General features: G+C 33.7%; 7 protein-coding genes across 7 annotated transcripts; 2 read left to right on the top strand and 5 right to left on the bottom strand.

The window, feature by feature from the left end:
• Positions 1-12107: 12107 nt before the first annotated feature.
• On the bottom strand, positions 12108-15786 carry LOC111990258 (uncharacterized). Its single transcript, XM_024022053.2, has 9 exons — positions 15392-15786; positions 15177-15290; positions 14122-14190; positions 13997-14016; positions 13874-13926; positions 13736-13766; positions 13504-13582; positions 12622-12761; positions 12108-12415 (listed from the first exon to the last, which is right to left on the bottom strand). Exons 1-9 carry the CDS (start codon positions 15570-15572, stop codon positions 12368-12370), a joined length of 735 nt encoding a protein of 244 aa, XP_023877821.1. The 5' UTR covers positions 15573-15786; the 3' UTR covers positions 12108-12367.
• Positions 15787-16784: 998 nt separating this feature from the next.
• On the bottom strand, positions 16785-21502 carry LOC111990261 (signal recognition particle 19 kDa protein). The gene is made up of 4 exons (XM_024022056.2): positions 21324-21502; positions 19110-19302; positions 18913-19012; positions 16785-17110 (listed from the first exon to the last, which is right to left on the bottom strand). Exons 2-4 carry the CDS (start codon positions 19284-19286, stop codon positions 16980-16982), a joined length of 408 nt encoding a protein of 135 aa, XP_023877824.1. The 5' UTR covers positions 19287-19302; positions 21324-21502; the 3' UTR covers positions 16785-16979.
• Positions 21503-22360: 858 nt separating this feature from the next.
• Positions 22361-31646, bottom strand: LOC111990260 (protein GFS12). Its single transcript, XM_024022055.2, has 16 exons — positions 31294-31646; positions 31124-31212; positions 28517-30649; positions 27945-28272; positions 27644-27859; positions 27337-27409; positions 27040-27245; positions 26888-26950; positions 25817-26022; positions 25603-25714; positions 24965-25474; positions 24477-24787; positions 24139-24382; positions 23993-24066; positions 23740-23875; positions 22361-22939 (listed from the first exon to the last, which is right to left on the bottom strand). Exons 1-16 carry the CDS (start codon positions 31420-31422, stop codon positions 22790-22792), a joined length of 4980 nt encoding a protein of 1659 aa, XP_023877823.1. The 5' UTR covers positions 31423-31646; the 3' UTR covers positions 22361-22789.
• Positions 31647-34252: 2606 nt separating this feature from the next.
• On the bottom strand, positions 34253-35400 carry LOC136063039 (autophagy-related protein 8i-like; the record flags this gene model as incomplete). The annotated part of the gene is made up of 3 exons (XM_065762909.1): positions 34253-34516; positions 34617-34735; positions 35300-35400. Coding segments are annotated over 3 exons (309 nt in total), but the record flags the coding sequence as incomplete, so codon positions are not given.
• An 826-nt stretch (positions 35401-36226) lies between these two features.
• LOC111990262 (autophagy-related protein 8i) lies at positions 36227-39456 on the bottom strand. The gene is made up of 5 exons (XM_024022057.2): positions 39199-39456; positions 39039-39094; positions 37609-37661; positions 36538-36656; positions 36227-36437 (listed from the first exon to the last, which is right to left on the bottom strand). Exons 1-5 carry the CDS (start codon positions 39236-39238, stop codon positions 36349-36351), a joined length of 357 nt encoding a protein of 118 aa, XP_023877825.1. The 5' UTR covers positions 39239-39456; the 3' UTR covers positions 36227-36348.
• A 13820-nt stretch (positions 39457-53276) lies between these two features.
• Positions 53277-55640, top strand: LOC111997747 (S-adenosylmethionine synthase 2). The gene is made up of 2 exons (XM_024029881.2): positions 53277-53518; positions 54190-55640. The coding sequence occupies exon 2, from the start codon at positions 54200-54202 to the stop codon at positions 55379-55381; it is 1182 nt and encodes a 393-aa protein (XP_023885649.1). The 5' UTR covers positions 53277-53518; positions 54190-54199; the 3' UTR covers positions 55382-55640.
• Positions 55641-68593: 12953 nt separating this feature from the next.
• LOC111997760 (pentatricopeptide repeat-containing protein At5g66520-like) lies at positions 68594-70752 on the top strand. The gene has a single exon (XM_024029905.2). It carries the CDS (start codon positions 68730-68732, stop codon positions 70608-70610), a length of 1881 nt encoding a protein of 626 aa, XP_023885673.2. The 5' UTR covers positions 68594-68729; the 3' UTR covers positions 70611-70752.
• Positions 70753-71724: the final 972 nt, after the last annotated feature.

The following is a 71724-nucleotide window of genomic DNA, read 5'->3' as shown; positions in this document are numbered from 1 at the left end:
GTTCTTTTGTGTAATGTGTAATTTTTTTTTCCTTGTAGATGTCCTGTACTAGTGCTGCATCAAGTTAAAAAGGTTTATTTGCAAGTGTTACAAGCTCCAGCCACAAAAATTGATGATGCAAGACATCCCTTAACTCAAGGAAGTGTTGCAAGTGGAGATAAAAAGTTGTTCATAGTTTTGAACAATTTTTTTCTAGTTTAGGATTGTGTTTTGTAATCTTTGGGATTTGTTGTGACTAAGTGCTCTAATGGTTGTATATACTTTATATGCCAATTGGTTTGTGACTTGTACTAGTGTTTCCTAAGTGATGTTATCATGAGCAATTTTGTTTTTAATAAAATTTTCTGTAGCTTGTGTAATTTATGCAGATTATGATCCTCAAGTTGTCATTAATCCAAATTTATGCAAATTATGATCCACTGAAAATAAGCTTCAAATTTATGGATCATCGTAGCTTCAATCTTAAAAGTAAGAAAATAACAAAACTAGAACGCTTAATCATAACTTGTACCCCTATTTTGGCTAGATATAAACAAAGATGTGCTCTTTTGTAATAAACTAGAAAAATTCAGTCATATTCTAAAAAAATTACAAAACAAAAGCACTTAATCTCAACATGTGTCAAATTATAAAACATAATCCTAAACTAGAAAAATGGCTCAACTTTATGAACCATCTCATTTGATCCACTTGCAACACTTCCTTAAGTCAAAGGACCTCCACTTGCAACACTTCCTTGAGTTAAGAGACCTCTTGCACCATCAATTTTGTCATTGGAGCCTACAACACTTGATATACTCTCTAGGTGTGATGCAAAAGCAACACTTGCTAATGAGCCTCCTTGATGTGATGCAAAACTTGTAGAAGCCGACTACAAATAAAAATAAGGCGTAAATGCATTTTTAGTCCCTATATTTTGACTTTTTTTCATTTTGGTCTCTACATTTTAATTTTACCATTTTTAGTCCCTAAACCAATTAACGCGTGTTATTTTTGTTCTTTCTGTTAGTCAATCGGCGGAATAGTTGAGGTGGCAGTTGGAGGAATTAAAATATTATAAAAAATGTCACATCACACATGACACATCAGCATATAAATTTAAAAAATTAATTTATTAATTTTAACTAAATAAAAAATTAAAAACATAATTAAAAACCAAAATTCAAATGAATTAAGATCTAAAAGTGCATTTAACAAGAACACCAACCCAAAAATTTAAAAACCCAAAAAATTAATATAAGATCCAAACTTGAACACTATTCTTAAACCGGCCACACACTTTCATCTCAAACTCAAACTCTATTCTCACATCTCAAACTCAAACTACATGGCCACACACTATTCTTTCATTTCAAACTCTCTCTTCCATCTCAAACTCTCTCTTCTCTCATGGCTCATACCTGAGTTGTCTCTCCTCTCATGGCCGATCCATCTCATAGCTAAAGACCCATGGCTGAAGACCCACTGAGAAAAGCTTTAACACAGATCTAATTCTAGTAAAGAAATGTAAAGTAGAATCAAATCGAAGAAAAAGAAGCTGAAAATGAAAGAGAGTGAGGGATCTAGAAGAATCAGAAATGCATATTCCACTTGATGAGATCGAGAGGAGTGACGGCCATGTGAGTGAGACCACAGCTGAGAATACCGCCAGTGGTACAGGCGGCGTAGAAGGCCGGCGAGTACATCTCAATCTTGCCGAGCTCGCCCGGCCCCGGAACCAACAGTGAGCAGATCTGCTTACCGAAAAAATCAAACCCAGAACAATTACCCAAACCCAGAAAATCAAACCTGAAAATCAAACCCAGTACATCAAACCTGAAAATAAAACCCAGAACGGCTATTGTTATGAGCCGAATTGGCTGGGTTTTTCTGGGTTTGTGTGTTTGTTTGATTCAATGAGTCGAGTTGGCCAGGTTGGTTGATTTTGTTGTTGATTGTTTGAAATAAACTGGGTTTTGTTTGAGTTTTTAGGTTTCTAGGTTTTTGAGTGTTTGAGATTTTTGAAGTTTCTTCGATTTTATGATTTTGGCTACGAATCTTTGGGGAAGAATGGGAAAAACTAATCGGTTTTCAACATGGTTCTTTCAACATTGTTCTTTGTTCTCTTCTCAAATTTTATTGCATTATTGATTTGATTTTAAGTGGGAAAGGAAGTTGATTCAATGGGTTTAATTTTGAATTCGTGTTCTTGGGTTTGATTTTATGGGTTTGTGTTCTTGTGTTCATAGGCATTTGATTTTATTGTTTTTAATTCTGTTTTTAATTTAGTTAAAATTGACAAATTATTATTATTTTTTTAAATTTTAATGCTGATCTGGCATTTTTTTTATAATATTTTAATTCTTCTAGCTGCCACCTCAGCTATTTCCGTTGGTTGACTAACGAAAAAGATGAAAATAACACACGTTAATTGGTTGAAGGACTAAAAGTGGTAGAATTAAAATGTAGGGACCAAAATGAAAAAAAAAAAAAATCAAAATATAGGGACTAAAAGTGCATTTACACCTAAAAAATAAATAAATAAATAAATAAAAAAACCAATTACACATTACACATATCATAAGCTTAGCATTAAAATTATCAAATCATGCATGTAAATTATTATTAATATCAAGGTAAAATATATAATTTTAAATATCTTTACCATTAAAGGTTATGTAAAACTAGTAATATTTCCAGAAGTGATATCCTTAGTTTTCTTTTATGTCATTTTATGCCATGACGTCATGTGCATATATTTCTTGTAAAAATTGTACTTGTTTATCAACAATAATAGTATATTACATTAATGTGTAAAAATAAAATAGAATGATGAAAATAAGGATAATTTAGAAGATTACCTCTTGCATTTTTCTTTTCTTTATTTGCTTCTTTGATGTGTCTTGCTTTGGTTTCAACATCTTTTTTGTCCCTGATTTTGTCCTACGCTTTTTATTAATATAAATCTCCATTTTCTTTATCCCTTTTGGTACAATTGTAATCGAAGCATATAATTGATCTTCTTTGTCTACAAAATCGGTGGAAGGCCTAATGATGTCTTCTCTTACATTAGCTTTGCAATTCTTAAGGTCACAAAGTTTTTTTTTTTCAAATCTACAATTGCTAAGCTTAGAATATTATGGCCTTCTTTGGTTTCACATGCCTCATTCACTAATTGAATATATTTTGGACATAAATCTTGATACTAATCTACATATTCAAGTCGAGTATCTGGCTAACTGTTATGCCTTGTGCAATCTTTTCCACTTCCATCTTTTGCATTGCTTCTCCACCTCTTCATGATATATTTATTAGGAATCAACTTGATATCCAATACATCAAGAACTTTCAAACCATGCCTACATAAAATACCAAATGTCTCAAACTTTTTGCAACTACAAGATAGAGTCTCATCTAATGGATTCCACATGACTTCATATTTTCCATATCGATTAAAAACTCCAACCACATAACTATATGTTTGACTCACATTGCGTTCTAGGATGGAAAGTGTCATTACCTCTTCAACTTCTGTCTGAAATAAATCAAATAACATAGGCATGTACACTATTGCTACTTAGTTAAGCATAGGAGAGTTTTTGAACTTCAATCTTGAAAATTTATGTCTAGTGTTGTATTTTGCATCTAATTCCTTATATCATTTTTGATTGACAACTCTTTCAAAATGAGTGAAAAACTTTACTATATTGAGATCAGTACACAAGCAATTCTTCAAGTCTGCATTGAAACTCTCACTAAGTTGGGTTGTCTTCATTCTTGTAGTGAAAGTTCTCTTAACATATGCTTGACCCCATTTTTCCTTCAATTTAAATATATCAACTAGCCATTTATTTTCATGAACATCGTACTTATCCAACATTTCATTCCAAGCTATAAGAAACTCATCTTCACCATCATACTTATAGATACATGCTAAAAAATCATTATTAAATTGAGATTCATTTTTAAGTAAATGACCCACATGTCTCTTAGCATTTTGCCACATATGCTAACTACACAATGCATGATATGTCTTAGGCATGACTACTTTTATTGCAACTGACATTACTGCATCTTAATCTGTGAAAATAGTAATTGGCTTCTTTTTAGACATTGCTTCTAAGAATGTCTCAAATAACCACACAAAAAATTCAATTGTTTCATCATATACAAGTGTACCTCCAAATACTACAGTTTTTCTATGGTGATTGAGTCCCAAAAATACTCCAAGTGGTCTTGCATCTCTATTTCTACTATATGTTGTATCAAACGTTATTACATCACCAAAGTGATTATAGTCAATGATCATTCTTGCATTGGCCCAAAAAATATTAGTAATCAACTCTTCACAGTCCAATTGAGTAGCGAAATAATATGAAGGATTTTCCTTATGTTGTTAACTAAAATATCTTCCCAAGCTAGCAACTTCCTCATGCTCCGGGTCTCTCTGTCACCTAGTGCATAAATGGTTTTTACAATTTTGCTTGGTAAAACCAAGATTATCATATCCACCAACTTGCTTACTAAGAAGCTCATAACATTACTTTAATCTTAATCCCCATTCATATGCCAAATCAATTTTAATAGCATGAGTTACAGCTATTTTCCGTTGTGATGGCATCATGTGTATAGTTGATGGGAGGTTGAGATAGTGGTTATGCCCAGTAATAAATTTATTCACATATTTTTTACTATCTCAATTAAGTACAATAACCAAACATGCTTCACAATCGCATCTTGTTTTTGCTCGTGGCTTCTTTATATTATGATCTCGCTTGTCTTTGCCTTGAACTCCCTCCTTCGCGTACACAAATCTCCTTGAAGTAACCACTCCAGTCTTTTTACATTTATTTAAATACTCTTTTCTAATACTAAAACCAGCCTTTTCTGTCATATTCATTATAAAAATCATATGCAATCTCATCTACTTCAAACTCCATCCCTTTAAATGGGTTAAATTCCATGGGCACATTAGAAGGAACATGTACTCCCATTAAAACATCCATCATTATCCCTAGAAAAAAAGTAACCATAAATTTATTATAAATTTCATCTATCATTTTAGTTTTCAAAACATAGATGATGTTAAAAAAATCCAATTGAATAAACATGATATTGTATTTGTTTTTTTTTTTTTTTTTTAAACAAAATATGGGTTTCACTAAAATTTTAAAAACTGAAAATAAAGCTACATTGCATCATTTTGAACAATATGTGAGCAATAAACGTGTCCTCTAATATGCCATATGTCATATATTAATAATGACTAATAAACACAAGCATCACTCACCAACCACCAACCCACATTTGCATTTAATAAAGATTCAATCTTTATCTCAAAAAAATATATAGATAGACTCCAAGAATCATCCAGCCATTATAAAGATTCAATCTTTATCTCAAAAAATTAAAAATAAAAGTTCAAATAGACTCCAACTGGCATACAGCCACCAAGACAACAATATAAATGCAAAAAAAAATGATCATATATCAAATAAGATAACCATAAACAACTTTTGCTGTTATACCTTTGTTTTGGCAAGATAGAAACAGAGATGTGCTTTGTTGTACAAAAGGAAAACAACCTTTGAAATGTGTTCTCTCCAAAATAATAAAAAAAATCTAAACCTTTGAATGCGTTCTCTTCAAATAATCAAACATTGACTCTTTGGTTTTCACTTTTCCTTCCCAAAACAGCTATGACACTCTCTCTTCTTTCTTTTTGTGTTTTATTTTTTTTTCTAGTAGGTTTTGTCCAGTTGAGTTAAAGAGTGCTCTAGTTTAAGTGTTTAACTACAATTAAGATTGATATTGGGTTAAGTTATGAGTTATCATGCTTTTTACCATAGATTTATTTTAAAAAGATCTTGTCCCTTCATAGGACACTCTTCATTTCAAATAGAAATGAAGAGGATCCGGATCTGTAGAGGTACCACATCACTTTGCTCCAAGGGCATTGTGGGTGCAACGTGTGGTTGGCCTTGGGAAGTACGCCTTGGCCGAGTGGACCAAGGTAGATAAAAAGAGTCGCCACCTAGTTTTATAATCTAGAAACCATGTATATAATGCCCTTACATGGTAGGACTGATCTTACTGCCAGCGTATAGGTTTGGAGTTCAGATATAATTTTGGGAAGGTGTTAGGCACTAAAAACTGCTCGACTCGTGGGTCGGCTTCCACTCATTGTGTCTTACGTCTTAATCTCATTAAATGCATATTCAACATTGCATTCTATACTCACACACACACACACACTAACATACATCTAGTAATCAACACGACAACTATCCTACACTCATTTAGAAATATATATCCAAAGGCAACAAGCACATCACAAGGCAGTAGCATCAACAATCAACAAATCATTTAATCAAACATATTCAATCATTCAAACATAGCATCATGGTATTCATCAATCAAGGAGACCAATCATCATATTCAAAGATGCACATTCATATTCATATGCATGACTTACCTTCACTTACTTCGCTGCACCATAACACCTCAGCACATATGCATCAATGCATGTTCATGTGGTTCATCAAAGTTATAAACCCTAATCATCAATTAAATAATCAAAGCATGTGAAACATGTTTTTCTACTAACCCTAATGCTGAATATGTGAAAACTAGATTCAACAAGGCCTAAACATATGATTAAAACAAAATAAAACAAAACAAATAAAAAAAATTAAGAACCCTAAATCTGCATTTTTGGGCACGAGAATGCGTACACATACCGCCTAAAAACACAATTTTAAAGCAGGCAACAAATAACAATCAAACAAAACCTAGCATGGTTCTAATTTATAACCAAACAACCTAAACTAACAACAAAGATAAAAAAAATAAAAAAAAATAAAAAAAATAAAGATAAACAAAAGAAAATTTATTTCTAAACATGCATTGGATCTAACAACAAATAAGAGCAACGTTTAACACATTAAAACATGTTCATCAATATATCCAATCATTCAATACATTAATCAAAACATAATGAGACACAACAAATCGAACCCAAACAAATCAAATCATATTTCTAAGAATATATAACACATAAATAAAATTAAGAACAACAAGAACACTAAAATAATCCAAATCAAGGAAAAGCCATGAAGAGAGACTCGTCTTACTTATGGAACACAACTTAATTGATATTTAACTGGCCCCTCAGTGCCTACACAACAAGATTCAATGAGATAATCAAGAGATTCAAAGTATTCAATGGTCCATTAGTAATCATAACTCAAAAATAAAAAAAATGTTCTTGAAAATGCTTTAGAAAAAATGTTTGAAAAACGTTTCTTGGAATGAGATCAATAGTTTCTGCCTTAATGAATAATAGAGAGAGGTTTTGAAGAACCAAAAAAGGTGCTTGGTGGCTGTGTGTCCAGAAAATCAAAGTTAGAAAAGAGTTTTGGAAGATTTTAGGTGAAAAATCAACTCTTTCTTGCTAGGATCTGAGTTTGAAGGCATAAAATTGTATTTATATGTTTAAACTAGGATTTTCAGACTCATTTAGAGGGTTTTGGACGTTCCAAAGAGCCTACAAGCCCGGTCCCATCAAAGACGGAGGCTTTGGGCCCTAATAACTAAAGTTCTGAGATTCTAGAAACCCTAATTCTAACAGCTCTGATGGTCTGACTTTAAACGCTCATAACTCACTCAATTTAAGTCCAAATTAAGTAAAATTTGTGTTCAAATTGAATCTCAGGATGTATACTTTTCAATAAAATAAATCTCACTGAAAAAATTTTTGTGGATCAAAAGTTATGGTCAAAATAATGAGCAAAAATCATTTTTCAGCATCGTTTTCAAAGCGATTTGAACATTTTTGAGTTGTGATTACTTCCAAACTATCAAAATAACTTCAATTACCTTTTGTAGACATATTAAGCTCACAATTGGGACCGGAGACTAAAATTTATTAACTTGATACAAAATGAGTTATTTACAGGCACCCAATAATTTTTCCTAAATTTTGGTTGTATTTAATTTTTTGTATTTAGCTTTTGTTTTGAAAACTCCATAGATTTTTAGGTTCTTAAACCTAAACTCTATACACAAAAAACCCCAAATTGTCCCAAACCCTCTACCCCAATGGTCACCCTCTTCACCTTCTTTACCACCAAAACCATGCATCACCAACAAAGCCACAAGTTCTTGGCCCAACGCCTACATAGCTAGTGGCACTTTGAGAATCTCTTCTGCAATGTCGTTAGTTCCCAACCCTATACACGCCTTGCTAGATCTCAAATCTCAAATGTCCACTTTCCCAAGGTCATTGTCGTACGCCACGAAACTTTTTCCTGTTGGCGGGAGAAGTATTAAGTGGATGAAACTTTTTATTAGGACTGCCGAAGGACTTCGTGGTAGGTCATTTTATGGGGTTCGAAATGATGTTTGCAACTAGTTTCCATGTTGATCTCATTCACGTGCTTCACGCGGTAAAGGTGAAAGAAGTACAGTTTTCTACTTACTCTTCGTTGTTGGATAAGTCTATGGCGTCCGGATTGGTCACGAATCAGTAACATTTTAGCTCTATTTGCTCTTGGGAGTCGGAGATTACTTTATGTGGCTTTGTGAGATTTGAGTTTTTTGGTCATATTACGGTGTTTAATGTATTTGATTGGGTATAGGATACTTTAGTACATTTCTTTTCTTTTTTTTCTTTTTTTTTTCTTTTTTGAGAAACTAGTACATTTCTTTGTTTTTAAGGATTTTTGTATGGGAATCTCTCTCTTATCAGATTCGGTCTATTTGCCTCGAAAGGAAAAGGAAATGAAAGAATAAAGAGGCGTGAAAAAGTTTCAAGCAAATGGAGGAAGATGGATTTGTAGTTTTCTTTTCCAAATCCCTTTGCCTCTCTCAAAAATGGTTTTCATAGCCTCCTCTTCCATCTGCATCAACCTTTCTTGGACCTTTCTATTCTTTCATTTCTTTTTTCTTTCGATGCAAACTAAATCTAATAAGAGCAAGAGATTACCACCAAAAAATCCAAAAAAAAAAGACATGGACCAAAGTATCCATGCCCAATCAAGTATACAGAACACTGGAACGTGACCAAAAAACTCACAAAGCCACATATAACAATCTCTGATGCATGGAAACAAATAGAGCCTAGTCTATTCATGATAGATCTGGATGTCATGGATTGATCCAGCAACAAGGAGCAAGAAGAAAACTACTTCTTGTTCCACCGTCAGTGTGTCAAGCGCTACATGAACGAGATTAACATTAAAACTAGTTGCAAAAATGTCTTTGTTTTACCCGTCTTAACAAAAACCTCCGTCCATTTAATTAAGCTTCTACTTCTCCCACTAATGGTAGAAAGTTTTGTGGCGTATGACAATGACCCTAGGGAAAATGAGCGGCTAATTTTTGAGATCCAACGAGACATGTACAACTGTGATTAGTGACTTACGGCATTATTTGCATAAGTGGCCCTTGGAGTGCCAACAACTACTGATGAAGGCCCTAGGCCCAGGAACTTATGGCTTTGTTGTTGATGTGTGGCCTTGTTGGTGCTGGTTGTAGAGAAGGTGTGGTGGGTTGCAGATAATTGGGTGGTGGTGTTACAGTTCAAGGTGTAAGAGGTGGCCATAGGTAGATAGTTTAGGACAATTCAGTGTTTTATGTATAGAGTTTTGGTTTGAAACCCCAAAATTTTATGGAGTTTTGAAACCAAAAGGTAAATTAAAAAAAGAGATTAAATTCTATAAGGACGCGGTGTAAAACCCATGTTTTACCCCTCCAATTCTAACATGCCACATCATCTTATCACATATTTAAGAATAAATACAATTACACTTAATCAATTCTAATACCCATATATAAATCCAACCAAATTGAGAATCTATCAAGATGTTATTAGATGTGGTAGGATGTATTAAATTTTAATAAATTTTAAGTAAAATGCTAACGTGGCAATCACTTATTGGATGGTGTAAAACATAGGTTTTACACCCCATCCTTATAGAATTTAATCTCAATAATTAAAAAATCAAATAAAAATGCAACCAAATGAATGAATTGATATAATCTCAAGAAAAACTCGATGGAAAAGATCTTTGAGAATTTACTTTTTTTTTTCTTTCCTTTTCTACACTTTTTTTTTTTTTTGAAAAAAAAATCAGAAAAAGTATTTTGAATTTTAAATATTCAAAAATACCAAAACGGTTTCAGGACACTTAATGGCAACATCTCTGACGAAAGTGGATGAAGTGACTAAATTGAATAAAATTAAAAGTTAAAGAACTGAATTAAATGAAATTGAAGATACATGATTGAATTGAATTTTAGTCAAAATTAGAGAGTACAACTTATAATTTAGCCTTTAAAGTGTAGTGGTAAATAACAAATAGACTCCAAAGGGAACTAGCAAATGAAGGAAAACATGTATAAATTTCCAATGACTCCTTATTCCAAATCAGCCAAAACTTTATTGTCACCATTCTAAAATCCACTTGCAAAGATTCATAGATCCAACATTGGAAAGAGTAAGAAGAGCAAAGAGAGAAAGCAAGTTCAACCAAAGTGAAGGAAGAGATAGAAGGGAAAAGTGAGAGAAAGAGGCTTGATAAAACAATAAGTCACAACTTTTTTCTTAATTTTGTCACAACAACTAAATGATAAGTTGTTACTAGTAGAAAATAAAGTTGTCATTGATGGACCCATACAAGAAGAATAATACGTACCAACTCAACAGTTACAAATTGTTAAACATATAATAAAGTAGTGTCAATAATATACCCATATTTTTTTAGAATCCGATAATATACTCTAATGAAAATTATTAATAACACCAACTCAACGTGACAAAATATGGGCCCAAATATTTCCAAAACCCAAATAAAAGCACACATAATAATCATAATTAAATCTACATGGGCACATTTTCATTGCTTTTTTTCCTCTTAACAATGAAATTAATAATAATAAAAAGTGTTCGTATTATTTTTAAATAATTTTTTCACCTACCGGCATGCATGAATTAATTGCCTCATCTTATAGTTGCTCCCGAGACCTTCAACAATGAGTCATATTATGAGAGACTACAACCTTGTTCTACTAAGGTTATGTTGGATCAAACCCATGTGAATAGGTGAGACTGTGTTCTTGCCTCTCAAAATGGCAATTCATTCGATGATATTGTTCCTACTAATGTGATGGTTTTTCAATTGGAGTTGCCACCTATTTTAAATTACCCAAAAAAAAAAATCATAATGAAAAATGAAAAATGAAAAATGAATTTCACATTTTATTCTTTGAATGAAAATTTACATTTGATAGAAAGATAAAAAGAAATATATTACATTGGTCCTAGATACATTCTATTAACAAACTCCATACCTCCTTTTAACCTCCATTGAACGCCACTCACTCCACTACTCTCCTCCTAAAAGCATCACACTTTGTAGCAAATCGCCACAACTATTTGCTTAGTAAAGCTTGGTTGAATGACAACATCTGTCGCACTCCCAATCCTCCCTATTGGACTAGACAACAAATTGTCTCCCAATTCACAAGATGGTATTTAAATTCCTCCCCCAAACCTTCCCAAAGAAAATATTGTTACACCTTCTCAACACCTAGCAATGCTTTTGAGAAAGAGAGAGAGAGAGAGTATTCGTTTGGGATTCTAAAATTTTTAGCTTATTTTTGCTGCTATTCATAGATCTCACTATACTTTTTTATACTATTCATAAATCTCATTGTACTATTCAGCTTATTTTTCAACTTTTTTTTTCTACACTTTCAACAAAAAGTTTTCAACTTCAACTAAGCCATTCCCAAATGGACTTGTAAATTTAAATATTGCGAGAGTACTCTCTTTATTAGAGTCAGCCAACCCCCTTTAGAGGTATATTTTCTTCCAACCCACAAGCCTTTAGTTGATGTTATTCTAATCAAGCAATCATAGGATAGTTTTAGTTGCTTTACTTCTCTTAAAAAAACCAAAAAAAATTAAATCAACACAGTCCTTGCATACTTTTGTGCTTGGCAAAAGTTAAAACAAGTCCACCCACGCAACTTATGACAATTCTCAATGATAGACAATATAGTGACATCAATAGTGAATGCATGAGAAAATCAACAACTTCCCACCTTAGCAGTTGTTAAAAAAGTTGCGAAAAATATAATGTCTACATTACTTAAAGTTAAAAACACTAAGAAATACAGAGCTTCACCATTACATTGTAATTGGCTTGACTTCAATCGCCTCAACTTCTAAATAAAGAAAATCAAAGATTGATTCAATGGAAGGTTATACTAATGGCCAATTGACAGACATACACCACAAAACTAATTATCACTGTCAGAACAACACATTCCATAAAATACAACAAAAAGAATTTCCAAAATAGTTTGAAGATGCTTATCGTCCTTACTCAACTATCACTTCATGCTTCGGTCCTGCTTTTAAAGATTCATCCTAAGAGAAAAAAGGATAAGGAGAAAAGCTTTGTTAAATTGCATATAAAGGACAGCTTAGACTCATCTCATATGACCAACCTTTTTGCAAGCAAGTGTATAAAAATAACAAACCATAAATTATTTTACAAGTGATCAAGAAAATTGATATATCAGATTTTAATGACTAGGGACACAGAGTTATGATGATACATTTTTATTACCAACCTTAGTACAAATGTATACATAATGGACATCAGGGTTCTTTCCAAGCGCTGTTTCCATGGAGCTTCCATCACCATCTAATGGAACAGGATCAGTCAGCTTCCATTTTGGATGTTCAGCGCTTTCTTCCAACACAAGTTTCTCTGCATGTGTTAAACAGTTAGCTCAATTCAGGGAATTATATATCATATTTTCTTGTACTTCTGAAATTCAAGAGGAAGATTATATTGGAGTTTTCCAAAACAAAATAGGAATACTACATAGGCAGCAATTGATGTAGATAGTAGAAACACCTGACCCTCCTTAGCAAGTAACATCTCACCCAGTTGTAATAAAATATATATAATGCATAATGCAGGAAACATTTGGGTGGAAGATTAGTTTTCTAAGTTGTAACATATCATTGTATCACAAACTTATAAAAAACTCTTGGCACAAAATTATTTCTCTTTTGCAGAGGGGAATTGGGTAGCTGCCTGGAGATAAAGAGAAGAGGGCTTACTTAAAGTCTACTTGGAAAATTGACGTTGTCAATAATAACAACAACAAAAAACAACCAAACCCAATGGAAAAAATATAATGTGTCTAAAATGTCCAAAACCACTAGTTCAGTCGTTCCAATTTTAGGCATCATAGTCCCACATATAAAATTGGTGAATGTGAACCAAGAATCTCACCCTCAATGTCTAATGTTCAATACTTCTTAAGGTTATCCTCCCCCTTTCCCCTCAAAAGATAGAGAGAATTAGAAAAAGCAAGAAAGCAATGACAGTGGAAACCAGGCTGAACTGAGAGCCTGGGGAGACATACATCTCATTCTTGAAAGAAAGCAAGAAAAGACATGTAACAGATTATGATAATAACTAGAATAAAACTTTAATCCACCTATCACATGGAGTTTTATTGTCCACAAGCATGAATCTTTCAACAAATTGAGGCGATAAATTGGAGCTCCATATGTGATCTGCAGCATTATTGAGACTAGTCAGATTAAAAAAAATATATATGCAAAGACGTATTACATCCCAATAGCTGTTGTAGCTCAAGCAAATGCATGAAAGTTATGAATGAAAAAGAAAACAGAAGGAAGAGAATAAGGTATAGTAACTATATTTACCAAAATATAGACTCCTTTATCCTTGAGGACCCTATAGTTTGTCATCAACTGCTTCAATAATGGTGAACAGATCAAGCAAAAAAAAAAGAAGCAAATGTTTGAAACAATTGTACACTATTGTTTTTGGTTTATGTTTACCTCCAAACTTCCTCAAGCATCTTGACAGCATTTTGTCTTGAATTATTTCCACACTATGGACAAAAAATTGCTGTAAGCATGATTTCAATAAAGATTGAATCATCACAAACATGCAGCACTCACCAGAAGAGAGTCTAGAGTCCCTGAAAGACCATACAAAACAATTATAAAAAAAATATCAGCAAATGAAATGAAAAGCCAAAACAAAAATAACAAGCAACCCAAATGCTGTGCATAAAGCAAAGAACCTTTGTCAACAATGGCATCGAAGGAACCTGTCTGAAAAGCACTCATATCTCGAACATCCATTGTCATGTCTACCTACTAATTAAGGAAAGCACAGCTGCAACACGCAGAAGAACTTCATTGCAGAAAACTTCTAACAAAATCAAAAAATTTCAGTACAAAATTCATAGAATTTGTACAAGTACTGCATTTATTAATCTATTGATTATTGTGGTTCATACCATTACATAGTCACATTAGGCATTAATTTCTAAAGAAGGTCATACAAAGCTTCCACTTTTGCAGGGTCTAAGAGAGGTGAGAGAGGTTATTGGTTAGTAGCTTTACAACTAATTTGGTTTATTTATTTATTTAGAGGGTTGATTCCTGGACTTGAACCCATGACGTGACGTTTTTGGTGGAAGACACTTGCCATCAAACCAAGACCCAACCTATATTAGGCATTAATTTCTAAATGAGACAACTAGGCTCATAGCAGTGGAAGTCTTATGCTTCTTTGTCACATCTAAACACTAGCAAGTGTTATTGTAGAATAGGTCCATGCCCCGTTTGGACGTGATACCTGTTGTACCACATTTTGTATATTTAGGAGGTAAAGGATCTATATAAAGGCAACTTCTGTACAGCTATTGACACACAATAATATACAGCGTTTTCTTAGTTTTCTTGCAACAAGCATAAATTATAACACAATTCAAGTAGCACATTAATTTACAAGTGACAGAATCCATGTGGGTTTTAGTTAGCTCAACTACTAAATCCTCTTGAGATCAAATCTTGCCTAAACAAAAAAAAAAAAGAAACACATTGATTTTTTGAGCTAATGGTAAAGAGCTATCATTATGAAATGTACCCAATAAGTCTCAAATCCTATTGTGTGTTTCTAAATATATATACATATTGAGTTGTAACAATTCATGTAGCACATAAATATACAAGTGATCCACCGTGGGTTCAGTTAGCTCAATTGAATTAAACGATCTCCTATACAAATAATTGAAACACATTAATAAATAGCAATCATCATCATGACCAAAAAAAAAAAAAAAAAGGATACATTTAAGTTGTGGACGAGTAGAGTATTTGTTGCGCATAGCGTCAATAACAACAGAGGAAATATCGATGTTGACAACATCCTCGTACCCATCATCCACCATGTCTTGGCTAAATGCTGTGAAAATTTAAAAAAAAAAATTAAAAAAAAATCTTTCAAAACATTGTAAATTAATATACTTAAAGAGATCATAGGGATCATGAGAGAGAGAGAGAGACCTGAGTTGCCACATCCGACAACGAGGACAGGATGGTGGCGATGTGGGATGTAGAGATGGATGAGAGGAGCTAAGGAAGGGTATTTCTGGTACCAATCGAAGCTCGATGACTCGTTCGAGTATCGGGTGTCCCAGTACCATGCTTCACCGTATGCTTGTGTTGAACATGCCCCCATCGCCATCTTTCCTTTTCTCTTTCTCTCTCTCTCTATCAAAAACTCTGATTGATTTAGTTTGTCATTTCTTCGATCAGGTGCTGGGTAGGTAGGCCTAATGAGTGTTTTTTTGGGGGGCCGGGTTCGGGTTATGGGCTTATAAGGGCTGACTCAATCCCAGTCAGGCCGGCATATCTATTTCAATGGTATTACTTGCTGATTTAGCTGAGAGTCTACTGGCCATTGTAGAAGAAGGTATCAAAGATGGGAAAAGTTAACGAATTGATTTATGAAATAATTTTAGAAACTTTTATGAAAAAAGAAAAAATTAAGTTATTTTTTTTAACTATTTTTTATATTTTTTTATGAAAATAGTATTAAAACTTTTTTATAATAGTTATTATCTAGACTCATTAAATATACTAACCTCGTTATACGGCTTTGCGTGTGATGAGGTTTTTATTTTTATTTTTATATTGTCATAATTTTTCAATTATTTTAATTTGAGATTTACACATTTTTTCATTAATATTACGCATTTAGAACTATTAATACAATCGGGAGTGTTACGAGACTAGTTTCTAAAAATGAACAAATATTACATGGTTATTTTGTAGCAAAAAAATAAAAAAATAGTGTTTTTATTATATATATATATATATAATCCTTATTTTGAAAATCTAATTTGTAGATAGGTAAAGCAATTTAAAAATCAACAGAAAAGTAGCCATATTTTTTAATCAATATTTTAGTGAAAGTTAGAGTTATATTTTTGTCGGATTGCCCTTTAGATTTGTCTTTACTTAATCATAGAGAAAAAGCCTTTAAATAGCAATATAAATGCACCATTCCTTATTTAGAGGTCTATCCAATGTGATCATGGCTCATAAATGAGATAATATTAGTAAGCTCTAGTTAGTTCGACTGATAAAATCTCTTATTGTCAAATAAGATATTTGGAATTCAATCTCTGTCTACGCCCAAAAACCTATTAATATGTTAATCTGATAATAAAGAGCAAAAAAAAAAAAAAAACTTTTAGCTTATTAATCAAACGGACTGTTGCCATTAGTTATTTTTTTTATTTTTTTATTTTTTTGGTTTTTAAACTTATTTGTCACCAGCTGGTCAAGGCCTAGAATCTCCTTGATATATGTCACATTTCAAGCAGATTGCAAATTACAGCCAGTCTTTTCCAAGGCCAGAAATAAAAGCAACAACAAAGCTGAGCACTCAAGCTAGGTCCTGCCAATTTTGTAGTTGGTTTTACTTTCAAGCATAATGAAAATGAAATTTTTCCAAGCAAACCAGATCAAGATGCTAAACCAATTAAAATGTTACAACTGCTTTGATTCAACCCTTTGAGAAAATTGGAAACCTATAGCGAATTGGGTGTCAAAAGTGAAATTCTTATTAGCATTCACAATATTGGATCTATCTCTTCTTTTTGCCACCCTTGGAAGATTTTGAAGGTCCAGCAGTTGATGTGGCTGCAGGCTCCTGCTTCTTCACCCTCCCAGGATGCCGAGGTACCAACTCAGCAACACGGAGCATCAACTGTTTCCCTACAATATAATAAAAAAAGAGATAAGTTCACAAGAGAAGATGGGAAGATGGTGTTGGGAGGATGGTATATTCACTTTTACTAATTTGTGCAGATAGCACTTCCAGATAAGTTACTGATATGGCTACATCCTTTTTTCCTATCCTTTCATGATTGTAATTAGTGAGACAATAAAAATAAAATGAAGTACAAAAACTCCCTAACAACATAGTTGGTATAACAAGTGCCAAAAGCCCAGGCAAAAAGTTGAGAACTCAGAATGCCTAAAAGCAACCCTGATGATTTCAGATAATCTATAATGTCAAAAGGAAGAGGGGGGGGGGGTGGGGAAACATCCTTCCATACATCCAAAAGGTGAAGTCTCACAAAGAATTCTAAAGAGCTTTTTTAAAAAATATTTATAACATAAAGAAGATCCCTTTGGACTCATCTCTAACCAGTAAAACCTACGGGCAACTAACCCCACCTGTCAGAACCAGTTGTCCAGTACTCTAGGGGCATTCACCCCTAATGGGCTAAGTAGTTTATGCTCATGCCCAGGAGCAAGTTCCAAAGAGCTATCTTCAAAGATAGAAATATCAAACAAAGGACTAGTTCATACAATCAAGCAATGCAGGATATTCTAAATGCTGAAACAAATTGCAAAAACAAGCACTTTCAAATGAGGTCAACCATGTGTTAATATATTCACAGCTGAAGCACTATTATGCAGGGCTAGTTCACTGAACTGAACATTGTAAACATGCTAGAAAATTCAGACTTTAGCCCACGTGTGCCAGACAAGAGGATAAATGAAGGTGAATTGATTGACCTAAGGTAAACCTTCGGGGGCGAAAAGGAGCAGTTACAATTTGCAAATCAAGTCTCAGATTCAGCCACTTTGCAATGACACTTAGGAAGATTCCCACAATCGAAGTTTGTGGAAGATGATAGGTTGGTAGTAATCAAATCAAGTAAATGATTAAATCCTGCTGCATTCACTAATAAGGTTGATTTCCACTACATGCCAAGGACAATGGAAAACCAATGATTGAGATATTTAATCAACAAGTTTTTATCTTCCCCCTCACTATAAAGAAATAAATCAAACAGAGAAAACTACAAAGACATCATGGACTCTCAAAATGGAGCACTATCCTGCTGCATTCACTAATAAGGTTGATTTCCACTACATGCCAAGGACAATGGAAAACCAATGATTGAGATATTTTATCAACAAGTTTTTATCTTCAAGAAATAAATCAAACAGAGAAAACTACAAAGACATCATGGACTCTCAAAATGGAGCACTCAACCACAAAAAAGGGTGATAACATCACTCTTCTGAAAAAACTTTTTAGAAATTCCTCACTAACCCATCTACAAAGCCAGAAAATAATATGTGCAGATCTAATACAACATCAATAACTGTCCACATCAATTAGCCACCAACAACAAGCACCCTCTGATGAATATTTAAGACAGGAAAGTAATTGAAGCTCAACAGTGGTGCCACAAATAACATGGACCCCCCACCCAAAAAATAAGCTGCATAATTAAGAAAACCATCGTCATTCCTTTACATCAGGTTGCATATATTTGAACATAGATATAGAAGTCCATGTTCTTCAGGCAAGCCACACGCGCGCACACACACACCGAAAAAAAAGAGAAGATTAGCCTGCAAGCCTAAGTTTTCAGAAAGAAAGGATCACAATGCATGCATAGTTTATTCAGACATATAGTGGTTTTCCAAAGTAGGATAGCCAAGAAAGAACTAATTACAGATTCCCATCTCAAATAGGAAGGGTAATTGGCCCTTACTGGAAGGAATAGCTGGATTGCACAGAGTCCCATCCTCCTTTTTCAGCAGTACCCTCACTCTCCCTCTTTGCATGAAATCGCGTGGATAAGCCTTGTCTAGCTGCAATAGTCAAACACTTCCAAGATCATTAAAAAAAATGATTAAAAATAAAAGAGAAGCATAACCACTATTCATTCAAAAAAATTAATAAGCAAACCTCAATAGCACAAGGGAGTTTGAGATGGCTGCAACAATCGTTGATCTCAAGACAAGTAGGATTTTCACAAGCATTGCTCAAGCTTATCCGCCTCCCTTCGGCCACCGTCTTCTTCGAGTTTATGTAAACTGGGTAAAATACAGTCCATTTCTTTATATTCAGTGTTTCTCTGTCCATGTCTCCAATCAAAACCCTAACAAAATTATTACATGAAAATTCAAAAGGACCAAAATCAGATCAGGTAAACCCCAAAAAATTACAGAAGAGACACCAATTCTTAAAAAGGATAACAAATTTCTGGGTCCATTAGTTACAACTGTTTTTATTTTTAATTATTTAATAATAATTTTCTGTTTGAAATAATCATTGAATGAAAAAGATGAACTGACTGATAAAACCAGTTGAATGTTTGGCAAAATCTGTGAAGAAATTTGTTGTTATTAATTGAGTGTTTTGTTGACATTGGTGTAAAAATGGTATTTTGATGACAAATAACCAAAAAGGACATAAATATTGTTTAACAAGTGTCTTTTTTCCTTTTGGGTATTTAATGTTAACAATTTTTTAAATAGATACGATACAATTTGAATCTATGGCATCTGCTTCAATATGATATCTCTTTATAATCAGGCTACCAATTGGCTTTGGTCTAGGCTGGATTCGAACCTACGTCCCTTATTCAACAACAAAAAACTTTACCAGTTGAGCTAACTAAAAGTCTAGAACCCAGAACATTTAATGTTAGCAATAATTATAACAACCTTGATGATGATGAATGAAAGCTTTTCAATGCACTTAAAAAACCAGTTTCCATTTTGCTTTTCCATGATCCAAACCAAGGGGTCAGAGTCTCAAACAATTAACTAGTTACTTCAAGTTCAAGGTTGAGATTTCAAACACACAAAGATGAAATGCAGTCATACAGATAAATTATGAATTAATAAAATTACAAATTACCATCACAAAAACTGGTAAGTACAAATAAAAGAAAGATGCTGGCAGCGTCATGTCTTAAGAGACTCAGAATCCACTGTCAAGGAACTAAAAAGCAAACAAGGTCTAATCAAGTCCTAGCCTGAATTTGATCTCAACAACATTGAGATGCATAACAAATTAACAACTATTCCCAAAGAAAGAAAGGAAAGAAAAAAAAAATTTCTGCCAAACCTCTGAAGTCATCATGTCCAAGAGATTTTATCTTCAATTCAAGGTTCCAATTCATGTTACAAGCTCTTACTAAAGTTAGAAACAGACATAAACATTTAAAAAAAAAATCCACAAATCCCCCTAGGATGATAAACAGACTCTAAACCTACCTAATAGTCCCATCAAAACAAATCAGAGTCATGCGTAAACAACATATTGCTGAAACAAAGTAAAGAATGCAAAATAGCTATTCATTCAAACCATTGGATGTGCGATGAATTTCATGCACCCCAGGGAAAAAAAAGGACTTGTGACTTGTGTAACAAAATGATAGGAATAGTTTTTCAGCAAATAAAAAGGACTTGTGTAATAGAGCACTGACACAAACAACTGGGATCCCACATTGGGATACCATAGGATCAATAGTGTAACAAACACAATCCAAGAGAAAGACATAGCTTTGAACTTCACTTCTTTTTTTTCTTTTTTTTAGGTACAACTTTTTCAAACAACTTCCATTTTCAAAAGGCTGAAAAATAAGCTGTACCAAACTGACACTGAAATGGGATTCATACATATTGACTAATGTCTACAAACGTTATGTAAAACAGCTTCTATGCACTTCAAGCCACACGCCTAAATATTGTTTGCATATCAAATTCTGAACATTCAAAGGCCTCTCAAATTCTTCAATTTTCTCCAGAACCCCAAAAAAAAAAAACCCAGATCCATGCATAGTCACAAACCATTGATAAAACTGAGAAACCCATTTCTAAAAGCACATGAAGACCTGATTTCTACCACCAGACACACACAGACCTGTATCACATTAAGTAAATGTTTGTAAATTTTTTTATATATAGCAAATAGCATAAATAACATCAAAATTCTTCAAATTGTTAACAATTTTTATTTTGATTGTTTAAAAAGAGAAATGCCCAGATGAGAGTGTGCTCGAAAAAGCAAAATGAATTGACATCCGAAAATCAAATATTGAACAAAAATAAATCCAAGGGAGGGGGAGTTGTTAGGGTTTTGGCGGCTGAGACACAGAGAGAGAGAGATAACCTGTGAGACAAAAGTTGAGTATCGAAGGCGAAGAGAGATCACGAGCTTCGTCGAATCCGACTTAAAATTGTAGCTTTTTTGTTGTTGTTATTTGAAATCCGTGCTGAACTTGCATTTGCTCCAAATCCCAAAAATATGAACGCTTCTCTACCCAAGCGCAAAACAAATACAACTTCCAAAAAATTTATTTATTTATATATAATTGTTTTATAAGCTTAAGACAAAACGACATCGTTCATGTGCTCAAGGTTTAATATTTATGTTTTTTTTTTTTTTTATTAAAAAAAACAATTTAAGATTTAATTTGTAACATCTAAAAATATTTAAAATGTATCTTTCAAAAAAAAAAAAAATCTAAGAAAATCCTAAATACACGTTCAACAAAATAGACTTTAGTACTTTACAACTAGCATTTGTACTGTATAAACTATAAACCATATCCACTAAGTTCTTTCCTTCACTTAACAAAAAATAAAACAAAAGGAGAAAGTGCAAGTAGAATTGTGACATTATTTTTCAGTACCAAGTAGGAAAAGAAATTATTTTCATTATAAGCTTTGGACCGGATGTAAAACAGAATGTAACCTTTTTTTAAGGCAAGAAAAAAAAAATGTAACTTTGAGTTGACTTGGGATAATCCTAATTCTTTTGAGATTTATATTGTCAAATTGGTTATTTTTAAGTGGTAATTTAGTACAATTTAATTTATTTCTATTGATTTATTTTGTTTAAAATATAAACAGAACAAAAATATAACTATCTAACGTGACAAGTTGTTAATGGTGAATAATAAAATTGCATTTAATGATGAACTCTTATGAGATTCAATAATAATATGCGAACTCAGCAAGTGTGAAATTTGTTGTCAAAACTGTTAAATTCAATAATATTGCTCAATTTTATAACACAAGACAAGTTTATCTATGTAAACTCCTAAAATTACAGGAGGGTTCAAAATTAAGATACCCATCATATATATAATCTCTTCATCTGTGATCTTAATTCCTAACTGTGATTTAAATATGTAAATTCCCCCAGAAAAAAGCTCTATTGAGCACATTTTATTAAAAGCCAGCTAGATGATTATAATCAAAATCCTACATTTTTACTTGAATTGAACAAATCATTTCCTCACATAAATTTGGTAATACAAAGTTACAAATGCCTCACAGACTGTGAGTCACAGTATCAAATATGGTATTTGCAGCAAACTCTGCAACAAACACCCCCCCACCCCAAAAAAAAACAAAAAAAAAACCCCTTTTCTTCTCTCTCCCAAAGGAAAGGAAAGGGGAAAAAAAAACCTTTAACTGTATATGCCTAGGGAATAAACTGATGAAGAGAAGACAGAATATGCACATAGCGTTTTTGTAATTACAATGTGAAGCTCCTTTCTGCTAAAATTAAGTAAGAGCCATTCTCAAAAATGAAAACATGTAGTCTTTCTTTGTGGTATCAATTTGTATCTAACAACAGATTCTCAGATAACCGTCCTCTGTTCCAACAAGAAACAATCGTGAGTAAGGTAGAATACTAATACTTGATAACACTGATAAATTTTTTGTTCCATGATCTGCCATGTAGAGTTTCTGAGGTATGACCCGATAACGCCCATCCTGCCACATGACAATCACAAAGATGCATTAAAAAAAAAAAATAATAATAATAATAGAGAAATAAATTCATAACTGAGAAACCATATAACCATATTGTTAGAGGGAGAATACTTCACTAGAATTGCTGTACTGAAAAACAACGAGGGCATGTAATTATTGCTGTCTAACTAAAAGACCAAATGGTCAGGTTAGGATCCTTTAAAACCCTAGGCACTTTCAGTTGAACCTTTACAATCCGGTAAACTGCGGTTTGCTTGGCCGCTTTATACATTTTTTGCAGTGTTTTGTTCACGACTTTAAATATTTTGATTATATTCCTGTGTACATACATATACATGCAGCTTTATTTAAAATTAACTGAATTTTTTACAAAAATAACCCTAATTGCAAAAATAACCTTACATATTAAAATACTAATAACCTAATAGACTACTATGACTCAAAACCTAACAATACAATTGACTTGCAAACATAAATAATACTAAATTAAAATAAAAATCTTCTTGTGTCTTCCGCGTCAACAATTCCTTTAGTAGATACTTCCACATATAGTAATTAAATCATTATACTCACATGTGTTGAGAGTTAAAAGCTATACCAAATAAAGCTTCGGTATTCTCAATTAAACATGAATGGTGACAAATTGATATTTGATAATATATTTCAACCTAGTGTTCAAACAATAGAGGACCAAGATGTCTATTGCACGTGACATGCAGAAAGCATTAAGATAATTGTTATGCTAAATATATGCACATAGTAAACATTTGAGAACTGAGAAAATACTGCTATATACGTACTTCATCAGCAGATTTAGATAAAGACGTAAGTCCAATCCTATTTCTGGAAATTGTAATAACATCTTGGCCCCATAAAGAGAAACCAGACACACCATCAGAATGACCTTTGAAAATAGTGGGCTGCGGTGGCCAATTCCTGTGAGAAAAAATTATAGAGGCAATTAGGAAAAGAAGGGCTTTAGAATACAACATTGATTTTGAAAGGGGTCAATGGAATAACTACAATTATTAAACAGAGAAGTTGTGGAATCACCTTCGCAAGTCCCAGATTCGTAAAGTCCTATCAAGAGAGCTTGAAATAAGCAAATGGTCCTCTGGTGCAGCCAACTGCATGAAATAAGGTTAATGAAACTCCAATTCAAACTAACATGGGTTTTTCTTTTAGCAAATTAAGCACACCTTTGTCACATATCCATCATGAGCTCGCCAAGAGGCAATAACATTTCCACTCCTTGGGTCAAATAACCTACAATGACCTGTACTTAGACCAGCTGCAATCCAAGATGGCGAAGCAGAAGCTCCATCTGCATGCATTGTGTCAGACCCACTGGAGCATATGGCAGAAACAAGAGAAGGAAAACCAGACTCAACAGACTCCCCCCTCCACAGGTGCAGCTTTTGACCTTGGGTGATATCAATGAACCTGCATGGTATAAGGAAAGATCAAGTCTGAACTGCATCAGTACATTATCTATGTAAGATTCAAATGCAATCCGACTTTAAATGTATGTATTCACCTGAGAGAACCATTTCCAGTGCCAACTACAAGCATCTCAACAAATTCTAAGTGATGCATACAAGTATACAAGTTCCCATCAAAGGCACTAGTCAGTACCCCACTCGTTAGCGTATTGGAATTTAGCATATTACCCTGGTCAGCATTATTCTTTGAAGCAGGAGACAAAGGGCTTGCAAGATGTGTGGAATCCACCAAGGGTTCAGAAAAAACAGTAATAATTTTCCCAGTTCGGCTATTCCAAATGTGTATGGTTCCATCACAAGATGCTATTCTTCCACTGGACGACATGAGACAAATGTCGTTCACAACCTAGAAGTTGCAGACAGTTAGAGACATCTGGTTAAGCAAAAGGATTATGCCAAGAACCATAACAAAGTTTAGGTCTGCCAAATATCATTCAGAACCTGTAAGTTCTGCTGGTGATTGCAATGAAATATATAGCATACAAAGTTTCATTTAAAGCGCAAGTGCATACAATAAACCAACCTCTTCATGACCATAATAGCCAGATACACAATTGATTCTTGTGAGTTCCCATTTCTGAACAGTTCCTCTAAATCCAGGGCCAATTCCTGCAGTAAATACTGTAGACTCATCTCGGCAAACAGCTAAAGATCTTAATGCCCCATGATGCGCACGGACAGAGTGTATAACAGATGCTCTTATCTTCCATGGAAGTTCATCTTTTAGACCCCCTACACGACCAAGAAAATCAGGCCCATCCCAGCTAACAGCTGGACTAGGGAACCAAAACCATGGCTCACGCTTCACAAGATTTGATGTTGATGCATCCATCTCAACTGGACTCTTTTGAACTTCATAAATCCATTTCTGAGGAATCAAGTTTTTGGCACCTCTAACTCCTTGAGATTGTGGAATTGACCATCCGACCCCATTAAGTAAAAGCTTAGCAGGATTGTATTCAGACCTTGAGCTAAATAAAGGCCTTTTAGTATTTTCTGAACCACTTCGAGGTGATTCTCCTGTACATTCCCACTGAATCATAACAAGTTCAGAATTTTGAAGTGAAACAAATTGTGTGTGTGTGAGCACATGCGTGACACAAAACTTCATACAAGCAAAATCATACTAGAGACAAGGTAAAAACCGTGAAGCTCTCATACCTTCCAATTATGACACCGTAAAAGATATTGCTCAAGAAGCAACCATGTCGCACAACACTGTCGAAGTTTCTCTATCCCAAGAAGAGATGCAAAAGAAGGGTACAGAATCAACCTGCAAATATGCTAAAAATTTCAATACATCCTAATTGTAGACAATAATTTTCAATTTAACTAAGCTTCCAATCTGGTGATGTGAAATGTGATCAGCACTCACACAAGGTCCACACGGCTTTCAATTTGAACCTCCCCATCAATTTTTGCTTTAGAAACCTTCACACTTCTGTTAAGAGGAGATCCTCCAATAACTTCCTGGGAGAAAGCAATCTCATCAAATAGCTCTTTAAGTTGTGGCAGAACATGCAATGCTGTCAGATCCGATCCAATCCGCTGACAAACTGACATGAGAGTAGTAGCAGCAACCTGGCAGAGAAAGGAATATTGCAATATTGGAATCTTAAAACTAATAGCTCACATTTGAGATGTAAAAAAGGGAAAAGGTGGGATTGACAGAATTACAAATGAACTCATTATAAATTCCAGCATTGGCAAGGAAAGTTGCAACAATTGATTGAATTGGATTTTTTTTTTTTTTTTAATAAAAAAAAATCAACAAAATTTTTCCCTACTTACAACTCCATTAACACAACACAGATTACGAGGAATTAAAGGGAGCAATATGAGGCGTAGACATTTTGATGGTGTTGATTAGAAATGCCAGGAAATATCAAATGTTTGTTGTATATATGAAATAGCAAAACTAATGGAGACACAGAACAGGTGAATGCCTGATCTGCTATGCATTTGCTTTTCAAATCCAATTGAAAAAGGCAAAATTCTACCAAGAACCTTGTAGCTCAGCTAGCACCTCCTGGTTTCCAATGGAAATATCGAGGGTTCAACTCCCCCCATCCCCATCGTAAGTTGTAACTATCAAATTATCAAAAAGGCAAGAATCTCACTTGAATCTAGTAAGCATCACATAAGTGACTTAAATAGTTTCTTTTAGCCAGTGAGCTTAATCTGAATGGGCACTCCTACCCAAAAAAAAGGATGGAGGGAGAGATCATGGGTTCAAGATCCACTAGGTGTGTGTAACTTACCAATTAAAAAAGATAAAAAGAGAGATAATTTGGCCACAAATTGATTAATTCTTTCTTTATGATTTCATCCAATTATTACAAGGACAACTCCAAGTTATATCAAGACAAGCAACAAAATAAATCCTATAAATCCACTACGATGAGTGACTGCACCCCATGCAAATTAATAGAGAAATTTGAAGCACCTGAAGCACTGCAAATTCCAAATTCTTATGCATAAGAACCATAACATGAAGGCAACTTCGACCCTGCATAATGAAAAGAGAGTTACATTCTTAACTCTCAAATGTTCCAATAAAACAAAACTAGAACAAAAATGAGAATAAAAATCCCGTACATCAACTAGCTCCTTTACGACCAACTCCCTTGGCAAGTACGCAACCAGGCCATCTAATGTCATTAGACAATCAATAAGTGCTAGAGCACTCCAGCTCTGTACAGGCTCAGGCTTCTTCATAGATGAGACATCAATGCAGGAACGAACAACGTGTTTTAGCAATGGTAGCAACTGTTTGACAACAAATGTCTCCCCTAAAAGACCACCTGAAAAGTCAAAATATAAAAGTGGCTTAGAGGCCAAACATGCCAATTCCAGAAAAGACATCAGAAGCAAAACCCAATGAACCAAGAATACCAATTCTAACCAGGACATCAATTCCATCAGCACAGAGACCTTTCCCAAAGCAGTGAATTAGAGGCAAGACTGTCTGATTCAACAACTTGAAATTAGAATGCAACAAATGCAATGAAAAATTACTTATGCCACAGTTTGTCTCTGTGGGGGTGTTGTTTGAGTGTGTGTGTGTTTGTGTCTATTTGTGTCTGCACACACTTTCAGTATTGAATCTCTGTATAAAGATAGATAGATAGATATAGATCGGCATACTCAAATGCCGGTTTCTATTTAGTCACAAAACTGAGAATTTTAGGATAATTTTAACCTGATGAATGGTAACAGGTATACCAAGCTCTTCACTAGATCCGATTAGCAGCACAGAAGCAGCAGCCGCTGAACTCTTATGAGGAGCAATGTACAAGTTTGATATGACCAAAGGATGTATTGTTTCGAGATATGCTCGCTTACCAACCCGATCCCAAATCTCTCGCACAAATGAATCTTGAAGAATAGAAACCTTCAAGTGTGAATAACCTGTAGTCTGAAATTAATATCTAAATGAGTTGGAGATCAAAAAAGAAAGCCCATAAACCAGAAAAATTTTAAAATCAAAGTTTAAAACTAGCCTGTAAAATCTTCTGGATAGCAGGCAAGACCAGTGCCTTCACTGCTTTTGGAGTCAAGCATTTTATGAATTCTTTTAGTAGTATATAAGCCCATTCAGCTTCAGTATCAGACAGAGGAGTCACTACTAGTGGTAAGCAGTATGGAGCACACATTTCAGCTGCAAATGTTCCCATTTTCTTGAGGGCTCCTTGCTTTGCAAAATTTGCAGCATAACAAAGGTGGGAGCCATCTTTAGCAAGAAGTTGAAGGGGAGAAAGAAACAAGTATGATGATTTAACCGTCGCAGGAAAATAAGGTGAATCTAAAAGACTTTTAGCAGATGGCCTCCTAATGATTAGAAGCAATGAACAGGAAAGAAAATTAAACTTCAGTAATACATAAAAGTGCCCCACAAACATGAAGAAGAAACATATAAGAACACCCCCTCCCCAGAAAAAAAGAAGGGGGGGGGGGGTGTTAGGGGATAAACCAAAGTAAAGAAGGAAGCACCCTAGAATGTAACATGCGTATTATTACAATCTTCAACAACACATGGTATCATATTTAAAATTTGAAAAAACAGAATAAATACCTCATCCAGTCCTTCTGAATGCATGCTTCAACAAGTATTTTAGCGTGAGGAGGAAGTTCCTGGATCAATCCAGGTAATATTCCACTCTCCAAGTACATGACCAATGACGTTGAATCGAAAAGTGGCTTCCTCAAATGAAGTTCTGCTAAAACACAACCTACAGAAAATATGTCCTTTGCAGCATGTTCAAAGCAAGTCCTTGAACAAGATGACCCCAGCCTCCAAAGTAGTAACTCTTGATATCCCATGGAACCTTCACCCTCCACCTCAATATGCTCAAGAAGATAACTCAGATCAATATCAAATGGCAACCTGTTGTTTCCGATAATGTCAGAGAGTGTAGATATACTTCTCTTGAAATTCTCACCTGATAGCTCCCCTGCAGGATTGACATCCTTCCCAAAATGTTCAGGATCACAGCCATAAAGAGCACTCAAATGCCTAGCTTGTTCAGAAAAGGCAGAGGCTTCTTCTAACTCTTGTAAATAAGCAGTACCAAAGAGGAGAGATTTCTTACTCTCTACTTCATTTGCTTGGCATTGATGCATAGCTGATTTACTGGTGCTATCACATGCTTTCTTGGTAGAACCCCGACGCATGGGGTGTGGTTGAGTAAAGAGCTGGCGGCGTCCCACTGACCTTGGCATTGTGGGCTCTGAAGAAGGCAGCATAACATTTTTGGCAGCAATAGCTGCATGACCCGAAATTTTGTACCCAAAGGTGATATCAATCCAATGATGGATTTGGCGCGAGACTAGGTCACTTTCCAAAGCATCACGATGTAATTTAATGAACTCCTCAGGACTACCTGCCCATGAAGGTATGGCCAAATCAGTCATCCCAGCATGCAGAGAACTAAAAACTTTGGGATCACAGTAAAACTCTGGAATGCACTCATCAGGGGTCCATTGGTACAGTCTTTGCATGGTAGAGGGATATTCGTTGGGTTCATAGACTGAACGAACAGCTGTACGCAGGACACTCAAAGGTAACCTCCTTGCTTTGTAACTGCAGACAGCCAATTCAGAAAGGCATTCATCCGATACATGGTGGGGAATTTCAGATGTCAAATAGGTGAAGTCCAACTGTTCATCCCCTTTTGCCAACCGCCATTTGCTCTTGCTTAAATCCCTCCAGCCTGCATCAGAATTCTCATCAGGTTTCACGCTAAAATCTATCACCCAAGGCATTACAGTATGAAATGTGTGGTCACCCCACCGTCTCCCAGCTAATCTATTTAAGATGAGTAGGTACTCAAAATTACTCATCTCTCCCCTCCACCACTTATTAAAATCATAATGCCAGTCTATAGATGTGGAAAGCTTCAAATCAGCATAGAGACCTTGAGAAAGACAATCCTCCATGCAACAACCTATCTTTGCAGGGGCAGTATCAGTGCATTCATTATCTCTTGTACTTAAGTCAAATCCTAACAAAGACTTATCACAAATGCTCAGCCAAGACCAGCATGACTCAGTCAACATTATACTGGATGGGCATATATTACCATGGGCAACCCCTAAACCATGTATGTAAGCCAGCGCCGAAAGTACCTGATATATTAAAAACCTTACATGCCACTCCGATTTTAAAGCATTAGGACTATAATGGAGAATGTTTTCCAAGGTGTATGGTGCTTTCGGAAGCACTAAATTAATATGACCAGAAGTCTTGAGCATTGCAAGAACAGGAGCTATATTTGGATGCCTCAGGGAACCAGGGAAGTTACTCTCCTCAAACGATGGTACCCCAAGTAAACTAAGAAAATTTATGCTATCTCTCCCTGTAGGTTTCCCTTCTATCAATAGACTAAGTGAGGACAAAACGTCATCTTCCAAAGACCCAGACAAGTAGTTGGCAACAACCTCTTCAAGAATCGATGGGGAACAAATCCCAACACGGGCAATTGGGGCCAACGCAGTAATTGTCCTAAAGCAAGAGAACCTACCGGAATGGTTACATGTAGAACTCTCTAATGAATTCTTATCACCACCACTTGACAAACACTGATTATCATTCGATAAAGTAGCTTCGTTGCCGCTAATTCCCACTCCAACCTCTCCTTGATCTCGACAAATATCATCAATCCCATGATTACCACTTCCTTCAACATTTTCATCAACATATTCATTACTGCACCCAAAAAAAAAATCAATAGTTTTAGTTTTTCCATATCATTCACTTAAATTCCCAGAATAACTAACTAGCTCCTTATTGTTAGAATATATTATGATATTATATATTAGAACATTCCCATAAACAAGGAGACCATGGTTTCGTAATACCATAGGTTACTGTGATTTTACGGTCATACATTAGGTTTATTATAACACACAATTCAATATAGCAAAAATGTAGTCGCTAAGAACTTTCTTGTACAAAGTAGGCCATCAGGCCGAACCACGTTAATTCTATTGCTTGATTCCTCTCTTTGTTTCTCTCTCTCTCTCTCTCTCTCCTTCATTTTATTGCCTTCTTTCTATTTTAACAAAAAAGTGAACAATTATCCCTATGCTAATGACTTTACATAAACAAAGTAAGAAAGAAAGAAAGCTGATACAAAAAGATTTAAAAAGAAAAAAGAAATGGAAGAGATGGTATAATTACACATATTTGGTTAAGCAATTGTGGTCTTTACTGGGAAGATACACCAATATGAAGTGAGAAGCTGAGGCCTCCCCACTTGGATTACACATCTGCAACAAAACAATGAAATCAAAACAAATCCAAATTTTTATCAAAAACACAAAGCATTGAAGAGAGAGAGAGAGAGAGACCTGAACGACGGCAGTGGAGGCGAGAGGGAGAGCGGAACGGGAGAGGGCATAGGAGAAAACGAGTTGCCGGTCTGAGAAATCCGACTTGATTCGGCGTTGCAGGCACTCCAAGCACATTTCTTCTTCCATTTTTTTTTTTTTCACTTTTATTCGCAACTCGCAAGGAGCAGAGCCACTACGATCCCTCCATGAATTAGAAATCTGGAAGAACTAGCAGTCCAACGCTTTGATCGACAGGTGGAAGAGAAGAAGCGAAATTATTTTCATTTTCATGCTTTCATCATTAAAACGCACCGTTTAGAGTAGTGTTAATACTTGGTAGTTGGTTCTGGTACCTAGCCAAGCTAAAGTTAAATCACCAGATTAACTTGTTACAAAGTACTTTATTAACTTCTTGTTCTTCTCAAAAAAAAAAAAAAAAAAAACTTCTTGTGTACAATTGTATGCTTCACCTCTTAATAGACTTATGCTAATAATTAGTGACTAAATTATAACTTTGACTTGATTAAATAAAATAATTTATGTTTATAAACCTATAATAATAATAATAATAATAATAATAATAATAATAATAATAATCAATATTTTCTAACCTTAATATTGTTAAAAGTTATATATAATTTTTACTACATAATGAACTATTTATATCTATATTATAAATAACAGTGTTGTATTTTATGAATTATTTACAATCCTATACAATTTTTGCCTAGACCAAGTGCGCTTGTAATCATTATTAGTTTGGTAACCAAACTAGTGGTACTCTATTTCCATTGGCTCATTCTTTACAAGGTAGAAAAAGAAAGACAATCTTTCCAATGTGGAACTCTTAAGCCAAAAATGATTACAAATGCAACACTTGGTCTAGGCACAAATTGTCCCCATAGTATATCTTTTGTGTGTATATATATAGTGATATTATACATACACAAATCAAGTTGCATACTCACGAGTTTGTTCAAGTATACATTATGATGTTTAAGTTTTGCTCACTTAATAATTAAGGTTATACTTAAGATTAAACTTGGCCTGTCTGCTAATTAAACAAATGTAATCAAGTTTTTTCTCAAAGCAAGCCCAAAGAGTTCATAAATAGCCTTTAAAGTTAGACCTAAAAAAAAAAAAAACTAGATTGCCTGTTTGGTATAAGATTATTTTCATTGGTTTATTGTCTGAAAAAATAAGCAAGAAAAAAATATAGTTTATCTCAAATTTTTTTTTTTTTTTAAATTATACATAAGACTAATAAGCTGTAGCAAAAGAAGAGTTTTTCTAGTGAATTGGATTTTTTGATATCAAAATAGTGATAGTAAATTTTTTGTTTAAACGTTGATGATATATTATAAAAAAAAAAATGATTATGTCCCTTATTTAGTGTTTAGTTAGGACGAAATAGGTGGGAAATTGCTTCTCAAGAAAGAAAAATGCTATAGACACAAATTATTTTACAAACGGTTAATATAGTGAATGATTATTGGTATATAAAAAAATGATGGTAGTGGTAGGCCTACATGAAACCCAGTAAAATTTTGCCACATCAACATTTTGTAAAATGACAAAATTTAGGTATAGTACCTTAAGTGCTGTTCTTTACGGCATATTTGGATGGAGGAGGGAAGAAGAAGAAGTGGAGGGGAGTAGTGTAGAGTTGGTTAAAATGAGCTAATTTAGTGCTAAATCTACTTTACTCTACTCTACTCTCCCTCCCTCCTCTCAATCCAAATGAACCATTAGGTTCCTTCCTTAAAATTCTACCATGTGGTTATTTAACTTAAAAATACACTTTCATCTCATGAAAAATAAAAAATTCACATGACGGAATCTTCATAAATGAACCTAAAGAACAACACCTAAAGACTGTACTTAAGTCTTACTCTTTGTAAAATAGTTTGTGACTGTAATATTACTCTAAAAAAAAAATAGTTTATTCTTGTTTTTGGCATAGTGGATACAATGTGTTGTCATATTTTCTTCTTTTCCCACTTTTATGATTTCCTTAACTGATTCTATTGTTTCAGTAAAAAAAAAAAATAATTGATTTCCTTAACTGGCTTTCCTTTTCTGATCTTTATTTCCTTAAAATGTTTCCAGATTGCTCACTCCACTGGCAAATGTTGATCTTTGATTGCTGTGTATGATTGGTTTCAATTGAGATTATTGGAATTAGTGGAATGATGGCATGTAATTTAAGACATTTACCTCAAGTATACTGTGGTACTGGCTCGCATTGGTATTTGCAGGCTTCCAGCCTTACAGCTGCGCCTTTTTTTAGTGCAGCCTTACAGCTGCTTGTGTGTGTAAAGTTTAAACTACCTGTATTTTGATTCTTTGTTCAATAATATTATAAATGCTATGATCCTGCCATGACATTTGCACATTTACATGCTACTATTGCATAATCAAGAGGATTAGCTGCCAATTTGCCAAAGGTATCTATCCAGCAGTCAGTTAGTACTATATATTGGAATATATCCTTCACTCACACACACGCACACACACAAAAAAAAAAAAAAAAAAAAAAAAAAAAAAAAACGCATATAATTGAACTTTCGACTCAAAGTTAGTATAACAAAATGGTTAATGCGGTTGCTGCAAGACTGCTTACCAAGTAGAGGCAGGTAAGCCACTGGGCCTTGAGCCTAGTAGCACCTGGTGTCATTGTATACCTTGAGATCGGGGTTCCTATCCCCTGCATTTACCCAGCAAAAAAAAAAAAAAGTAGGAGGCCGTAAGCAATAGGAGTGGCTATATTTCCCATGCAGCCATTGTTTCCTAACCAAAAAAAAAATCAAACCCCCACCAAAAAAAAAAAAAGAAGAAAAATGAAATAACCTATGCATAGGAAGAGCCACCTCAAGAAAATATTGCATTATTTTTGCCTTTCTAGGTAATCTCAAAGTATGAAGTCTGTTCAGGATTTTCATTTAAAACTGATAAAGAGAGAAAAAATGTGGAGCCATTTACTCTTTATAAACAGTCAATTTTATTAGAGGCATTATAAAATACATGTTCTTTACAAATGAAATTATTGCGTCAAGCCACATGGGCATGTTCATGTTTTGGAATCAGTGGATCATAAGTACTTACAAGAACAAAGAATAGACATGTACATTATTGAGGAATTACGGAATATATTAGCCAAAGGTTTTCTCGCTGCTGTAACACATATACAAAAACCCGTCATCATCCTTGTAAGATTCGTATATGGAGCCCATAAGACTGGCTGTAGATGCAAATCATTATCAATATATGTTAGGGTGTTTCTAACACAAGGCAAAAGCTAACCCAACTTTAGCAAGAGCCAAAAAAACTGCTTAAGTTACCTGTTTGAGGCAATGTGTTTTTGATAAAAACAAACAGAGCTTTTCCTGGGGTCAAATGTAGTCTGCTACTCAAGATGTGGATAAATTGCCCAACAGACATGTCTCGGGGAACCAGGAATCTAGAATAAATAAGTATATACAAGATACAGATTAGTCTCCTCTATGTTAGAATCTAGAAAAAGAAAGGGCCAATATCTATCAGTTAACTAGATCGCGATTCAACAGCAATTGGTACTCATAATCTACACTGATGCATTCTGATTTCATCAAAATGATAAAATAATGAGATTCATCTAGGAAGAAGATTCTGTTGTTCAACATAAAGAGCAACAGGTAAAGAACGTGGAAGAATACTCCAAACACTAAGCATAACCGACAAAAGCAAAGCTCTCTTATTTTCTAGATGAAGATGTTATCCACACTAAATGAGACTAATAACATGTAGAAATGCATTAGCAAATACATTACGACTGCACTAAACCAGGAAAATAACCTAAAGTCAGCAACCTTGTCTATTTGTCGCATGTCAATATCACAAAAATAGCGGCCAGGAAGTAATTAAGTTCTTCAAGTTGAATCCATGTTTTAATATGGCACAAATGTTGCTTTTAACAAAACAAAGTTAGTCTAAAAGCATTGTAAGAAACATAGAAAATTATAATAGCCAGAGCGGTAGAGCCTACTTTTTCTTTTCCATTTCAGGCAGGTCTGTCCTTGAGTATCTTTCAATGATTATCTGAAAGAACACACAAAGAGAAACCTTAATGAGTTGCAACAGCTGTGTTTATGAGTGAACATACTAATTACAAATACAATAGATATTTCAGCTAAAACAAAAGCAGAGAGCCAGAGACTATCACAACTTTTTGTAAGTTGAAATTCGCATAGGATCTTGGTTCATATATGTGACAAAAATGATAACCAAATCCAAACTAAAGGTAACCTCTTGTCACAGAGTCATCATTTAAATTTGATCCTTTACTTGTAAAGAGGAAAACCTGAAGCTTCAGAATTGATCTTAATTTAATCATTTATTTAGTTTGGACAATGATGTTTTCGAACGTTTGAGATCAATAGTAACAAAAGAGGCTTTTAGAGAGGCATTGCACTCGCAAACTCAAACTTTGATTACTCAACAAACATTCAATTTAAGCTGCTAAGACATCTCAACTTACAATCATATTAAATAACATCAACCTTTTGACCATGGCCTATTACAGATTATAGCAAAAAGGGCATAAGTTAATGTTTTTTCAAATTATCATGAACAAAATATCGACGGTCCAACATTTGTACATCCCAGTTTCTCTTGATTTAGAGATAGTGACTCATATTTTGAATGCGAATGTAACACCAGTCTCTACTTTAAAAGTCTCATGGGTAAGGGTATATTGGGAAATTCAATTTAGGGAGTTCTCAGCCGCGCTCCCATGGATGAAGACACTGAACCACATAAATCTCTGAATTGATTTTACTTTCTTTTCTTTTTTGGGGAGAAAAAATTAACGCATGCCCTAAGGGTATTGTCTAACAAACATTTTTAGAAACTTTTTATGGGAAAAGAAAAATGTAACTGATTTTTTTTTTTTTATATAGCTTTTTGTTTGTTCTTTACAAATGAAATTATTGCGTCAAGCCACATGGGCATGTTCATGTTTTGGAATCAGTGGATCATAAGTACTTACAAGAACAAAGAATAGACATGTACATTATTGAGGAATTACGGAATATATTAGCCAAAGGTTTTCTCGCTGCTGTAACACATATACAAAAACCCGTCATCATCCTTGTAAGATTCGTATATGGAGCCCATAAGACTGGCTGTAGATGCAAATCATTATCAATATATGTTAGGGTGTTTCTAACACAAGGCAAAAGCTAACCCAACTTTAGCAAGAGCCAAAAAAACTGCTTAAGTTACCTGTTTGAGGCAATGTGTTTTTGATAAAAACAAACAGAGCTTTTCCTGGGGTCAAATGTAGTCTGCTACTCAAGATGTGGATAAATTGCCCAACAGACATGTCTCGGGGAACCAGGAATCTAGAATAAATAAGTATATACAAGATACAGATTAGTCTCCTCTATGTTAGAATCTAGAAAAAGAAAGGGCCAATATCTATCAGTTAACTAGATCGCGATTCAACAGCAATTGGTACTCATAATCTACACTGATGCATTCTGATTTCATCAAAATGATAAAATAATGAGATTCATCTAGGAAGAAGATTCTGTTGTTCAACATAAAGAGCAACAGGCAAAGAACGTGGAAGAATACTCCAAACACTAAGCATAACCGACAAAAGCAAAGCTCTCTTATTTTCTAGATGAAGATGTTATCCACACTAATGGCCTGTTTGGATGTTTAAAAATGGAGGGGGAGTAGAGTAGAGGGAGGGAGAGTAATCCAATTACCTTGTTTGGAAGTTTTTTAAGGAATGAGGGGGAGGGGTTTGGAGGGGTTTCAACTCCCTCTAGCCCCCCATTTTTAATTCCCCCAAATTGGAGAGATTTGAAGGGGGAGTAGAGTACATAAACTATTGACCAAGTAAATTACCTAATTTACCCTTATTATATTAACAAAATTACACAAGGGGAATGGCTAATTACTCCCTTCCCCCTTACTAATTTTAAAAACATCCAAACAAGGTGGAGAAGAATCATTCTCCTCTACTCACCTCTCCACTACTCCCCTCCCCTCTACTCCCCTCTACTCTCCTCCCTCTCTAAACTTCCAAATAAGCCATAAATGAGACTAATAACATATAGAAATACATTACGACTGCACTAAACCAGGAAAATAACCTAAAGTCAGCAACCTTGTCTATTTGTCGCATGTCAATATCACAAAAATAGCGGCCAGGAAGTAATTAAGTTCTTCAAGTTGAATCCATGTTTTAATATGGCACAAATGTTGCTTTTAACAAAACAAAGTTAGTCTAAAAGCATTGTAAGAAACATAGAAAATTATAATAGCCAGAGCGGTAGAGCCTACTTTTTCTTTTCCATTTCAGGCAGGTCTGTCCTTGAGTATCTTTCAATGATTATCTGAAAGAACACACAAAGAGAAACCTTAATGAGTTGCAACAGCTGTGTTTATGAGTGAACATACTAATTACAAATACAATAGATATTTCAGCTAAAACAAAAGCAGAGAGCCAGAGACTATCACAACTTTTTGTAAGTTGAAATTCGCATAGGATCTTGGTTCATATATGTGACAAAAATGATAACCAAATCCAAACTAAAGGTAACCTCTTGTCACAGAGTCATCATTTAAATTTGATCCTTTACTTGTAAAGAGGAAAACCTGAAGCTTCAGAATTGATCTTAATTTAATCATTTATTTAGTTTGGACAATGATGTTTTCGAACGTTTGAGATCAATAGTAACAAAAGAGGCTTTTAGAGAGGCATTGCACTCGCAAACTCAAACTTTGATTACTCAACAAACATTCAATTTAAGCTGCTAAGACATCTCAACTTACAATCATATTAAATAACATCAACCTTTTTGACCATGGCCTATTACAGATTATAGCAAAAAGGGCATAAGTTAATGTTTTTTCAAATTATCATGAACAAAATATCGACGGTCCAACATTTGTACATCCCAGTTTCTCTTGATTTAGAGATAGTGACTCATATTTTGAATGCGAATGTAACACCAGTCTCTACTTTAAAAGTCTCATGGGTCAGGGTATATTGGGAAATTCAATTTAGGGAGTTCTCAGCCGCGCTCCCATGGATGAAGACACTGAACCACATAAATCTCTGAATTGATTTTACTTTCTTTTCTTTTTTGGGGGGGAAAAATTAACGCATGCCCTAAGGGTATTGTCTAACAAACATTTTTAGAAACTTTTTATGGGAAAAGAAAAATGTAACTGATTTTTTTTTTTTTTTTTATATAGCTTTTTGTATTTGCCATAAATCAAAAGTCAAAACTATCCTAAAATGGTCAATTAACAAATGCCCTATGGGCATCCGTTAACTGTACCCTCTTTTTATGGTCTTAACTTATCTCTCTAATTTTCCCACTAACATTGCTCATATCTGAAATCTTCAACACTTTGCCTACATAAGAAAGAAACCATTGGTATCTTTCCTGATATTAAGGAGCAATCATCATGGAATCTACACCATAATTTTTTTTTGGAACAAGAATCTACACCATAATTCAATCCAACTGTATCTATAAAAATAAAATAAAATAATCTTGCAGTGTTCAAATTCCTATATCTACTAACCCATTCAATACATAATCTATTCATAAAATTATAAAGACAGATCAAATAAAAATAAATAACTAATTCAACCCAAAACGAATAATCATGCAAATTTATTAACAGACAATTTTTTTAGCCACGTTACAATTACTAATTTTAATGCAACACTTATGATAAGGCAATTTAGAAAAACTTACAGGGACTCGCTCAGGGTATTTCGAAATGATATTTTTTGAGTCTTCAACACGTTCATCTGCACCAAAAATTAAAATTAAAATTAAAAATAAAAATAAAAATCCCTTGGATAAATAAATATAAGAATTTGAAGGAATTTGAAGTTTGTAGAGAAGAACGAACCAATGGAGTATTGGTCCTTGAAAGAGTTAAGCTTCCCCATAGATTTGTGGTGTTGTTTTGAGGTTTGAATCAGAGAAAGGAATTGAACTTCTTCTTCTTCTTTTTTCCCTGCTTTTTGGCGAAATGATATAGGATTTGAAAAGGAAGGGATTTTTTGGAATTTATGGAAAAAGACAGCTGGAGATGATGTGTGGTTGTGTTACGAAATTGTCTTCTGTTGCTTGATTCTGCGGTGAGCTTTGTCGAAAGTCAAATGAAAGATGTTAAAAGGTAAGCGGCGATTTTGCCTTTACTAGCGGTAGGCAATACTGTGGATATGGGCCTGTGTGATTTGGGCTTTGATGTGTAGAGAATGAGTGATGGGCCCTAATTACACTGTTGCTTCTATGACCACGTATTTAGACAATTGTAGTTTAAACCCAAGTTTGAGGTCATTTTGGTTTGTGGCCTACTAAAATTGAATACAAAACTTTTATACCACTTTTGTGTCACTTTATGTTCCACAAATCACAATTTATCATATGGGTTAATTGTTTTTCATTTTAAACTTTGTGATTATGAAGTATAAAGAGAGACAAAAGATTTGTATTCTCTAAAATTTTAACATCTGTATTCATACTGTTATGTATCATTTAGATTTAATTCCAGTGTTAATGTATTGTAATGAGATGTCCACTAAGTGCCAAGTATGAAAGAAATATTTTGAATCGATTAATGTTACGTTCACAATAATTTCATAATAAATACTAAGTGATAATTGATAAGTTGTTACTAATAGCTAAAAATGTGATGTTAGTAGTAGGTCCATATTAGACACAATAAAAAATTGCCACCAATGATTTTTTACGAAATTATTGTGAAAATATTGTTCATGCATTACTTTTTTTAATCTTTCATTTAGAATTTTTTTTTTTTGAGAAATAATTACAACATACTGCTAACCTCGCAGCTCTTTCATTTAGAAATTGATCGACATAATTGGTGAGTTTGAAAAACACATTCTTGATTTTATAGGTAGAATATTGTGATTGGTGTTAAAGAAAATGTATGGTGTCAATAGTAAACCCATATAAGTGACTTTTACAAAAGAAATGTTATGTCCACAATATTTTCATAACAAATCCTAAATAGTAGATTATTACTGGTTGTTGTTATGGGTGGAAGAAAAATAATTTAAGTGATAAATTCAAATTAGAACAAATAAAAACTTATCACATAAAATTTATTGTGAAATTATTATGTAGATACCCTTTTTCTTATTACAATTGTAGTGGGCCTTTTTGTTATATTGGGCTGGGCTGCCTCTTGCGGTACTAGGCCTAAATATTCTGAGTAAGAGAGTTGAGACCGGTCCAACTGCAACTCAATTTGGTCCGGCTTGTGCGCAAACGTTGAGGTACCAAGTCTAAGGGAAGACGCTGCAAAGTGGGTTTATCCTCTGTTTCTACCGCAGAAGGAACTTTTCTCCAGTTTTTGCCGCGGGATTGACTTTTCTGTTTCTGCCGCTACCAGTTTCTGCCGCAAGATTGACATTTCTGCTGCAAAAGGAATTTTTCTCTGGTTTTTGCCACAAGTTTGACTTTTCTACCGTGTAGCAAAACTTTCTGCTGTATAGTAAAACCGTTTGTTGTGCAGTAAAACTTTCATTTGTACAGTAAAGCTATCTGCTAGTAAAATTGTTTGTTGTGTAGTAAGTAAAGTTTTCTGCAACGTGAATGAATGCTCTTCATTTTTCTTCTCGCAAAAATACTTTTCTACTTCCTGCATATAAACAAATCTAAAACCCAAAGAAAATACCCATCAAATAAATGTTAGTTTAAAAGGGTTAGCATATTCTCAAATATATATACATACATATATAAGTATATATACTTATACGTATTCATATATGCATCTATAAAATATATTTTGCAGGACATGAGAGACAAGATATATGTATATATATATATATATACACACACACTTATGGCAGGATAATGATTAGTTTGTGTCAAAAGTAAAACACGTAATAACAAATAAAGAAGAAAGTTTTGGCAGAAAAGATTTAGCTAGTATAATAGTTAACGCAGTAAATATAATAAAAAGGTACTACAGCAGAATAACTAGTACAGTAAATAAAGATACCACAGCAGGACAACTGATGCAGCAAACGTGATAAAAACGTGCTACAACAGGATAACTAAATACATCAATAAGTTATAATGAGAGAAATCAAATATATTTGCAATCAAAATCAAGTATTGAATTCTCTTATAGAATAAGTAAACCAAGAAAGAACCCAAATCTCAACTTAAACAACCTTGTCATAGGCTTTTGCCATCAAAGCTGTACATTTTGGAGAATAAGCCTAAATGGCTACTAGCTATTACTTTTGGGGATTTCAAAAAGTGGGTTTTCTAAGAGGGAGGGAAAGATGGCCTATTGATGCATGCTCCTATTCCTGCCACGTTTTCTCTCTTCTTTTTTACCACTTTCTTTCTTCCTCTCCGTTTTTTTTTTTTTTTTTTTTTTACTCTTAGTTTCTAACTACTATCTTACCATAGGTTGTTTTTCTCACTTGAGTCTTTTCCCTTTTGGATCTCCCTTTCCCTGGGTGCCTCTCTTAGGTGCTTACTACTCTCTCCTATGGGTTCTCCCCTTAGGTGCTTCTCCATTCGGTCCCCCTTTTATCCATGGCTACTTTTTTCTTTTATAGTGAGTTAATTTAATGGGATTTCTCCCTTTTACCCCTAGGGCTTCACCAACTGTTTTTGGTTTGTTGTGAGCATCATTTCAAGACTACCCACCAACCCATTAGTTGCCCCGACCACTGCTATTGCTCCAGTACATATTTGCTGCACCACTACTTATTTCATGATAAAATTCTCTTTTGTTTATTCTTGTTGTATACCTCTACCTTTGGGCTACCTTACTACCTAGCTCTATGGCATGCATCAGATTGTCCCAACCATCTATTACTTCTTTTGGGTAAGATATCATCCCAACAAGGTATATTCCCAAAAGAAGTCATGGCAGGAAACCAAATATAGACCCCTTCCCCCTCCCACCACCAAATCACGCTCTCTGAATCCCTTTGACCGTGGGCCCACCTCCCTTGTATTGACTGGGTATAGGTTGGTGGTGCTCCGGCCCTTCTGTTTTTGTCTTCTTTCATTCCCACGCAGTTTCTGCCGTAGCAGATTAGTTTTGTTTCGTTCTGCTGTATTTTTTGTCTAATTTCCTCATGCATTTCCTGTTGCACTTGTCAGTTCCTTTGGTTTGGCTTTTCTTTTCTTCACGTGATTCCTACTACTGACACTTCCTGCTGTTCCTTATTTCCTTTCATCGTACTTCTTCATATCAGTTTTCATGCCTGTCTTTTTTATACAAAATGATTTGGGCTTTTGTGGGCCAAATAATGTTGACTGGATCAAAAGGGTCTTGGACCCAATTTATCTTCACCTGCCGAAGTCATTCTGCCAGAGAACTGTATTTTGCGGCAAAACTGTATTTTGTGGCAGATTTGTATTCTACTACAGATCGCTCTCCCTTACATTTCTTTCTTTAGACCTTTCTTGCTCTTCGGTCTTCTTGGTGAGTCTTGCTTTTCATTGGGCTTTCTTCTTCATGGGCTTTTGGATATAGATTTGCAAAATTGGGCATCAACAACAATCATAATTTTTTTTATTTTTTATTTAGAAAACACAATCATAACCTACCACTTAATAATTGTAATTAAAAAAAAAAAAATTGTTTCCTAACATTGTTGTCGCTCAAAATTATATAAAGTTGGTCCCACGTCTATTATCATTGTAGCAAGCTAAGCTTCGATTTTTTATGACGCCTAGATAGCCTATAGGTGAAAATGAAATTAACCTTTACAATTGACAATAATCGTGTTCCACCTCCTGCTCTCGGTTTGGGGCCATCACTCACTGTACCACTTCTTACCCACGTCGCCACTCGTGAACAAAATTATACAAGCACGTTTTTTCAAGTCAAGACTCGAGCAGTAGAGCACCGACCTTCAACCACGGCTTGAGCTAAGTAATTCACTAATTTAATTTGTGCTGTCTTTTTCTTTAGTTTTTGAACCTCTCTGAAAAGTACCCTCCAATTTTAGTCAGTTTTTGACTGGGTTTTGGTGGCTAGCCACCATCAAGGTTGAAGAGTATTTAACACCAACGCACCAACTCACTCACCAACCCACTAACTCAATGAATGTTTCTGAACTACAATGTAAAATCATTTACAAATAATATATAATGACACTTGCATCCTTAATTATTTTAGAAAACATAGGAAATTAAGGGCAAAACACTTGAAATCTTTGTTGGAAAATAATTTAAGCAATGTAGGGAAAAATAACTTGTAAGATGTTAATTTAAATAGCTCAATATAATTAATTCTTCTTTTTCTTTAATCTTCTTTTTTTTTTTTTTAAATGAAGGAATGCCATATTTCAATTAATTACAATATTATGCACCGTTAATTTCGGGGGATAATTTTAAGATATGTCATGGAGAACATGGAAGGTGTGGTTAGTAAAGAAGATTAAAAAAAGAGAAGAAGAGGGTCACGGTGAGTCATGGAAGTTCAACCAAGTTGCAAAAGTCATGGGCACCTATGATGACCCATCTAAATTCTGAAGGTCTCTTGATGAGAAAATTAGCATACAACGGCTACATGTGATACTATCTCCTTTTGATGACTTATCCAAAGTTTATTTATTTATTTATTTATTTTTATATGAAATTGTATTTTCTTTCATTAGGTGGATTAGATATAAGTATTTATAAGCATGACATGTGACACATGTTTTTGATGACTTATCCAAAGTTTTTTATTTTATTTTATTTATATGAAATTGTATTTTCTTTCATTAGGTGGATTAGATATAAGTATTTATAAGCATGACATGTGACACATGTGGGAGCTTTAGGACAAATAGATTACAAATTGTTCTGTTAATAACCTTCTCTAATTGGTAGAATTCACCAAAATTAATAGTTCCTATTTGACATAAATGCTTCCTCGTGGTGTCTTATACTAATTAGCCTTTGTCTCATGAGTCATCAGTAGTCATGACCCACTAAACCACGATCTCCTTTGAAATCTCTAGACATGATATTCTTATTGTTATTATTATTCTTTTTTTTTCAGAAACCAGTCAATCAGCTTTTATTAAAACAACTAGGAGATGTCTCGAATAACAATAGGTGATGTATCAGCAGGGACCTCTTCCAGCATGATGGGCCTCAAATATATAATTTTATGAGATCCATGAATAAATGCATAGATGTACAGGATAAAAGAGTACGATCAAAGTCAAAGCAATACACAAGGTGAATTTTGACATGTTCCAACTAGCCTCTAAGCACATTATTTCGCGTGTGTAAAATTTTTTATAATTTTTTTAAAAGTTAATAATTTATGTCTATTATAATTTAAAAATATATATTTTTATTTTTTAAACAAATAAAATGGATAAGATTTAGAGATAATCAGTAATTGTAATTTTTTTTTAATGCGAAAGGAAAAAAAAATTCTAAATTTTAGGAGTTCTCTTTTTGAATTCAAAATGAAATTTGTTATTTGATATTTATGACTCTATTTCTAAATAAAGTTATCATTCATTAATAATTTTAAGTCTCTTTTAATTGTAAATTATATTAATTTTTTTTTAGAAGATTTTTTTTTTTTTAATTCAAGATATAAATTCTAATATAGTCTAATCTAAGTGTATATGTCTGTGAAACTCCCTCTTGGCGACTTGAACCCTGGCCCTTGTCCCCCACATCTTACAAGCACTTATAATTGTGGAGTGACCATCACACTAAGGGAATGCGATGGTCAATTTTTTTTTTTTTAGAGAGTTTAGACCTATGGCGTCCGCTCCTGATGACAGCTCTTTATCATCAAACCAAGACATCAATCAGTTTTCGGTGTAGACGAGAATTGAATCTTAGATTTCTTATACAACCATCAGAGACTTTACCAGTTGAGCCAATTGGAATCCACTTTTTGAGAAGATTTTGAGAAAGAAGCTTCTAATTAACTTAAAACGTCATAATTTAATGTAATTTTTTGTTAGCGTTTATTTTAAATATTATATCATATAGTTTTAAGGAGGTGTTTTGATCATAATTAATACAATTTAGTCAACAGCGAATATCTATCAATTTTTTGGTACTAAAATGAAACTTATCAATTTAGGCTGCGTTTGAATCGGGTGAAAAGCATTTCCGGAAATGCTTTTCACCATTTCCGGATGTTTGGTTGCGCACGGAAAACGCATTTTCCGGAAATTAATTTCCGTTGACCAGTGGTCAAGGCTGAAAACGATTTCACCTTTCATTTTCACTTCAAATCTAATTTTCCGGAAAAGAGAAACAGAGCACGAAGAGAGAGAGAGAGAGGAAGGAAGAAACGGTGAGCCCAGGCGCACTCCACCTGAAGCACGTCCTCGCCGGTCAGATCGCCATCCTCGTCGCCGTCGCCTCCTTCGTCCTTGATCTCGTTTTTTTTTTTTTTTTTTTTTTTTTTTTTTTTTCCGTTGCGGTGGTGTGTATGGTGGATTGTCCGTGGGTTTTGTGTTGTTGTTGTTGTTGTTTTTTTTTTGATGAACTGATTGTTGTTGTTGTTGTTGTTGTTGTGGTTGTTGTGTTGTTGTTCTGGAATTTGCTGCTGCTGCTGTTGTTGTTGCCGGAATTTGTTGCCGGAAATTGTGAAAAAATGGTAGGAAAATAGCATTTTCCTAATAGAACCAAACACATAAAAATATTTTCCACAACAATTTTCATAATACAACCAAACACTTGAAAATATTTTCCTTTTTCGGAAAATAGCATTTCCGGAAAATAAGTATTTTCCGGAAAATATTTTACGGCAACCAAACGGACCCTTAGTCAATAAAAAATATTTATCAATTTTTGGGTACTAAAATGAAACTTATCAGATGCCCATATGATGCTTTTAGCATGTTAACATATTATCCCAAGATCAACCTTAAGGTGGTTTAGATTATAGGTATTTATACAAAAAAAAAAAGGGATTAGATTAAGTGTATGATTTATTTATTTATTGATATGGTTCATTTAATATTGGATTCTTGGTTTTTTTTTTTTTTCAATGAATAATTAATTTGGCACAAAAATTAAAAATCTTAAATTGAACACATTGCGCAAAATTAGATCTCAATTGAAATCCAATTTAGAATTAATTGGATTTTCTCTTAGCTTCGGTTTTAAATACACACACACATACTAGTATTACTCTCATGCGTTGCACGATTTTGACTATAAGCTTTTAGAATAATTTCATGGAAAAATAATAAATCAATAATCACTTGAGTCTAGATCATATAAATTGTATATAAAGTATTGTTCTTAAAGGTCTCAAACAATCACACAACATATTTGTAGGGACAAGGGCCCAAAATTGTATATTTGGCCTTGGGCTTTGTCCGAGGAGGTTGACTGTTTTGAAAACCAATAAACAGTAGTGAGAATGTTAAGTTTAGAGTTGCATGAGTGAGATGCAAACAAAGAGAATGGGAAAGGTAGTTTGAGGAGGCTCACCTCCTCGGATGAGCAAAGCACGGATCAAATATATGTTCTATCAATTTTTTGGTACTAAAATGAAACTTATCAATTTAGTCAATAACAAATATTTATCAATTTTTGGGTACTAAAATGAAACTTATCAGATGCCCATATGGTGCTTTTAGCATGTTAACATATTATCCCAAGATCAACCTTAAGATGGTTTATTTATACAAAAAAAAAAAAAGGATTAGATTAAGTGTATGATTTATTTATTTATTTATATGGTTCATTTAATATTGGATTCTTGGTTTTTTTTTTTCAATGAATAATTAATTTGGCACAAAAATTAAAAATCTTAAATTGAACACATTGCGCAAAATTAGACCTCAATTGAAATCCAATTTAGAATTAATTGGATTTTCTCTTAGCTTTGGTTTTAAATACACACACACATACTAGTATTACTCTCATGCGTTGCACGATTTTGACTATAAGCTTTTAGAATAATTTCATGGAAAAATAATAAATCAATAATCACTTGAGTCTAGATCATATAAATTGTATATAAAGTATTGTTCTTAAAGGTCTCAAACAATCACACAACATATTTGTAGGGACAAGGGCCCAAAATTGTATATTGGGCCTTGGGCTTTGTCCGAGGAGGTTGACTGTTTTGAAAACCAATAAACAGTAGTGAGAATGTCAAGTTTAGAGTTGCATGAGTGAGATGCAAACAAAGAGAATGGGAAAGGTAGTTTGAGGAGGCTCACCTCCTCGGATGAGCAAAGCACGGATCAAATATATGTCCTATCATTCAAGATGACCTTCCCAGATATTCTACTGACAAGGACGTGTATTGTGAACACATAAGAGGGATCGAAGCTTAGAAATATCTAAGGAAAAGCTACTGTCACTACATTAAATGTTCTGCAGCTAACTTTCTGGCCGCATTTATATGGAAAAGACCCCTGAACAGTGCTGCCTTGCCTATCCCAACTCATAGAGAGTTAGAGAGAGTTTCCGATGGGACAAACACTCAAGTAGTGGCTTGGATGATTAACAAATGAAGGGCTAAGATCATTAAGAGAGAGATATATAATGTAAGAGACCCTTGGAAGGAAAGGGGATTAGAAAATCAAGAAAGAAACACTGCAGCAATCAAGAACCAAACTTGTAACCGTACTTAAGAAGAATATATAAGAACAGTCTCCTCGGACTTTGTTGAGGACTTTTTTCTTTAGTTTGAACTTGTTTATTTTCACTCTTTTGTCATCAAGATCTACTTAATTCGTTGTTTGGTTAACTAAAGCCCAGTTTTCTAACTCATTCTCTACAAAATCATTGTTTTGGGCCTAAATCCATTCGTATCTTGGGCTAGAAATTCAAATCTGGTCTTTACAATATTTATATATAAAAAAATCCTAAATTTATTAATTAAAAAAGAAAGGAAAACCTTTATTTAGAGTTATATTTTGATACACTAATGACCTCTTTTATCTAAAGAGGGTCTACTTAAAGATGAGTGGAGAATTGTGAAAAATTTAATATTAAAAGGAGTCCTAAGAAAGAAAAATGATATAGACAATTGTTAAAAAAATTTATTAGTTCAAACAAAGTTGCAAGATCATATTGAGGGGTGGATTAATTTTCATGATATAGATTTAATATTACTTGATTATAACAATCTTGTGAAGGAACATGTTGTTGGTATTCATAACATGTTGTGTTTTGGATTTTTTTCATGAATATTCAAATGTCTTGTGGGTCCTAACTATAGTTATGAATATTAATATTTGTAAAAATCAAAACAAAAATTAACAATCTCTTCCACACACATATAATATTACTAACAACAAAAATAAAAATGAGAAATAGTAACTTAAAAGTTTTACTATTCAAGAAAATTAATTTGATCTAATAACGCACATATAAATATGACACAAATACAACACATATAAAAAAATAGAGAATACAAAATTTAATAATTCTTAAATAATATAGAGATAAAGAGTAAACATTCATAGTGGTTTATATAATGGATTTCATGAATTTAAAATTGTCTTTATGACTCATAAGCAAAACCTTAAAAAAAAAAAAACACAAAAACAAAAGAAGACAAATACATACTTGTAATAGTGTGGATGGTAGGTTTGATAAATAATTCTACCATAGATTTCACAAACGACGAATTGCGTAAGTAACAAGAAAAAACAAATCAAAAAGAGAATTAGATTTCTAATCAACATAGAAATTATAAGAGAATGAGAATTATTGATAATGGGGAAGAGAAAAATTTGATTAGAACAATAAGTAGTGTTTTTATCCCAACGGATGTGCCGTGAAGTTTTGCTTTTTTATAATATCTCTTTGTATTTGATAGTGGAGCTTCAGAGCTGTTTGAATCTGTAAATAAATTTTTTTGTTTGAATCTTTGTATGTACTAGATTTGTGTTCTTCTTCCTATTTGAAGGTAAAATTAATTTTGTATTTCCTTTTTTTTCTCTCTTTTTAGAAAAATATTTTTATGAATTTTATGAATGTTTTTTTTTTTTTAATTTTAAAAAGGGATCCACTTAACAAAGTATGACATAAGCTTCAATTGAATAAACATAAAACTTAGAGGACTTAATTGAACTAAAGTAAAGTTAGATAATTGAATTGAATTTTGTTCAAAGTTAGAGGATGTAATTTGCATTTTAGCCAATTTTATAATTATGGTAGTTATTAATTATTAATAGGCATTTATTATGATAGTGTCTATATTAGAGGTGTCAAAATTGGACACGACCCGTGAATTCGACACAACACGACACAAAATTAGTAGGTTATGGGTTGAGACTTAATGGGTTTGTGTTATATTCGGGTTGACATGACTGACCCGTTTAATAAATGAGTTGGGTTAGTGTCCATCACATGGAACCTGTTTGACCTGTTTAATTAAATGACATTTTATTAATATGCCCTTCAAACCCTAGGTATATAAACTTGTTAATTGTTGTGGTTTATTTTCTTTGACATATTATGATTGATTATATGTGATATTGAGATATGCTTAAATTTTGAATTATTATTTGTGATGCAGTTACTTGTTTGTTCTAAATTTTATATAAAAATATTTATTTGTTTGGGTTTTCATAATTCATATCAGTTTGTTTAATACTAAAATTATTATTATTATTTTCATTTTGATAAAATCTGATAAACAGGTCAACACGACTGACTCGTTTAATAAATGAGCTGTGTTAGGGTTAAGGAATCTTGACCCGTTTAATAAACATATTGGGTTAGGTTAACCCATATATAATCTAATACTCATGACTCGACATGACACGAACATGACATGGGAGCACGAATTGCCATCCCTATCTATATATGGAACTCTATATCCTAGTATTATTATGCATTTATTATAATTGTGTTTGTATATGGAAAAAATATTATGCACTAAGATTTTAGTGGATAGAATATAATTTACATTTAATTAAAAATATATATTAATGGGTATTTATTATGAATGTTTTTTGTAAATAACTATTAAATATATAATCAAGGTCATTTTTAAGAGGTATTTATTATGGATGAATTTGTAAATGGAAGTATCTATTTTATTATGATTTTTTTTTAAAAATTTTTGTGTGTACTCAAGGTTAAAACTTCAAATCCCAAATCTCTTATTCGATAACAAAATATTTTTCCAATTGAGCTAATCGGAACTCACTATATTATGATTCTAATTAAGTGTATGAACCAAAAATGAAATGTTTTTTTTATCATATAATACTAATAATAATATAAAGGGAAATGATAAAGGATGCACTAAGGGTATTTGTTAATTGTAAGGACACAATTTGCAGCCCAAGCCCAAAGATGAATGGGGCGATGGCCCAGTGAGCTCAATACAATAAATTTGTAGAGAGTGAGTTAAAGAGCTAGGCCCAAATGAATTTAATAATGGCTAGTATGGATTTAGAAGATGATAAAGCAAGAACAGGACACATAGGACTGGATAAATTCACTGTCCGAGGAGATAATTCTGAGTATAAATCAATATAACTGTTTACAAGTACAACCTTGATTACTACAGTATTTCTTCTTCCTTTTTTCGACCCACATCTTGTAGAAGGTCTCTCACATTATATAGTTCCTCTCAAGTCATCCTGATCCTACATTTGTTAATTATCTGAACCTTCACTTGAGTACATATCCCATCAGACATCCTCTTTGGCTTTTTGTGAATTGTGATAGCTGAGGCTACATTGTTCAGGAGTTTTCTCCATATAAATGCGGCCAAAAAAGTAACTACAATGCATTTAATGTGGTGGTAGCAGTTTTTCCTTTAGATATTTCTGAGTTTTTATCACTCCTATACATGCATGAAGCTTATCCTTATCGTGAAAACCTCCTGGTAGGTCACCTAGGTTGCTGGAATATAGATTTGAACTGTATTCATCGTGTTCGAGGAGGAGTTACTCCTTGGACTGTTCTCCATCCGTTCCTTCTTTATGAGACTTTCAATTTAGAGCATTTTAAGGTTATTTATCCCTCCTCGGACTTTCTCACGTCCTCGGACAAGGTCCAAGGCCCAGTATATAATTTTGGGCCTTTATCCCTACATTAATAATCATTTTTAGAAACTTTTGATGGGAAGAGAAAAAAATAATTGACTTATTTGATAGCTTTTTTTATATATTCCATAAAAGTAGCATCACAATTTTTATTGTAATGATTCATTAACCACTGCCCTAAGGGCATTCGTTAACTAGACCTAATAATAAAAACCTAGTTTTTACAAACTTACAATATAAGGTAAAATACAAAAAACACCCCTTAGTCTCTAGGTTAATTCAAGATTTTTTTTTTTTTAAGGTCCAATGTGATTCTAAATGATACTAGACCTTGTTTGAAAGTTTTGGGCTCCTTCAAGTAAATTTTTTTTTTTTAAGAAACAAATTAGCTATTAAACATATACGCACACTTAATTACACTCTCTCACCAAACTTAAACACATTATTCAACTGCTCATTCAAGTATTGTCAGGGCCGGCCCTAGGCCTAGGCCACTTAGGCCACCGCCTACGGCCCCCTACTAGTTAAAGGCCCCAAATTTTGGGGCAAAATTTGATACATCTAAAAAAAAATTTAAAGATATAGGAAAAAAAATAGTTTTATATATATATATATATATTTACTTTTAAGAAGTTCCAAAGTATTGAGTAATGTTAGAGATAATACAACTTTAGATATATGAGTCTTACAAATAGAGTAATGCTAGAGTTTTACAGACTGTTGTTGTGGTCAATTTCTCACTTGTTCTCATCTGGGCCCACCGATAACATCACTTTTTTATTATCTATAATCATTCACCATATCATCAGTTTGTAAAAGTTTTTGTATAAGAATTTGTATCTCTAATATTTTCCCTTATAAATATTTGTGTCACTAATTCAGATAGGAAAATATTAGAAATATTATTAATTTTACTTGAAAAGTTTACAAATTGATGTAATAATTAGTATGATACGTGGACGTCAATAATCTATTAAATGTATTTTTGAATTATTTGTTGTGATTAATGATATTTCTTTGTAAGCCTCATGTTATAAAATTTATAATATTCCTAACATCATTCATTTTTACATTGTTTGAAAGTTTTTTTTTAGTAAAATTTGTTATAATTTTAGCATTTTTCTCCAAAAAAAACATATTACAAAATAAAAGGAATAGATTTTTGTTATAAAGAAATTATAATATTAAATACTAATTAAATATTATTTAAATAATAACAAAAAGACTCTATTTAAATATATCGCCTTATGCCACTAAATTTGTTAGGCTGTCCTGAGTATTGTATATAGTGTTTCCTTCAAAGAAAGAGTTTTGTACAAGATTGCATTATAATAACAAATATATTATACACGATAAAAGTGTGAGACCTTTCAAATTAATTTTTAAACAAAGTTAAGTAAGTGGGTGGGTTGGTTAGTCCTAGACCAAGAGCAAGCCGAGTCGTGGGTGGCTTGGCATATCCGAGTCAAAGACTTGCACAGCCGACGACAGGCTGGGGTAGGTGGCCTTATTAACCTTTACACGCAATTCCCAGTTAAACGCGTCATCTATTTAAATATATCGCCTTATGCCACTAAATTTGTTAGGCTGTCCTGAGTATTGTATATAGTGTTTCCTTCAAAGAAAGAGTTTTGTACAAGATTGCATTATAATAACAAATATATTATACACGATAAAAGTGTGAGACCTTTCAAATTAATTTTTAAACAAAGTTAAGTAAGTGGGTGGGTTGGTTAGTCCTAGACCAAGAGCAAGCCGAGTCGTGGGTGGCTTGGCATATCCGAGTCAAAGACTTGCACAGCCGACGACAGGCTGGGGTAGGTGGCCTTATTAACCTTTACACGCAATTCCCAGTTAAACGCGTCATCCTCCTTCTTTTTTTTTTTTTTGAGAAACTAAAGAGAGGGGTGCAAGACGCGTCATCCTCCTTGTTCCTCGATCCTCACTAAAATCCCAAAAAAACATGCCTCGACTCACCGACACGCTGTCACCGACGGCTGAGATCATATTAGCAACGTGTAATCTCAGCCGTGGATGTAGACCCCGAGTTACAGTGAATGAATCTAACCCAGAATTCGCTTCTTATTGACACCCACATTCTCTATAAATTAGCACCTAAAACCCCGACTCTGGACTCGTACCGCTTGGCAAGGCAAACCCATTTGATCCACATTTTCACTCAGCCAAGCACAAACCATTCTAACTCTCTCTTTCTCTCTCTCTCTCGAGGTAGGCTTAGTTCGTATCTTTCTTGTTAAGATTTGGTTTGCTCTATTTGTGTAATCTTATAATAGCAATGTGCATTAAGGTTTCAGATCTTAAATATGGGATTATGATAAGTTGGGTATTGGGTGTTTGAGGAAACCCATGAATCAACCATTTTTTTATTTATTTATTTATTTTTTTTGGTGTTTGTGTTTGAGTTTGTGTAAAGGGTATTTCTGTTGGACTGCGAAGTGGAGTCAGGATTTTAATTCATATATGTCATTTAAATCAGTTTGCACTTGTGGGTACTTTTAAGGTTGCTCTAGCAAAGTTTTGAACGATTGTCGGTTGTCAGTTGCTGTTGCTGGGTTTTTGTACTGTGTGCATTTTAATAGATCCATTATGCATTTGTCTGTTGTACTAAGTTATTTTCAATTACTTCCTAGCAATTGTACTAAACAGATCTGTGGGAAAAAAACCCCTCTGATCAGTTTTATATATAATTATATATACACACAATATCACCAACCAACCCCTGGTCTCAAAATTTTGGGGTTGGGTCGGTCACATGTATTCACTTGTAGAAATGTCCCAATGTTTATATGGATCTATTCATAATAGAGTGAATAAATTTGTTTAGTCTCTATAATTGTGGTATTGGTCATAATTTTATTTGATTTTGGTGTACTTTGCAGCTATAAAGAAATGGAGACCTTCCTATTCACCTCTGAATCAGTGAACGAGGGGCACCCAGACAAGCTCTGTGACCAGATCTCTGATGCAGTGCTTGATGCTTGTCTAGCACAGGACCCTGAGAGCAAGGTGGCCTGTGAGACTTGCACCAAGACCAACATGGTCATGGTATTCGGAGAGATCACAACCAAGGCCAATGTGGACTATGAGAAAATTGTGCGTGACACATGTAGAGACATTGGTTTTGTTTCAGACGATGTGGGTCTTGATGCAGACAATTGCAAGGTCCTTGTTAACATTGAGCAGCAGAGTCCTGATATTGCTCAGGGTGTGCACGGTCATCTCACTAAGCGGCCAGAGGAGATTGGTGCTGGTGATCAAGGCCACATGTTTGGCTATGCTACTGATGAGACCCCAGAATTGATGCCATTGAGCCATGTTCTTGCAACCAAGCTTGGCGCTCGCCTCACTGAGGTCCGCAAGAATGGTACATGCCCATGGCTTAGGCCAGATGGGAAAACCCAAGTCACTGTTGAGTATTACAATGAAAAAGGTGCCATGGTTCCAATTCGTGTTCACACCGTGCTCATCTCTACTCAGCATGATGAGACTGTGACAAATGATGAGATTGCAGCTGATCTAAAGGAGCATGTGATTAAGCCTGTGATTCCTGAGAAGTACCTTGATGAGAAGACCATTTTCCACCTTAACCCGTCTGGCCGTTTTGTCATTGGTGGACCTCATGGTGATGCTGGTCTCACCGGCCGGAAGATCATTATTGACACTTATGGTGGATGGGGTGCTCATGGTGGTGGTGCATTTTCTGGGAAGGACCCAACTAAGGTGGACAGGAGTGGAGCTTACATTGTTAGGCAAGCTGCAAAGAGCATTGTGGCTAATGGACTTGCCAGAAGGTGCATTGTGCAAGTTTCTTATGCCATTGGTGTTCCTGAGCCTTTGTCTGTGTTTGTTGACACTTATGGTACTGGAAAGATTCCTGACAAAGAGATCCTCAAGATTGTGAAGGAGAGTTTTGATTTCAGGCCCGGTATGATTTCCATTAATCTTGATCTCAAGAGGGGTGGCAATGGCAGGTTCTTGAAGACTGCTGCTTATGGACATTTTGGTAGGGATGACACTGACTTCACATGGGAGGTGGTGAAGCCCCTTAAGTGGGACAAGGTCCAAGCTTGATTAAGGTCTCGTCTTCACATGGCTCCTACTATTGTGCACTGTTCTTTTTTTTTTTTTTTCTTTTTCTTTTTTGAGGAAAAATTTATTATTATATTTCATGTCTTTTTTCGGGAAGATAATGTTAGGTTTTTATTTTTATTTTTTTATGAGGGTAATGGATATCATAAACAAATTGAAAGATAGTCTCGGAGTTGAATTTTAATGCTGCTAAGAACGCAATAATAATATATGAAAGAGAATCCTTGGTCTGCTGCAACAATGTGAAATGGTATTTGCTTTTTGACACAACGCATGTGAGACCATTGATATGCTTCGCAAGAACTGATTCAAACATTGGTATATAGCGTTTGTTCTCTTTCCCTGCTGGTCCCTGATGTTAGTGAAAGTAGATGAACGTTGGGATGGAGTTTTACAGCTGAAATTCCATTGTTTCCCTTTTTGTTTACAGCACAGTCAGGCGAGGGCATTTTTTTTTTTTTTTTCATTTCTTATAAAAACTTTCTTTAAATGGATTATTAATAAGTGCCCTAAAGGCACTCGTTAACATTCTCCATTTTATATCTGCCACACTCAACTCTCCTCTAATTAGTAATTACCTTGGAAAAAAATGCTCACACACCCTTTAGGGTAGTGATCATTGCACACCCTTAACTTTTATTTTGGCTAATTTATTTCTTGAATTTCACTCATATACTAAATTAATACCTTAGTTAGTATGTTGTTAATTAACTAACAAAAAATTCAAGTGAGATGCCATGAAGCTTAAAAATACCAAAATTCCAATGAATAGAACAAAGAAACGTTGAGAGAGAGAGAGAAAGAGAGAGAGAGAGATGAACCAAAACCACCACCGCATCCCTTCATCCTCCAGTGCCATAGTTCCTTGTTTTGCACCGCTCAACTGCATATTTGGATCTGCCGTTCGACATCCACCATTATTTTGTCGTTTCAATTCCACAAGCCAACACAAAAAACTAACCAAAACCCACCAATTCAATTCCAAATCCTAACAACACAAACAATCAAATTCCATTGAATTCATCAAAATCTAGTTTTTTTTGTTTTTTGTTTTTTTATTTTTAAAATATACTATAAGCAAATAAATATAAAGTTTGCTAGTTAATTTGTCCTAAAAGAAGAAAGAGAAAATTGGTTCCATGTTCATGGCTGGTAGTGGGGTTGAGTAAATTTTACTATAACTTTTTTGGGCTTGAGTTAGTGGTTTTGTGCTTCACCTTCTATGGCTTGATGATGTGGTGTTTTTGGTCAAATCGTTTCTCTCTCTTCTTTCCATCAGGCTTAGACTTGAGACAATTGATTTTGGTATTTTTAAGCTTCACGTATATCCCTCATGCGTTTTTTGTTAGTAAATTAATAACAGACTAATTGAGATATTAATTTGGCACATGTGTGAAGTTTAAGAAGTAAACTAGCCAAATAAAAGTTGAGGAGGGGGGTGCAAGGGCCACCACCCTAAAGTTCCGGGGGTGTGTAAGCATTTTTCCCAACTACTTTGACTAACTTGATGATCCATTTCTCCTTTCATAGTATTGGGATGGAGGGTGAGGTTATGGGTTCAAAACCACTAGGTATGTGTGTTACTTACCATTAAAAAAAGAAATAAAAAGAGGGTGATGTTGCGGGTTTAAGACCCATTGAATGATATTGTAATTTACCAATAAAAAAAATGTTTAGATAGTTGAAGAGTGGTTGATTTATTTTACAGGCTTGTAAATAGGACAGAGTAAATCACGTCAAAGCTAGGATTTTTTTTTTTTTGGTTGCATTTAGCATCATTTTTGTAACATTTTAATTAGTTGTCAAGTTTGTAAAACTATTTAGCAAACTAACATCTCGAGTGTCTAAAACTCGAGTTCCAAGATGGAACTCGAGTTTCAAAAACTTGAGTTGCAAGTGGTGGCAATTTGACATGAAAAGAATATCCATGTGGAACTCAAGTTTTAAAAACTTGAGTTCCACCATTTTCTTTCTAGGGCGTTTGTTCTTCTTCTTCTTCCTCCTCTTTTCCAGATCGTGCTTTGTTATTCTTTATCTTCCTCTATTCTTCGTCTTCTCCTACCAAATTGTCTTTCTCTTTTCTTCCTCTTCCTTTGTTCTTCCTCTTCTCCGGATTGTCTTCCTCTTCCTCTATTCTTCTTCGGATATGCATTTTCCAGATTGTCTTTCTTCTTCCTTTGTCTTCTTTGTATATGGTTCTTCTTTTTCTTCTGGTTTCTTCAAATATACTTCTATAGAACTCAAGTTCCATGTGAATAAATTATTTCACCTCAGTAGTTAGAACTCGAGTCTTTAAAACTCGAGATGTTACTCTCCTAAATTGTTTCTAAGCTTACTAACTAATGAAACAGTAGTGAAAAATCATGCTAATGGGCAAATATCCCCTCAAAGTTTGGTGAAAACTTACATGTGTATAGTGGGCCATACTTATGGCCCATGGTTTTTATTTTATTAATAAGTCTTATTTAGTTTATAGATCTTTATGGATTACTTTTTATTTACTTGTCAAATTAGTAGTCCTAGTAGGAATCCTATTACTAGTACAAGTAAGAGTCTTTATATATACTAATGTATAGCCTCGTGTATATGTACGAGTACAATTAAAAATAATTACAGTTATATGGTTCAAATTATACCTGTTTTTTAGAAGAGTTTCAAATCTATATCTATATATATAATAATAGGTGAAACTGAGAGAAAATCCAATTGAAATTCAAGTTAGAATTCAATTAAAGTCTAATTTTATGCCAGATGCCCATCAAATCTAAGTTTTTTTAATATTTGTGCCAAATGAGTTAATTTAGTGTAGAAAACGAGGAGTCCAATATAAATAAACTATAAAACACCTAATCATATAATTAGAAAAAAATTCAATTTTATAATTTATTTATATAATATATCATGACTATGTACGGTCCATTACTAACTAGGTTATATATGTAAATATTAAACCATAGTTTATAGAAAATTCAATTAGAATCAAAATTGGATTTTGCTTTTGTTAGCTTTCCATACAAATTAAATTATTTAGAATTTTGCTTTTATTTTTTCTAGCTTTGAACTAATGAATATATTTTTTTATACAGTTTCTATTCAAATACTTGTATACGAAGATAATAAATATAACAAACTGTAATTGAGTTGAACGATCCCATACACCTATCTCCATTTAAATTAAGAGATATTATTTGACCAATTTGCTATTTTATTTTGTATTGAATTTAGTAGACTTTCACAGATAATATTTGTGAATTAATATTGTATATGTAGATTCGATAGTGATTTTCAAAATTATATATGTAATAACAATAATATAATGAGAAACTTAGCGTAACCAATATCATGAAAATTGTAAGAAAAACTATTTTAGCACCTTCAAATGTACTGGTCAAACTATGTCCTTTATATTTAATAACCCAAGCTATTATCAATAGCACCATTACGATTCTTCATTCCCATGCGTAAGCATGGGTTACATACTAGTTATACAAAGTATTAGCTTACATTTATACTTCACTCATCACAAAAATAAAATATTAAGGTGCTATAGATTAGAGCAATGACTATGACCACCTTGCCAGAACATGAGTCAAGTGCAACTGATTTTTTAATCTTTTGGGTAGTAAATTCTTATCGGTTTGCATTTGGACTCTCCACTTATATCATTTTTTTTACTTATTAATAACCACTTAACACATTAACAATTTGTAAAAGAAAGTTAATAGCTCTAGCATTTTTTTCATTTTAAAGGCTTTAAAAAAAATTTATAGGTCTAAAATCAAAATCAAAATATACAAATCCAAAAAAATTATCAATAGGAAAGCTAAAAACAATTAAACTCAATCAAACAATTTTATCAAAAACAAACAACCTGACCCTTCACAATTTTTTAAATAAAATAATTTTATTCTTACTCACCTGTAATGACCATATCAAAAGCATACCAAATAAAATAAAATAAAATAAAACCCCTTTAGCGGTTAAGCACCAGAGCCAGAAACTGAAGTCATTGCACATAATCAGCAACAAAACCACCCCCCTAATTCCAAATCCTGGTTCCGTCCCAAATAAGCTCATATATGTGGATTTATTTATAATGTTGTATTTATCTATACTACTATTTAAGGGGCTGCACTTGTTTGGACTAGATTTTTTTTGTTCCAAAAAGACCCCTCTACCCTAAAATTTAGCAGAAACAACACTTGAGGATAATACGGTAATCTATACTACTATTTAAGGGGCTGCACTTGTTTGGACTAGATTTTTTTTGTTCCAAAAAGACCCCTCTACCCTAAAATTTAGCAGAAACAACACTTGAGGATAACACGGTAATAATACCCCTTTAACTCCCACCTAAAACATGGCCTACAAAATAGGACAACTCTCCTGGTGGTTTTCAAACACGACTTGATATCTATTAGAGATTTAAACTGCTACAACTTTCATATTCCTTCTATTACTAAAATACTCAACCCACGTTTTAAACACAATGGATGAAACAGAGTACAATGTTGGTTTTGGAAGTGTTGTGTTTAGGAATGGTCTTTGGATTCTTTTGTTTCTTTGTCCAATGGTATGTTGCCTTGAATCCGTTTCTTCCTTCTAATTATTGAATTGCATTAACATATATTTTATACTCATTTGATTGGGCTTTTTTGTTATGGTAGATTTTTTTTATTAAAATTTTTTAATAACAATTTAGGGGTTCAAAAATTCGTTAGCCATATGGGGTACATAGGAAAAACCTGGCTTTCATAATTCAAAGGAAATTTCCAACAGATGTCTGCATGGCTGCAATTTCTTGCATTGTTCGATCATAACCAGAGGTCCAAAGCTGCTCTCAGGTCTAACTTTCTTTTATGGGTTTAATAAATCATATAAAAAAAAGGATAGATGAAAATGTGAAATTTGATATGTTTTGATTTTTTTTTTTTTTTTCCTTTGATTCTTTAATATTGTTCCTGAGCCTTTGTCTGTGTTTGTTGACACTTATGGTACTGGAAAGATTCCTGACAAAGAGATCCTCAAGATTGTGAAGGAGAGTTTTGATTTCAGGCCCGGTATGATTTCCATTAATCTTGATCTCAAGAGGGGTGGCAATGGCAGGTTCTTGAAGACTGCTGCTTATGGACATTTTGGTAGGGATGACACTGACTTCACATGGGAGGTGGTGAAGCCCCTTAAGTGGGACAAGGTCCAAGCTTGATTAAGGTCTCGTCTTCACATGGCTCCTACTATTGTGCACTGTTCTTTTTTTTTTTTTTTCTTTTTCTTTTTTGAGGAAAAATTTATTATTATATTTCATGTCTTTTTTCGGGAAGATAATGTTAGGTTTTTATTTTTATTTTTTTATGAGGGTAATGGATATCATAAACAAATTGAAAGATAGTCTCGGAGTTGAATTTTAATGCTGCTAAGAACGCAATAATAATATATGAAAGAGAATCCTTGGTCTGCTGCAACAATGTGAAATGGTATTTGCTTTTTGACACAACGCATGTGAGACCATTGATATGCTTCGCAAGAACTGATTCAAACATTGGTATATAGCGTTTGTTCTCTTTCCCTGCTGGTCCCTGATGTTAGTGAAAGTAGATGAACGTTGGGATGGAGTTTTACAGCTGAAATTCCATTGTTTCCCTTTTTGTTTACAGCACAGTCAGGCGAGGGCATCGTGCTCTAGTAATATTTTATGGGTCATGCTAATGAGTGCCCTTAACGAACTCATTGATAATTTATTTAAAAAAAGTTTTGATACCATTTTTATGAGAAATGAAAAAAACTGTTAAAATATTAATTAGTTTTTTTTTTCATTTCTCATAAAACTTTCTTTAAATAGATTATTAATAAGTGTCCTAAAGACACTCGATAACATTCTCCATTTTATATCTGCCACACTCAACTCTCCTCTAATTAGTAATTACCTTGGAAAAAATGCTCACACACCCTTTAGGGTAGTGATCATTGCACACCCTTAAACTTTTATTTTGGCTAATTTATTTCTTGAATTTCACTCATATACTAAATTAATACCTTAGTTAGTATGTTGTTAATTAACTAACAAAAAATTCAAGTGAGATGCCATGAAGCTTAAAAATACCAAAATTCCACTGAATAGAACAAAGAAACGTTGAGAGAGAGAGAGAGAGAGAGAGAGAGAGATGAACCGAAACAACCACCGCATCCCTTCATCCTCCAGTGCCACAGTTCCTTGTTTTGCACCGCTCAACTGCATATCTGGATCTGCCGTTCGACATCCACCATTATTTTGTCGTTTCAATTCCACAAGCCAACACAAAAAACTAACCAAAACCCACCAATTCAATTCCAAATCCTAACAACACAAACAATCAAATTCCATTGAATTCATCAAAATTTAGTTTTTTTTTTTTTTTTGTTTTTTGTTTTTGTTTTGTTTTTTTTGTTTTTTTGTTTTAATTTTAAAATATACTATAAACAAATAAATATAAAGTTTGCTAGTTAATTTGTCCTAAAAGAAGAAAGAGAAAATTGGTTCCATGTTCATGGCTGGTAGTGGGGTTGAGTAAATTTTACTGTAACTTTTTTGGGCTTGAGTTAGTGGTTTTGTGCTTCACCTTCTATGGCTTGATGATGTGGTGTTTTTGGTCAAATCATTTCTCTCTCTTCTTTCCATCAGGCTCAGACTTGAGACAATTGATTTTGGTATTTTTAAGCTTCACGTATATCCCTCATGCGTTTTTCATTAGTAAATTAACAATAGACTAATTGAGATATTAATTTGGCACATGTGTGAAGTTTAAGAAGTAAACTAGCCAAATAAAAGTTGAGGAGGGGGGTGCAAGGGCCACCACCCTAAAGTTCCGGGGGTGTGTAAGCATTTTTCCCAACTACTTTGACTAACTTGATGATCCATTTCTCCTTTCATAGTATTGGGATGGAGGGTGAGGTTATGGGTTCAAAACTACTAGGTATGTGTGTTACTTACCATTAAAAAAAGAAATAAAAAGAGGGTGATGTTGCGGGTTTAAGACCCATTGAATGATATTGTAATTTACCAATAAAAAAAATGTTTAGACAGTTGAAGAGTTGTTGATTTATTTTACAGGCTTGTAAATAGGACAGAGTAAATCACGTCAAAGCTAGGATTTTTTTTTTTGGTTGCATTTAGCATCATTTTTGTAACATTTTAATTAGTTGTCAAGTTTGTAAAACTATTTAGCAAACTAACATCTCGAGTGTCTAAAACTCGAGTTCCAAGATGGAACTCGAGTTTTAAAAACTTGAGTTGCAAGTGGCGGCAATTTGACATGAAAAAAATATCCATGTGGAACTCAAGTTTTAAAAACTTGAGTTCCACCATTTTCTTTCTAGGGCGTTTGTTCTTTTTCTTCTTCCTCCTCTTTTCCAGATTGTGCTTTGTTATTCTTTATCTTCCTCTATTCTTCGTCTTCTCCTACCAAATTGTCTTCCTCTTCCTCTTTTCTTCCTCTTCCTTTGTTCTTCCTCTTCTCCAGATCGTCTTCCTCTTCTCCGGATTGTCTTCCTCTTCCTCTATTCTTCTTCGGATATGCATTTTCCAAATTGTCTTTCTTCTTCCTTTGTCTTCTTTGTATATGGTTCTTCTTTTTCTTCTGGTTTCTTCAAATATACTTCTATAGAACTCAAGTTCCATGTGAATAAATTATTTCACCTCAGTAGTTAGAACTCGACTCTTTAAAGCTCGAGATGTTACTCTCCTAAATTGTTTCTAAGCTTACTAACTAATGAAATAGTAGTGAAAAATCATGCTAATGGGCAAATATCCCCTCAAAGTTTGGTGAAAACTTACATGTGTATAGGGGGCCATACTTATGGGCCATGGTTTTTATTTTATTAATAAGTCTTATTTAGTTTATAGATCTTTATGGATTACTTTTTATTTACTTGTCAAATTAGTAGTCCTAGTAGGAATCCTATTACTAGTACAAGTAAGAGTCTTTATATATACTAATGTGTAGCCTCGTGTATATGTACGAGTACAATTAAAAATAATTACAGTTATATAGTTCAAATTATACTTTTTTTTTAGAAGAGTTTCAAATTTATATCTATATATATAATAATAGGTGAAACTGAGAGAAAATCCAATTGAAATTCAAGTTAAAATTCAATTAAAGTCTAATTTTATGCCAGATGCCCATCAAATCTAAGTTTTTTTTTAAATATTTGTGCCAAATGAGTTAATTTAGTGTAGAAAACGAGGAGTCCAATATAAATAAACTATAAAACACCTAATCATATAATTAGAAAAAAATTCAATTTTATAATTTATTTATATAATATATCATGACTATGTACAGTCCATTACTAACTAGGTTATATATGTAAATATTAAACCATAGTTTATAGAAAATTCAATTAGAATCAAAATTGGATTTTGCTTTTGTTAGCTTTCCATACAAATTAAATTATTTAGAATTTTGCTTTTATTTTTTCTAGCTCTGAACTAATGAATATATTTTTTTATACAGTTTCTATTCAAATACTTGTATACGAAGATAATAAATATAACAAATTGTAATTGAGTTGAACGATCCCATACACCTATCTCCATTTAAATTTAAAAATATTATTTGACCAATTTGCTATTTTATTTTGTATTGAATTTAGTAGACTTTCACAGATGATAATTGTGAATTAATATTGTATATGTAGATTCGATAGTGATTTTCAAAATTATATATGTAATAGCAATAATATAATGAGAAACTTAGCGTAACCAATATCATGAAAATTGTAAGAAAAACTATTTTAGCACCTTCAAATGTACTGGTCAAACTATGTCCTTTATATTTAATAACCCAAGCTAATATCAATAGCACCAGTACGATTCTTCATTCCCATGCGTAAGCATGGGTTACATACTAGTTATACAAAATATTAGCTCACATTTATACTTCACTCATCACAAAAATAAAATATTAAGGTGCTATAGATTAGAGCTATGACTATGACCACCTTGCCAGAACATGAGTCAAGTGCAACTGGTTTTTTAATCTTTTGGGTAATAAATTCTTATCGGTTTGCATTTGGACTCTCCACTTACATCATTTTTTTTACTTATTAATAACCACTCAACATATTAACAATTTGTAAAAGAAAGTTAATAGCTCTAGCATTTTTCTCATTTTAAAAGCTTTAAAAAAAATTTATAGGTCTAAAATCAAAATCAAAATATACAAATCCAAAAAAATTATCAATAGGAAAGCTAAAAACAATTAAGCTCAAACAACCAATTTTATCTAAAACAAACAACCTGACCCTTCACAATTTTTTAAATAAAATAATTTTATTCTTACTCACCTGTAATGACCATATCAAAAGCACACCAAAAAAAAAAAAATAAAATAAAACCCCTTTAGCGGTTAAGCACCAGTGTCAGAAACCGAAGTCATTGCACATAATCAGCAACAAAACCACCCCCTAATTTCAAATCCTGGTTCCATCCCAAATAAGCTCATATATGTGGATTTATTTATAATGTTGTATTTACGACCAATAAATACTATTCAAGGTATTCTTCGATCTATTTTCTATGCTGCACGGACACGAAAATTTTAGCCAAGTAATTGTGTTCGACACTGGTATTAGTAATCCCTGACTAAAATTTGTACCCAATGAGTACCTTAAAAAAAAAAAAAAAAAAAAATCTAGGCATGTCCTAGACACAATTGCGACGTACTCGCAACACGCTGGTACATCCCAGACAATGCAAAGCATTGAAAAAGAAAGAAAAAGAATGAACGAACAAGATTTTTGACCAACGCCTCTCTCTTCCTCTTAGTTCTCTAATCTGATCTGTGCGGTGTGCCTTCTCTTAGTAGATCGGCAACAACTGAACCCCTACCGGCCTCCTCCGACCCCAAAGCTCCCTCTCTCTCTCCCTTAGCCGTTTCTTTCTCTTCAAGTTTTGGGTTTTCTCTCTCTTTTGACACTTTCTTTCTCTATTTCTTTTTTTTTTTGGTCGGTTTGGCTTAACTTATCCTTACATGTGTTATTTACTTATTTTATATGTTTGGAAAAAAAAAAAAAAAAAAAAAAAAAAAAAAGGGTTTTATGTTTATTGTTATGCGTTTTCTGGGTTTAGTATTATTGTTATTATTTTGGTTTTATCTGTCTAATTGGTTTAGTAATGAAAAATAAATTACACTTAAAACAACATTTAATGAGTATTATTGTACTTATTTGCTGTTTTTACTTAATTTAAATTCTAAAATAAACATATATTGTCTAAAAATATTTAAAGATATACCTAAATATATTAATTAATTAATTGCCGTATCTCGACGTGTCTATTTTCTGTTCTGTGAGTGAGTTCCCTTGTGCCCCTTTTTTGGCAATATACAATACACCTATACAACTAACCTTTTTATTTATTTTTAATTTTATTGCAAGCTAACCATTATTTGACACTAGGGTTAGTTGAGGGCTTGATTTAATTCCCTTTCATACTGAACCCGGGTTAATTGGACCGTCCTCCATATCATTTCCATGCTAAACCTGTTTTATCTAGTCCCATTTTGAATCATTTTTAAAATTAAAAAAGTCACAAACTGAAAAATAATTAAAACCATCGCCTAATTATGTATATACCTAACAGTCATTATACTCAAAGAAATAGTTTGTTTTAGGTTTCATATAAGGTCCCGAGAAAAGGAAATGCTGAGTCAATCGAGTTGAAAAGAAGATTCAAGTTTTGGGAAAAGAAAATAATAAAGAACTTTTAAATGGAAATGAAAAGAAGCGGCGTGAGGGCTAAAAGAATTATTTGGGTTGTGGAGATATTTATGCTCTGTTTTGATGTTTAAAAAAGGAGGGAGAGTGGAATAAAGGGAGGAAGAGTAATTCAATTACCTTATTTGGTAGTTTTTTAAAGGAGGGGAAGGGGTTTGGAGAGGTTTGGAGGGGTTTAGATGGGTTTCGACTACCTCTAACCCCATATTTTTAATTCCCTCAAATTGGAGAGATTTGGAGGGAGATTAGAGTAGATAAATTATTAACCAAATAAATTCCCCAATTTAGCCTTTCTAAATTTACAAAATTACAAACCGATTATATAAATAATCTTTGATTGTTTCCTTGACCTTATTCTTCCTGAAATTTAACAAAATATAAAATAAAATAAACACACACTCACATTAAGCTTTACATTTGGGAATAATACTAAGAAACTCGGATCTTCTCCAAGAAGAAGGGTTCAACGAAGAAATGAGGTGGCTTATATGCAACGAGGTAGAGAATGAAGATCTCCGAAGCTTGAGAGAGTTACAAGTGGGAACCAAAACCCCCTTGTTCGACACGCTTGTTGGAGGTGAGAGAGACCCCACATTTGACTGCAAAATTACAAGTTAGAAAGAGAGAGAAATGGGAAGAAAATTGAAATTGAAACAGAAACAATAATGTATGTATGCCCTGCTTGGTTGCCGAGAAAGTGTGAGAAAGAGAAATGAAGAAAATAAATAAAAATAAAGTTTTTCAATTTATTACAAGGGTTGTAAGTGAAGACGCCATTGACAGAAGGAGCTCTCAGTTGGGCATTAGAGCCTTTTTGGCCGTTCGGTTTGGATTTTTACTCTTTTTTTAGTTTTTAGGTATATACTTTATTTTGTTTTATTTATTTATTTTTAATTTTATTTATGCTTCTCCCCCCAAAAAAAAATAAAAAATAAAAAATCACGAACATATTCTAAGATTTGGACAATGATAATCAGGTTCAAGACTTTACAAAACTGATAAATTAATCATAGACCAATGTTGCCAGTCCATTTTCAAATAAGAGTAAATTTGTCTATTTAAATCATTTCCGCTCTTCTCCATCCTAATTTTTAAAACATTCAAATAAGAAGAATGACTAATTACTTCATTTCCCCTTACTAATTTTAAAAACATCCAAATAAAGTAGAGAATAACCATGCCCTTCTACTCTCCTCCTCTCTCCCCCCCTCTACTCTCCTCCCTTTCTAAACTTCCAAATAGGCCATTAAGATGGGTTGGCATTGGGCCAAGCCTAAGCCCGAATCCATCTTTTTATTTTAAATATAATGTGTTTTAGATTAAGTCATATATATTTTTTAAAATTTTCAATTAAAGTCCTAAATTTAAAAAATAATTTTAATTTGAAGCCTATATTCATCTCTGTCATTCATTTCCATTATCTTAAGCAATAATGAAACATAGCGCAATAGAATACTATAGATAGAACTATACCTTTTTATTTTTTTTAAGGATTTGTTCGTTATCAATTTGGCAACCACATAGATGGTAAAGAGAAAATGCTTCATTTGGAAAAAAAGGTTTTTGTTACGGTGAGAAAGTGACTAATAAAAAATTAAATTTGATTATTCAGATTAAAGTAGGGAAGAAATTGGTTGGGTTAAAGGTTGATTTTGCCATATTTGGAACTGACACCAAACTATAGGGGAGGACACCACATCGAATTGACTAGATTTCAATTGGTTCGGTTTGGTCGGCTTTCTGCTACTCCTAATTTCTTAAAAACCAAAAAGATCAAAGAAAAGAAAAATTCATTTCCTTTTATTTTCCCAATCAAACAAACAACTCACAATTAAGCAAAAAAGAGAAAAAGAGATTCAAAGAACATACCCAAAATAAGACCAAAATAAGATAGAGGTGATGAGGAGGGATGTGGAGAGAGAGAGAGAGAGAGAGAGAGAGAGCTTGAAGTAAAGAAAGAAGAAAGAATCTAGGATAAAAGTGCGAAATATATGTGTCCTTACTTCTTACTACTAAGCTACACTAATATTTAATATATATTGGTTGGTTTTGGTTTGATTTAATATTTTTTGAATCCGGAATTGAACCAATCAATTTCAGTTTTCCAAAAATACAAATCGAGACCAAACTGAATTGAGAAAAAACTGAAAAATTGAATTTGGTTCAGGCAGTTTTAATTGGTCCATTTGGTTTGCCGATAAAGTCTTCTAATTGAAATTCTTTCATAAGTTTGAGATTTTAATTGAAAAAAATTAGGGGATATTTGGTAGAGTAGTTTGAGTAATGTTATTTGTAATTTTTTGAAATACGTGTAAATGAAAAAATGTGTAAAAATATGTATAATGTTATTTAAAATGTAAAAATGCGAGTTTAAGACGATAAAACAAATAAGCCTTAAAACTTATGACCTCTGCTCTATGAATTATAGGTTACTTACTAGATGTAATGGTAACTTGTACAAGTTGCCAAGAGCACAAAGAGCAGGAGATAGGGAAAAAATGCATTTTATCTTTTGGAAAAATTATTATATGGTCAAATGCAAATCCTTAGTCCTGAGAATAAGCTAAGGTAGAGAATGACTTCACTCCATCTCCTTCAAGCAACCCCACTCTCCTTAAGCTCTCCGCCTAGGTCGTACCCATCACCACTGAATGGCCTTGAAACATGCTCAACCATGGCTGAGCTCAAGCAATATCACTCCCAACTCATTCGACTCAGCCTTTCAGCCGATAACGATGCCATCGGCCGAGTCATTAAGTTCTGTGCTGTATCCAAAAACGGTGATTTGGGTTATGCCCTCCAAGTGTTTGATACAATTCCTCACCCAGATGCTTTCATCTACAATACCATAATGAGAGGATACTTGCAGTACCAACTCCCCAGAAATTGCATTCACTTGTACTCACAAATGTTGCAAGACTCTGTTGAACCCAATAGATTTACGTTCCCTTCTGTAATTAGAGCCTGTTGCAACGATAATGCTATTGAAGAAGGGAAACAAGTCCATGCTCATGTTGTGAAATTTGGGTTTGAAGCAGATGGATTTTCTCAAAACAATTTGATTTATATGTATGTGAATTTTCAGTCTTTGGTGAAAGCAAGAAGGGTTTTTGATAAGATGCACGTGCGGGATGTTGTGTCCTGGACTAGTTTGATTACAGGGTATTCAAAATGGGGATTTTTAGATGAGGCTTTTGAAGTTTTTGAGCTGATGCCTGAGAGGAATTCTGTCTCTTGGAATGCCATGATTGCCGGTTATGTCCAGAGCAATCGGTTTCATGAGGCATTCACTTTATTTGATAGGATGCGAACTGAAAAGGTAGTGTTGGATAAATTTGTCGCGGCTAGTATGCTTTCGGCTTGTACAGGATTAGGAGCTCTAGATCAAGGGAAGTGGATACATGGGTATATTAAAAGGAGTGGAATTGAATTGGATTCAAAGCTTGCAACAACTATAATTGATATGTACTGCAAATGTGGTAGCTTGGAGAAGGCTTTTGAAGTTTTCAATGGGTTGCCTCATAAAGGGATTTCATCATGGAATTGCATGATTGGGGGGTTAGCAATGCATGGTATGGGAGAGGCTGCTATTCAGCTATTTAAGGAGATGGAGAAGGAGAAGGTAGCTCCTGATAACATCACTTTTGTGAATGTCCTCAGTGCATGTGCTCATTCAGGGTTAGTTGAAGAGGGCAGGTATTACTTTAGTTATATGGTTGAAGTTCATGGTATTGAGCCCACAACAGAGCATTTTGGATGCATGGTTGATCTGCTTGGAAGAGCTGGAATGCTAGAGGAAGCAAGTGAGCTCATTAGCAAGATGCCCATGAGCCCTGATGTAGGTGTATTGGGTGCTCTCCTTGGAGCCTGCAAAATCCACAAGAACTTTGAGTTGGGAGAACAAATAGGAAAGAGGGTAATTGAGCTAGAGCCTAAGAATAGCGGGCGCTATGTGTTGTTAGCTAATTTATATGCCAATGCTGGTAGATGGGAAGATGTTGCTGGTGTAAGAAAATTGATGAATGACAGAGGAGTGAAAAAGGTTGCTGGTTTTTCCATGATTGAATTGGAGGGAGTGGTCAATGAGTTTATTGCAGGGGGAAAGGGACACCCTCAAGCCCAAGACATTTACACCAAAGTTGATGAGATGTTACAACGTATAAGATGTGTTGGCTATGTGCCTGACACTGATGGAGCATTATTGCATGACCTTGTTGAGGAGGAAAAGGAAAACCCCTTGTACTACCACAGTGAGAAACTAGCAATTGGGTTTGGCCTGTTGAAGACTAAACCTGGAGAAACTCTTCGTATCTCAAAGAATTTGCGTGTGTGTAAAGATTGTCACCTTGCAACGAAGCTCATCTCAAAGGTTTATGATCATGAAATAATAGTTAGAGATAGAAATCGCTTTCACCATTTTAAAAATGGACAATGTTCTTGTAAAGATTATTGGTAACCTTGTGTTATAATTAATCAATTTAATTTATAGGGTTCTTCAAGTGTGTTTGTAAGTAGGGTCAACGGTTAGATATATATGTATACCGCTCTTTTAACTTCTAGTTAGCTCAAGTAATAAAATATCTACACTAATTTGTTTATGGACATATTTTGAAAGCCTTAAAGTACTATACTTTTAAAACCAGCTTTCAGCAAATAAGCAAATCAGCAAAGTGCTCGTCAAAAAGCACAGTATCTTTCTTTCTTAAGCCATCTTCTGTAATTAGGATTTGCCAGTTATATATGCTAGTTGTGGGCTTTGTTAGTTATCTGCAAAGGCCCTTTGATACATGATAATTAAAGCTTTAACTAAAACGGAGGTTTCAATAGTGCTAGGGACTCTTTTTAAGTCTTACCCTCATGTACAACCTGGTGTCTATGAAACCATATTGTGCAGAGGGTTGTGAAAGAGACTTGAAGAACATCATTCAGAAACTCGGGGGTTTGTCTCTAATCTATTGCAATTAATCCAGTGAGATAACCACCCTTTCAAGGAACTCTATCCAACCTCAGCATTTTTAAGTATCAAGTCTCAGCCTAGCCATATGGTTCATCATTTGCATATTTTACACAAGATGATATCTACCATGAGCATGAATATGTTGAGGATTCTTCACAAGATGATTGATTTCTCTATTTGTCTGGCCTACACAAAGGCTAAAAATACTACAGTTTTCGAAAAATGCCTGACAAGCCCATGCTCCTACTATGATATTCCTGTACATGGCCATGCGTCTGACAAAATTGGTGTTCTTTATTTTGATGACTCTCACTTTGGTTGGACAAAAGGACAACATGTATGTAGTAATATTCTAATAGCTCCTACTCCTACATGCACCACTATTGGTTCTTTTTGCTTTTTGTCATCTCCAAGTCAGAAGCTCTTCTATTGACTATGCCAAATTTGCTGAAGATTTCAAGACATAAAGTGGAAAAAATTACTGTTCACAGATTACTATTCACGGATTACTGTTCATGAATTACTGTTCACAAGATTACTGTTCACTTTTTATTGTTCATTTTTATTGTTCATGACATTGTTCACTCCAAATTTTGCCTATATAAGGGGGGGC

Source organism: Quercus suber, unplaced genomic scaffold, assembly GCF_002906115.3.
Source record: "Quercus suber isolate HL8 unplaced genomic scaffold, Cork oak 2.0 scaffold_480, whole genome shotgun sequence".
NCBI lineage: Eukaryota > Viridiplantae > Streptophyta > Magnoliopsida > Fagales > Fagaceae > Quercus > Quercus suber.
The sequence above is the reverse complement of the archived record's forward strand: the minus strand, read 5'-3'. Positions and strand labels throughout refer to the sequence as shown.

Excerpts from the sequence above, each read along its gene's own strand:
- LOC111990258 (XM_024022053.2), bottom strand. The coding sequence starts at position 15,572 with ATGGCGATGGGGGCATGTTCAACACAAGCATACGGTGAAGCATGGTAC. Across the intron at positions 13,927-13,996 it reads GGACTCTAGACTCTCTTCTG|TGTGGAAATAATTCAAGACA; the intron begins GTGAGTGCTGCA and ends TTTTGTCCATAG. Across the intron at positions 13,583-13,735 it reads ATAAAGGAGTCTATATTTTG|ATCACATATGGAGCTCCAAT; the intron begins GTAAATATAGTT and ends ATAATGCTGCAG.
- LOC111990261 (XM_024022056.2), bottom strand. The coding sequence starts at position 19,286 with ATGGACAGAGAAACACTGAATATAAAGAAATGGACTGTATTTTACCCA. Across the intron at positions 19,013-19,109 it reads AACTCCCTTGTGCTATTGAG|CTAGACAAGGCTTATCCACG; the intron begins GTTTGCTTATTA and ends TGACTATTGCAG. Across the intron at positions 17,111-18,912 it reads CAATCCAGCTATTCCTTCCA|GGAAACAGTTGATGCTCCGT; the intron begins GTAAGGGCCAAT and ends ATTATATTGTAG.
- LOC111990260 (XM_024022055.2), bottom strand. The coding sequence starts at position 31,422 with ATGGAAGAAGAAATGTGCTTGGAGTGCCTGCAACGCCGAATCAAGTCG. Across the intron at positions 28,273-28,516 it reads ATTCAGAAGGACTGGATGAG|GAGGCCATCTGCTAAAAGTC; the intron begins GTATTTATTCTG and ends TCTAATCATTAG. Across the intron at positions 23,876-23,992 it reads CGAATCTGGGACTTGCGAAG|GAATTGGCCACCGCAGCCCA; the intron begins GTGATTCCACAA and ends TTTTTCTCACAG.
- LOC111990262 (XM_024022057.2), bottom strand. The coding sequence starts at position 39,238 with ATGGGGAAGCTTAACTCTTTCAAGGACCAATACTCCATTG. Across the intron at positions 39,095-39,198 it reads CAAGGACCAATACTCCATTG|ATGAACGTGTTGAAGACTCA; the intron begins GTTCGTTCTTCT and ends TTTTTGGTGCAG. Across the intron at positions 37,662-39,038 it reads AATACCCTGAGCGAGTCCCT|ATAATCATTGAAAGATACTC; the intron begins GTAAGTTTTTCT and ends GTGTTCTTTCAG.
- LOC111997747 (XM_024029881.2), top strand. The coding sequence starts at position 54,200 with ATGGAGACCTTCCTATTCACCTCTGAATCAGTGAACGAGGGGCACCCA.
- LOC111997760 (XM_024029905.2), top strand. The coding sequence starts at position 68,730 with ATGACTTCACTCCATCTCCTTCAAGCAACCCCACTCTCCTTAAGCTCT.